Raw genomic sequence first — 70133 nt, 5'->3', positions numbered from 1 at the left:
AGAGCAAGGGGGGGAGACGTAAAGGTGTAGTGCGGGGGGTGTGTAAGGGTGCGGGTGTGCAATGGGGTGTGTGTGTGTAAGGGTGTGTGTACATGGTGCGGGGGGTGTGTAAGGGTGTGTGTAAGGGTGCGGGCGGTGTGTGTAAGGTGCGGGTGCGCAGTGCGGGGGGGTGCAGAGGGGCGAGCGGGGCTGTGCGGGGCGGGCGGCGGGTGCCGGCGCAGGGCGGGCGGGGGCCGGGCCGCACCGCACCGCCCCGCACCGCAGCAGCCCGGCGACCCGCGGCGGTGCCCGTCCGGCCCGGGGCGGTGCGGGGCGGGGCGCGGCGGCGCTGTAAACACGGGGCGGGGCGGTGGTGGCGGCGGGGGCGGTGCAGGGCCCGGGGCAGGCGGAGGCGCAGGGGCAGGGCCGGGCCCGCCGCGCACACCGCCGCCAGCCCGCGGCCGGGCGCTCCGCTCCCGCACCGCCCAGCACCGCTCCGCCGGCAGCCGGCGGGGAGCACCGTGAGCGGGGAGAAGGGAGAAGGGGGGGGTGTTTGCGGGGGGGAGCAGCGGGGGGCGGCGCGGCGCGGAGCTGCCGCCTCAGCACTTTCGGCAGAACAATGGGGCCGGGCGGGGGGGCGGGAGGGGCCGCGCCGGGGCCGGTGGCGGCGGCGGCTCCTCGCCCCGCCGCCGCTCGCCTCACGCCGTCCCGCTCCGCCCCGCAGGCAGCCCCGATGGCCAAGCAGCCCCCCGAGGTGAAGGCGCAACGCGACGGCGAGGGCGGGCGGCTGCCGCCGGCGGAGGGGCCGGGCCCGGCCGCGCAGCTGCGCCCCGGCGCTCCCGCCGCCCTGCCGGGCTCCGGCTCCTCCGCCGCCACGGCGGGGCCTCCGCCGCGGGGGCCGCCCGCCTCCCCCGGCCCCTTCGCCACCCGCTCGCCCCGCGTCATCTTCGTGCGGAGGTCGCCGCTGCTGTCGCGCTCCTCCAGCGGGTACTTCTCCTTCGACGCCGAGCGCAGCCCCGCGCCCCTCAGCTGCGACAAGGCCACGCAGACCCCCAGCCCGCCCTGCCAGGCCCTCAGCCACTGCCTCAGCGCCATGGGTAAGGCCTTGGGGGGGGGGGACACGACGGGGCGGGGGGCTGCGCCCGTCGGAGGGCACCCAACCGGCCCGCCCGGCTCCCGTCATCATCCTCTTCATCCCAGCAGCACCTTCCGCTGCTCCCCGCGCTTGTTTTTCCTTTAAAAGATGCAAAATGCAGCTTGCACCTGCAGCAGCTCCTCCTGCATCGCACCGTCTCGGTTTTGGGATGCTGGCTGTGGCCGAGCACCCCGCTGCCGTGCCGGAGCGGCACCCCGATGCACCCTGCCCGAGCACCCACCGTGCCCCCGAAAGGCACCACCAAGGCGTTGAGCCTGCGCCCAGGCAAGCCAAGGGGCTGGTGGTGGGCAACCTGGCCAACTCGGGGCTGGTGGTCGCCCGGACAGCCAGGGATGTGGGGGCAAACGTGCTGCCAGGGAGCGCCCGCTCATCCAGCACTTTTTGTTATTACTATTATTTTTACTCCTTTCGGGCTGGGTCAGTCCCTGCGTGGGGAAGAGGGCACGAAGCTGTTTAACCCAGCTTCCCAGGCAGGGCTTGCTCCTCGCGAGGCTTTACGTGCCACTTTTCGCCAGGTAAGTGTCTTCTCGCTCGTGTTTTGCTCCTGTTTGGGCGAGCCACATGGCGTCGTGGGCGCCGGGGTCACGCAGCTCCCGCTTGTTTTGGCGAAACCCGGAGCTGGCGCTTGAAAGCGGCGCGGTAGCGTGTGTTTACGTGTGGCTTCCCAGGTAAGGCTGGGCTGCAGCCTCTAGTGGTGGGGAGAACATGCCTGGGGAGCTGCTCCAGCCTTGCCCTCTCCTCATTAATCCCCCTTAATTGGAGGAAACCTGGGGAAGGCAGGAGCGAGGCAGGTACCGCGTTGGTGACGCTTCTCGGGGGGACAACAAACACCAACTCCAAGCTTTACACGATCAAAACATCTTTTTTTTTGTTGTGTTTTTTTTTTCCTCCCTGGTTAATGGCTGTGGTTACAGCTGCAGAGGGCTTACTGTAACATGCCCCGAGGAAAGATTTTCTGACATTATTGCAGTAATTACAGCTTAATGCGAGTTTCACAACCTCGCGTGGCGCGGGGATGCTGGAGTTCCTCGGCGGGGAGAGCGCAGCCAGCGTTCTGGGTTTTTTTGGTGGAAGAAATTGAAGTTTTCCCTGATTTTTCTGAGCTCCTGCTTCTCCATCGCCGTAGGAAAGCTGTTGAAATGCAGGTTTTATCAGAGCCTTTGTTATTGTTGCTAGGGGCATCATCCTAAACAGCTATAAGCGAGCGGAAAATACTTGAGGTATTTAAGCGGGACCCTTGGCTACTCTCAAACGTGATTAATCCAGGAGATGTTTTATCCCCAGGCAGCGACTGCAGCTCCTAGTGCCTTTCTGCACAGCTTGCCTCGGGCTGTGGGTTTTCCTCTTCCTCGCTCCCCTCGCCTTGGCTGCGTGCCATCAAGTTTTTCCGCACGGAAACGGGTCGATCCCTGTGCGAGGAAGTAGAGGGTCTGATTTTTGGTTGTGTGTTTGTGTGTGCTGATGTTTATCTGTTGTAAGGCACTGGCTGCAGGCTGAGAGGTGGAGGAGCCGCTCTAGGAAGCGTAAGCACGTGGCTTTTAAGAATAATAATAATAATAAACAGGCGTTTCCCGTAAGCAAGAGCAGTTTGTGTGCGATAGGTGCTCCCAGCCTCTCCCGTGGGCCGCCGTGGACCGTTTCAAGGCTGGTCTCCAGCAAAGCAAGCTCATGCCTTGCCCTCAAGCTCTAAATCTCATCAAACCTTCCCCAAAGTTTTCCCCGATGACGTCCCAAGTAATAATGAAGCGCTGAAAGTGCCCCTGCCCGAGGGAGAAGGTGGGGGCAGCCCTGGGGAATCACGGGATGCCTTCGGTTGCGTGCGAGCGATGCGTTGGGGGATGAGTCGGAGAGGAGCAGGGGTGAGTTCATCGTGCACGGGGATGGCGTCTCTCTAAATGGGTTTTCCTGCTCCTGTTTTGATCCTGGTGTTTCTCTGCGCTGCGGAAGAGGGGAGAGAAGCAGCGTGAGCCTCTCCTTGCCTGTGAACGAGACCCTTCGGGTGCGATAGGTGAAGTTAAGAGGGGAAACCTTGAGCCGAGAAGCTGGTGGTGTCATTCCCAGTGCTCTTGTTTCGGAGCTGATGCCGTTTTCTCCCCGAGCTTCACACACAGTTCATCCAAAGCCCTTCTCCGAGGAGGTTTTCTCCAGGGGGGTTTGGATGACCAAGCCTGGGAGGTGGAGATGCAATTTGGGGTTGAGCTGGGGTTTGTTTCTAAGCAGGGACTGTGTGCTGGTCCCCACCTGGAGCGTCCCGTGGGCTGGATGCAGACATCCCGGGGGTGCCTCTCGCTTTGTCGCCGTCCCTGTAGCCGCCGTCTCGCCGCCGTCGACGGGTGCCTGCTTGCAGTATGACTGGGGGCCCCCCCGAAAGTGCTTCTGACGGGTTTTGGGACCAGTTATTACTGGACCCTTTTGACGCCGCCGTTCAGCAGCACCCACAGAAAGTCCTTTCTGAAAACCTCAGCCCGATTTCGCTCTCAGCCACCAACCCCGGGCTTCATCTCTCGAGCGGATGAGCTCTTGGGTGCGATGCTGGGGTTGGGGGGGGAAAGGATGGAGAGGGGGGGAAAGGATGGAGAGGGGGGGAAAGGATGGAGAGGGGGGGAAAGGATGGAGAGGGGGGGAAAGGATGGAGAGGGAGTGGTACCTCTTCCCCCTCGCAGCTTTCTCTGCGTCCCCGGGTCTCTTTGTACCTTTTTGTCCCAGGTAAAGCAGCTCAGGGGCGGCTCTGGTGACAGTGCTGGGGTTTGGGACGGTCGCCCCGCCCCAGCCGAAATCCTGTTTGCCTTCCCGGAGCGCCGGGGTGGAGTATCGCGAGGGCTGCGCCGCGGTTCATTCACCAGCGAGGAAAATAAATACTCCGGGGCTGTCCCTGGGCAGGCGACGGGTACTACTCCTGCGCTACTACAGCGTGAAAACAAAACAGATCCTCGAGCCAAGCAGCGCTAGTTTGGCTCGGAAATATATTTTCCAGTCAGGTCGGAGCCAGGCTTTTATTTAATTTTTTTATTTTTTTTTTTTACTGCCCCGCTAATCCTTTGAATATTTTGAGATTGGAAGCTATTCCTGGTCCCTTGTGATTCCTTCCAAGCTGTCGTGCCAAAGCGCTCTGGTTTGTTTTGTGCAGTGTTTTTTTTGGGTTGTGTGGGGTTGTTTTGGGGTTTTTTTGTTTGGCTTGGGTTTTTTTGGTGTTTTTTCCTTTTTTTTTTTTTCCTTAAGGCTGTGATTCTTGCTCGGATCCTGCCCTTGGCTTTGCGGGAGCGGGAAGATTGCGTGGTGGCTTTATCACGTGTCTAATAACCTCTTAAAACAGAGACTAAAGTAGCTATATATAATCCACTATAATTGATTAGCTCCTTTTTTTTTCCTTTATGAGCCAGCACTGTTTTCTCGCGCCAGGTTTATTTTCTGCTGGGTCCCTCCTGCACGTGGCACGTCCTGCAGCGTGGTTTCTCCGCGTACAAATCCAGTTGTTTCTCCTCAGCATGACAAACCCAAGCGTTTTCCTTTTCTCCTTGAGCACTTCAGGACTGTTTGGGGAAGAAATGTGAGAATGCAGTTAGACCATCCAGGCAGAGGGTTTTTTTTAAGGTTAGAGAAGAAGCTGCTGCTGAGAAAAGAGAATTATTTAGGAAGAGGGGGAAGAGAAGGGTTTGTTAGGGGAAGGAGTTGGCGAGTGGCATCTCAGCGTTCCTCCCTGTTTAAGAAGGGAGCAACACTTGGATGTGCCAGAAGAGATGCTCCTAAGGGCAAAAAAAAATGAATAAAAGCCTGATAATAATAATAATATAAAAGTAACAAGGAATAAAAGGCGATGCACATCTTACACAAGTCCCAGTTGTGCGCTAGCTCCTGCACAACTCAGGAACTGTATTTAAAAATAGTAATAATTAAAAAAAAAACCAGTAGTCCATTGGCTCTTGCCAAGTTTAACAGAGTATTTATTTTTTTATTATTTTTCATTCCTCTGTTTCAAATGCTCCGGGTTTGTCCCCTGCAGCTTCCCGGTGGCCGTCCCCCTCGCTAGCAGAAGACGTGCAGCCCGAAATCTGGATCGCGCAGGAGCTGCGGCGCATCGGCGACGAGTTCAATGCCTCCTATTGTCCGAGAAGGGTAACTTTCATCTTCTTACTTTCCATTTCTTTACGCACGGTCTCGAAAAAGGGAAAAGCTTAATCATCTCTGGAAACTAGCTCTGCGGTGAGCGTTTCGTTCGCTCAAATGTAGAGAAGGACGCGCGGGTGGTTGTGTCTGCCTGGACGCCAGCGGCGTTAAATCAATTAAAAATAACTTTTCAGCTGGGACTTGAGGGTTTTTTGAGGAAGAAACTTCTAAAAGTTAAGAGGTGAGGGAAGTTTGGGGGTGTTGGGGTGTTTTTGGGGTGGTGTTGGGAAGAGCTGCTCTGGAAGCAGTGCCCGGCAGCCGTTGGGCATCGGTGTTTTTAGGGAAATGGGCAAGGAGTGGATGAATGCAGCTGGTTTCTGGGCCAGGCTCCCAAATCCCTGCTGCTGAGGATCGTGTGTGAGGAAGTGTTGTTGTAAATAAGGAACAGGGATGGTCTGATAACTTATTTTTCTCACAAAGAATCTGCCAGAGCTGTTTTGAAACACGTGTTTTTTTTATAAGACCGTAAACTCCCTCACCTTCGAGTGTTGCAACAAAAATAGGTGTCACTAATGAGAAAAAAAAAACACAAACACAACCCCAAAACAAAACAACCCGGAGAGATGAAGTAACAGGAGTTTTCAGAAGAGCCAGTCTGCTGAACGTTACCGACTGCTGCATGTCGGTGCGTGTGGTGTCTGGTCCATCAGCTCGCCCCCGTCTGTGGGAAGAGGAGTCAGAAGCACGTTAGGTCGCGGCGTCGGTGACGAAATGCTGACTGCCCGGATCGTTATCTGTCCTCCCCATCTTGTGAGTCACTCCTGCTCCCAGGGGCTGTGCAGCGGGTGCCTCCAGGCAGGGGCTCTCCCCCAAAACGGGTGCCAGGCTGCTGTGGCCCAGCTCCTTCCGCACGGCCTCTCTGCATCGCCTGGCTGGAGACTTCTCCGTGAGCTCCTTTTTCTGTCCAAACGCTCTGGCTTTTCCGACTCGCCACAAACTGGAGAGAAGTCACAGAAGTCACAGAATCCCAGAGTCAACCAGGTTGGAAGAGCCCTCTGGGATCATCGAGTCCAACCATTGCCCTGACACCACCATGGCAACTAGACCAGGGCACTAAGTGCCATGTCCAGTCTTTTCTTCAACCCCTCCAGAGATGGTGACTCCACCACCTCCCTGGGCAGCCCCTTCCAATGGCTAATGACCCTTGCTGAGAAGAAATGCTTCCTCATGTCCAACCTGAACCTCCCCTGGCGAAGCTTGAGGCTGTTTCCTCTTGTCCTATTGCTAGTTGCCCGGGAGAAGAGGCCGACTCCCACTTCACTACAACCTCCCTTCAGGTAGTTGTAGACTGCACTAAGGTCACCTCTGAGCCTCCTCTTCTCCAGGCTGAACACCCCCAGCTCCCTCAGCCGTTCCTCGTAGGTCAGACCCTCCAGACCCTTCACCAGCTTGGTCGCCCTCCTCTGGACTCACTCCAACACCTCAACATCTCTCTTGAAGTGCGGGGCCCAGAACTGGACACAGGATTCAAGGTGCGGCCTCACCAGTGCCGAGTACATCCCGAATCTGGAACATGTGTCTTCTGACCTTCCTCACCCACCTTTCACCACCTCGTGATGTGAAATACCTGCTATTTTTTGTTTCAAGGACATCTTTTCAATGAAAGGTGGGGGCTAAGCCAATCCTACCAGCGTTCAGAAAGCTGAAGGCACCTGGTAGCCCTTTGAGTGCCTTCTGGGAAGAGGTTTGTGAGGAGCACGAATGTCCTCCCTGCATTATCTCCATCACTGGTGCCCCGTGTGGGACCGTGCGTGGTGGAAATCCATGCCAAGCACATCACACCACTGCAGTGCGTGGTGTATGAGAGTGTGGATTTTGCTAGATGACACGAGCAGGGGCTGTCATGCATGGCCCTAAAAACACCCTGTACCTGGCTCGGTTAAAGCGTGAGGTCAGAAATGGGGAACTAAGAGCCCTGCCAGAACGGCACTCGCCGGGCAGGTCGGGGCTGTCGGGCGGGTCGGGGCCACGTGTCCCCATCGCGCTCCCCATCGTCATCGTCACGCCCCAGGGACCGTCTGGGGCAGGACAGCCGGGGAGCAGACACCTCGCCGTCCAGCCCTTCTTTGCCCCGACAAATAAATATATTTTTTTTGTTAAAACCTAATTCTGGCATAACTTTGACCCGCTGCCTCGGGGTGGGGGCGCGCCCGGCCCGGGTACCCGGCTGGGGGATGCTGGAGCATCGTCCCTCCACGGTGGCAGGGAGGGCAGCTGGCACCTCTGCGCTGCTCCTTCCCCGTAGGAAAAAGGATTAAAAATAAATACTGCGGTGGTGGTCGGTCCTGTTGCTTCTCCTTGCACGCTGTCGTGATCCCGCGCTGCAGGAGAAGGGTTTCGCTGCTGCGTTTTGTGCCTGAGGTGGGGGTTACACCTGGAGCTGTCTCTGCTAAAATCTGTGTGGCGTTGCTGCAGGCAGGGACCTGCCTGTGCAGAGACCGGTGCTGCTCTCCCCACTGAGGGATTTTTTTTTTAAATTTAATTTAATTTTATTTTAAAATTTTATTTTTTTAATTATTTTTTTTATTATTTTTTTAATTTTTTTAATTTTATTTTTTTATTATTTTATTTTATTTTTATTTTATTTTACTTTTTTCCTTTTACTTTTTTCCTTTTTTCCTTTTACTTTTTATTCTCCTTTTTTCATTTTACTTTTTATTCTCCTTTTTTCATTTTACTTTTTATTCTCCTTTTTTCATTTTACTTTTTATTCTCCTTTTTTCTATTTTCTTTTTCTATTTTCTTTTTCTATTTTCTTTTTCTATTTTCTTTTTCTATTTTCTTTTTCTATTTTCTTTTTCTATTTTCTTTTTCTATTTTCTTTTTCTATTTTCTTTTTCCTTTTATTTTTTTTTATTTTTTTAATTTTCACTTTTGTACTTTCCTCTCAGCCTTCCCACGCTGTGTCTCTCAAGCCCTCCCCAACTCTGCCAGCAGCTCTTACTGCTCCTTTGCACGTTCCCAGCCCCCTGGCAGCACCTCCCGTGCCCACGTGCGGGGACTCGCCCGGGATGTCCCCATCGAGCGGTGCCGTGGTGGCCGCCTTCGAGGCAGCTTCGAGCCTTGTAAAGCTTTTTATTGAAGGACAACACGGAAGGTCGTGGGGTTTAGTGTCATCCCTTGTAAAACGCTTCATGTCGCACCGCTGACACACGCTGGAAAATTCAAGTCACCGTCGTGGGTGGGTTTTTTTCTTTTATATTATTATTTTTTTCCCCCTTTCCTCTTTCGTTTCAGGGTTTCTTGGATAACCAGGCGGGAAACCCCCAGGTCGTCATCCTGCGCCTCCTGCGGCACATCATCCGCCTCATCTGGAGGATGCAGTGAGCGCCCGAGGCGACACAGGACTTGTTTGCTCCTTGGCAAAGCCCGGGGAGGACGGACGGACGGACGGACAGACGGACACGGGGCTCCCACCCTGCCGCTGCCCCAGGGCTGTTGGGTGAGGCTGGACATCCCGCGCCGCCTCGCCGGGACTCTCCGCTGCAGGATTTTATCCGAGAGTGGTGTTTACTGCGTTCCTCTCAACCCTTTTATTCTTTTTTTTATTCTTTTTTATATTATTTTTCCCAAAGAGTCTCAGAGAAAATACTCAACGGCGATGGAATAACGGAGCCCTCGCCTCCCCCCTGGGTGGTGATGGAAGAAGGGCAGAGGGATTTTAATCAGCACTTCTTTTACCTGTAAATACCTAATGCTACCCCAAATCCACGCTCATTTGCATCATGCAAATAGCCTATTTCCTGCTGACTGATTTATTATTTTTTATATATATATATATATATTTTTTTTTTTTTACACTCTGAACTTCAAGACTCAGCTGTCAAACTCCCAGGGTCCAAAATACCACAACCAACCAACCAAAAAAAAAACAATCCACCAGGTTGCCTTTTTTTTTTTTTTCTATAAAACACGTGAAAACGCTTATTGTATAATATTATATATAATATATAATGGTGACTCAGCAATAAACCGTTCTCGGAGGCAGGTGGAAACAGTTCCCCCCACGCCGCAGCTTTGCACCCGGTCGCTTCAGGAGCTGTTTTAAGTCGTCGCTTGGACCTCGGAGGGGTTTTAAGGCGCTGGATATTATTTTTCCTCCTGGGATCCTCTCTGTGATGGGACAGGACAGCCTGGAGCAGGGTGGTGGGACTGGTGGCGTGAGGATGCTCGTGCGCTGGGATGCAGCTGGAAGGATGCTGGGATGCAGCTGGAAGGATGCTGACCCACAGATCCACCCACGGCCACGTCTCCTTCTCCCAGGAGGACCTGATGCCATCCCAGGGCATCTCCCCTTCCACTTGGTGGAAGACACAGGTCTGTTGCCTCCGGCCCCCATGGTCTCCAGTTCATCTCTGCTCCTGTATCTCTGCACAACCGTCCCCCTTTCCTCCTCCGGTGCTGCCCCTGGCTGGTGCTGGTGCTCCTCAGACCCACTTCCCAACGCCACGGTTTTACTTCTGGTTCTACCAGCATCATAGGAATAAAAATACCCAAGAAAACCCCAAACCCAACCCCCTGGCAGCGTTTTTTCCTGCGGGGAGAAGCTGTTGAGTGCCATGGATGATGATTAGTGTTTTTAATGATGGACAAACTACACCCTGACCTCTATGCACGGGCTGCGGGTGCCTGCCGGGTGGGCGAAGAGCCGTGGGGCCACGTGCCTCTGCTTGGAGGATGACGGAGGGATTTTTAATTCTTATTTTAATTTTTTATTATTTTTTTCTTTTGGACCTGCAAGATGAGCATCGGTTGTTTTGGGAAGGGTATTTTTTTGGAGAGGGTTTGGAGGAACCTCGGCGAGCGGTTCGTGGATCTTTGAGCCTGACCAGCGCGGGTTCCTGCTCCTTCTGCCCCGAGCTCCGCGGCTGCAGCACCAGCCAGCGCAAGGTTTATAGAGAAATAAAATAAAAATTAATAATAAAACAATTGGGCAGCGGAGGGGGCAACCAAACAAGGTGGGTTTTTTCCCCCCAGTTGAGTTTCATCCATCGCCGGTGGGTGAAATGGTGCTTTCGGGTCTCGCAGCCTTGCAGCATCCCAGAATGTGTCCCTTGGAGTACACCAAAGAAACGCCGAGCACTTTACCCCGTCCTCTCCCTTTTGGAGACCAAAATTATATTAATTTTAAGGGAAAAAATAACCCCTGAGGTCTTGGGACTGCTCCATGGGGGGTGTGCCCAGCCCAAAGGTGGGCACAGGGCAATTAGCCCCAAAAAAAGAGATTTCACCCCTGTGGAGGTGTGAGGTTTAGGGGGAAAAAAAAAACAAACCCAAAAAATCTCTGCACAGAAGGATGTTTTTAGGTAGTGCTGATGCTTGTTTTAGGCATAAACCCGTGGTCTCTTGTGCCGAAAGGATGCCATGAAGTTTTCCTGGGTCGTGGGGAAACCAGATGCATTCCTGGGGCCATCTCACCCCTCGCTGTAAATACCTGGATATTTATTAGAGTAGGACACCGTATTTTCATCATCTGAGCCAAATATCTGCGTGCAATGTAGTCCCTTTCCTGTCTCTTTTTGTACAGCTTATAAATACGTTTTAAAAAAAAAAATTACTTTTTTTTTTCCTAAACTTTTTTAGCGTTGAACTTGGTAAATACTGTAGATTTTTTTTCCCCCCTCCTGTGTAATTAATGCACTCTACTGTTCCGTAATGCTGTAACTTGTAGAAATGTTGTATATTTATTTTCTGCTTATTTAAGATTTGGTTTCCCCCTCCTCTCCTCCCTGCGATAAGCGGTCGATCACCTTCTAAATGCGTTGGATAATGAGATTTATTATGAATTTTTTCTCCAAGTGCCTGAGTCCCCACCTCCCAGGAGCGATTTAGGCACGTCCAAGACTTCAGCATTAGCGAAATGCAGCGGGAGTTGGGCTCGCCCAGCCCCGGGATGGTTGCCACCCCCTTCCCAAGGCCACCTTTTCCTCCGTCTCGGCCTCTTGCCCCCGTCGCGGCGGGTACGGCAGCCCCGGCGTCGCTGCTGTGCTCGTGGATCACTAACTCGTTTCACAGGACCCAGCGTATGTAGCATTTTTACTGCAATTTCCCTGGCTTTACTTGTGTTTTGCACTGATGAATTTTTTGGACAGGGTAATTGCCACTTTACTTGTGCAATACTGCTGTAAATAAGTGCAGATCTTTTTTTTTTTTTAAGATGCGATCTTTTATGTTCTTAATATGAGTTTTATATGAATAAAAACTTTCAACTATTTGTCACGAGGGCTGTTTTCTTCTCGCAGTCTACAACTACCTGAAGGGAGGTTGTAGCGAGGTGGGAGTCGGCCTCTTCTCCAGGCAACCAGCGCTAGGACAAGAGGACACAGCCTCAAGCTTGGCCAGGGGAGGTTCAGGTTGGACATGAGGAAGCATTTCTTCTCAGCAAGGGTCATTAGCCATTGGAAGGGGCTGCCCAGGGAGGTGGTGGAGTCACCATCTCTGGAGGGGTTTAAGAAAAGCCTGGACATGGCACTTAGTGCCCTGGTCTAGTTGCCATGGTGGTGTGAGGGCAATGGTTGGACTCAATGATCCCAGAGGGCTCTTCCAACCTCATGGATTCTGTTAAATGAAGCTGGTTTGTAAGATGTTGCCTTGGGGGTTCGTTGGGTTTTTTCCCTTTTCCCCACGTTTTTATGGGGCTCTGCAGCCTTGGGCTGCATCAATGGGCTCGAACCCAACTGCTGGGCACTCCCTGTCCCAGTTGGTTTTCATCGGTGAAATTTTATTATTTGTGTATTATTTTATTATTTTTTAATTTATTATTTTTATTTAATTGTTTTATAGCATTTTTATTTTATTTTTTGTGATCTTTATTATTTTATATAATTACTTTTTATTTTATTATTTTAAAAGTTGAATCAACATCCACTTGTAAAAATCACCACCCCACCTTCCTCCTGCCTTGCCCCTCCATCCCATTCTGCCCCCTGATTTTATGGGATGATCCCACCTGCTGCTCCTTTCCCCCCTTCTCCTCTGGCATCCCATTTAGTCCCATTTTTGAAGGCACAAACGTTCACCGTGGTCATGGGCTCGCTGCTTGATGTCTTTCGCTGCTGGCCCATGCTGGGTGCGTGGGTGGAGGATATTTTTAGCTGCTTTCTTCCGAAATATCAGCTGGGCGCCTGGGGTTGGGGTTGCGTGACGCAACACGGTGGGACCGTGCGTCAGCAGGAGAGGCTGAAGGGCAGGAAGAAACGGGGGGAAAAGCAGATGGAGAAGTCCCCGGGAAGCCGCAGCCTGCGTCGGGCTCAAAAACAAAGCCCAAAGTCCTACTTGACAAACACCACAACAAAATTCTGGATTTTTTTGTTTTGTTGTTCTTGTGTGTGTTTCAAATTACAGAAGTTCCTGAAAGGGAAGTTTATTGGTTTCAGGTGCTATTTTAGGGGCTTCTTTAACTCAAAAAAAAGGCTTTATTGCCCAGCCAGCTGCTGGCCCAGCTCTGCCCATGGCTCTTTGGTCCAGTCAGCGTTTGGGAACCCACCAGCCTGTGCAGACAAGTTGTCACACCTCGTGCTCTCCATTTATCTTTGTTGTGACTCATGTTGGAAGGAGCTCATCGCCTGCCTGAACCCAGTGACCTTGGTGAGACAACAGGGAAGAGAAACACTGCTCCGCTGGCAATGTGTACCAGCGCAGAGCGCTGGTGGGATCTCACCTCTGGGCACAAGTTTGGCCATCACCAGGTCTAGGGTGGCCACAGCCAAGTCAAGGTGGTCATGGCCCAGTTGGCCGTGGCCAAGATCACAGGTGGTCATGGCCCATGTTGGCAGCCATGGCCAAGTCAAAGGTGATCGTGGCCCAGTTGGCTGTGGCCAAGATCACAGGTGGTCATGGCCCAGTTGGCCGTGGCAAAGATCACAGGTGGTCATGGCCCAGGTTGGCCATGGCCAGGTTCAGGTTGGCCGTGGTCCACGTTGGCCATGGCAAAGATCACAGGTGGTCATGGCCCAGGTTGGCCATGGCCAGGTTCAGGTTGGCCGTGGTCCACGTTGGCCATGGCCAAGCCCAAGGTGGTCACTGCCCAGGTCCACCAAAGACACATCATGTGGGTCGTTCCCAGGAGCCAGGCCCTTTCTTCCTGTGGTCTCCAATTTTTGCTGTAGGAACTAACTAAAAGCACGTGCAGTTCTTTTTAAGGATTACAAACTTCCTTTATTCCTTGAAAAGGAAAAAAATACATTTTCTCATGGAAAATGACGTTCCCACAGCCCTTAACCCCTGCCTGCCTCAGGAATGACGAGCAGCCAACAACGGGATCCCCGGTTGGGTGCTACCATTGTGTTGTGCTCACCAGGAGGTCTTGAGGGGGACACACAAGCCAAAGCTCAACATCAATAGATATTTTTTTTCCAATGACTCGCATCTGACCTTTCAAACACCTGTTCAGCCTTGAACAGCTAAAAATACCCACCAGGCTTTGCATCTGATTTTCATATTGCAACAAAGCTCACTGTTTCCAGCGGTTTGTCTCGTGTTTCTGGCAGGTTCTAGGGTGGTCGACGTCTCCTGTGGTCAAACACAGCGTAGATGGGGATGGGAGATGGCTGGCTGCTGGCAGGGTGGCTCGGGCTGCCCCGGTGCATGGCCCGGGAGGTCCCTAGGAGCAATAAGAGGCCATTATAGACACTATAACGGGCTGGGCATATATTTATATGGTGTAAGACAAGGCCAAGGATGGTAGAGCTGGTGAAGGGTGAAGGGTCTGGAGGGTCTGACCTACGAGGAACGGCTGAGGGAGCTGGGGGTGTTTAGCCTGGAGAAGAGGAGGCTCAGAGGTGACCTTAGTGCAGTCTACAACTACCTGAAGGGAGGTTGTAGCAGGGTGGGAGTCGGCCTCTTCTCCCAGGCAACCAGCGACAGGACAAGAGGACACAGCCTCAAGCTTCACCAGGGGAGGTTCAGGTTGGACATGAGGAAGCATTTCTTCTCAGCAAGGGTCATTAGCCATTGGAAGGGGCTGCCCAGGGAGGTGGTGGAGTCACCATCTCTGGAGGGGTTTAAGAAAAGCCTGGACATGGCACTTAGTGCCCTGGTCTAGTTGCCATGGTGGTGTCAGGGCAATGACTGGACTCGATGAGCCCAGAGGGCTCTTCCAACCTCACTGCTTCTGTAGGACCAACGGGACCTTCCCACTGCCCACCAACAAGGTGCCTCCAAGTCACCACCCACCCTCTGCTGCCCTTCCTGAGCATCCCAAACCTATTCTGGGGAGTTAGTTAGGTTTTTAATTAAGACCTGCAATGCTTCAGCTACCCTATAAAAGTGAGACTAAGGGGTTACTCTTGGTGACACCACCACACCTACAAAGGTTGGTGGAGACAAGGCGACCTTGGCTGCTGCAGCAGTTGCTTCGTGCTGCATGGCTCGGGATGGGGCAAGAGCGGGGACCCTCGTGGGGATTCGGGGCCTTTTCTTCCCTGGTTTGATGAATTCCTCCTCGCCGGCCTTTTGACAGGCTCGTTCGTTAGTTGCCCCAGGAGAGCCCGCACCTCCCAGCCCGGCGGGCGGCCGCTAATTAACACACGCTTCCTCTCGGCGCAATTATGGCCTTCGTGCACCAAGCGAAGAGTTTTTTGACAAAGACATAATTATTTTGGCTTTTAATTAGGGGAAATAAAGCTGGAAGACGGCGCGATAGCCGTTCCCTAAGGGGAGGGGGGGATGCCCACAGCTGCAAACCGCTGCTTCCCCGAGCATCCCCAATTAGGCTCCAGCGCTAATTGGCTCTAATTGGCTTCTCTGTAAGGGCGAATGGAAGGATGTGAGGAGCATCGGGGCGAGAGCGAAGGGAAAGGACACCGAGAGCCGCGTCCTTGTCTTGCTGCATCCCATCGCCGCACACAACCCCACGGTAAAAAAAACACAGGATTTTTATGAAATCCTTTATTTTTTGTCCCAAATAAACCCCCTGAGCATCGGAGGAGGAGACATGGTGGTGCTGGGAAGGTCCCAGATCTCAGCGTGCTGGTGGCTCAGCATCCCAGCCAGGACGGGGTGAAGGCGGCCACGAGCGCTTGACATCGACATTCAACTCATTTATTGGCAGAAATGGGTTTAAAAATAGGGTTTTTTAATTTTTTTTAATGATAAACAAACTAACCTCATACAGGAAGTGAGCTGGAAATACTAAAAAAATTGGTGTGTTGTAAGAGAGCTGGTAGAGCACAGAGCTGCCCCGCAAAACCAAAGCAATAAAAAAAAAATAAAACCACTTGGGTTTGTTTTTTTTAATATTTTTCTTGGGTTTGTTTTTTTTTTTAATATTTTCTTGGGGTTTTTTTTAATATTTTCTTGGGGTTTTTTTTATATTTTCTTGGTGGGTATTTTTTATATTTTCTTGGGTTTTTTTTAATATATTTTCTTTTTTTTTAATATATTCTTTTTTTTATATATATTTTCTTGGGTTTTTTTTATATTTTCTTGGTGGGTTTTTTTTATATTTTCTTGGTGGGTATTTTTTATACTTTCTTGGGGTTTTTTTTATATATTTTCTTTTTTTTATATATTCTTTTTTTTATATATTTTCTTGGGTTTTTTTATATTTTCTTGGTGGGTATTTTTTATATTTTCTTGGGGTTTTTTTATATATATTTTTTTTAATATATTCTTTTTTTTATATATATTTTCTTGGGTTTTTTTTATATTTTCTTGGTGGGTATTTTTTATATTTTCTTGGGTTTTTTTTTATATATTTTCTTTTTTTTTAATATATTCTTTTTTTTATATATATTTTCTTGGGTTTTTTTTATATTTTCTTGGTGGGTTTTTTTTATATTTTCTTGGTGGGTATTTTTTATATTTTCTTGGTTTTTTTATATATTTTCTTTTTTTTTTTTTAAATATATTCTTGGGGTTTTTTTTTTTATGTTTTCCTTCGTGATAAGGGGAAAAGGGGAGCACTGAGGGGGAGGAAGGGCAGAGGTGAGCTAATTTCTTCTCTCCTCGTGGCCCCTAAAATAAAACTGATGCTCAACCATCCCCGCGTCTGGACTTCAAAAAAAAAAACCCCTTCGCTGCAAAGGTTAAGCAGGTTTTTTTTGAAGCAGTTTTCCTACCGAAACCCCGCGTGTGGGCTGCGAAAGAACCATGTTAATGAAGAAAATTTCCCCGGGGCTGCTCTTTTATTATCACCAAAGCCATCAAGAGTTTCAGTTTGAGTTATTTGTATTTATTTATAAAAAAACACCAAAGATTAAATAAGTAGAACGAAAACAAAAAAAACCACCACAACTCATCCTAATTTCTGAGCCTGATTTATTCGAATAAAGAAATTCAGCAGTGTTTTCCCCTTTGCTTTGAGAAGAAACCTGACGTGCTGCGTGTGAAATAAATAATTTCAGGTTAAAAAAAGGGGAAAAAAACTCTATTTGGCTGCAAAAATGAAGCTTTAAAAGGCAGAGGGCTGGAGGGGGGCTGTGCAGCTGCTGGCTCCAGCCATGGTTTGAGGTGGGAGCATCTGATTTAAGAGAGAGAAAAATAAATAAAAGGCATTTCTCTTTTCATGTGTTTTCACTTCCATCGCGAGGGAACTGGTTAAAAACACACACAAAAAAGCCCTTCAGTGGTCTTGTAGCCTTTACCGTGTTGTTTTTCTACATATTTTATGTTGTTGGCTTTTGTTATCAGCCTCATCTGCAATTTGTGGCCGATTCTGTCATGCTTTCAGGCAGACATCTTGTTCCCAAAAACTGTTTGCAACCTCTCGGTGACGGTACGGGGCAGAGAAAAAAAGCCACAGCACAACGAGAAAAAGGGCAGATTTAACCCCAAAATGAGCATTTTGCCCAATCCTCGTCCCAAAGGTGGGGACGAGCCGCGGGGCAGCCCCAGCCCACCCCCCTGCCCTGCCTGAGCATCCTCAATTTAATCTGAATTAAACTTATTATTTCCTTTTTCCCCCATCCCAGGGGAAGCCAAACCCATCCCCACGTAACCCATCGGATTTTTCCCCGTCCCAAAGAGCGTTTTCTGATGTATTTTCCCAACCACGGGCACGAAGCCGCCCCGGCCACCCCTGAACCCTCCGTTCAATCCCTCCGTGGATCAAAAAAAAAATCACTCGAGCTCTTATTTACCACCGAAAACAAACACTGACCTGGCACCTATTAATAGCGAAACCAAAGAGGCAAATTAATACCGCGGGACGAAGGCGTTTTATTAAAAAAAAAATAATAAATAAAATAAATGAAAGTCATCCAAGCGCTCGATGGACTCAAAGTGGGAGCGTGGGAGCCGCTTTTGGCCACCGCTGGCCCCCGTGGGCCACGGGGGATTAAACAGGGCAGGTTTTTGGGGGGGTTAAACTGAAAGGGAAGGCTTGAAGCTGTCCCCCCCCCGCTTCGGTGGGGTTTATGGCCAAGGCAGCGCGATGCTCGCCCAGGGGTGCTGGTGAGGGCAGCGATGCGCCGCATCCCCCACACACACCTTCTGAAATAACCAATTTTGGGTTTTTTTTCAAAGAATTAAAGCCCTCGTCGGGGCAGCCCGGCCGGGGGAGGAATGAGGCATTGTGAAACCCAGCTCCTTTTCCTGAGGCTGCTGCTGCCGGCAGCGCCCGGAGCCCCACAGCCCTGCCTGAAAAAATGAGCTCAAACGGTTTCCCGAAGCGGGGGCACCCCAGGGCCACGCGTCCCACGCCGGGACATCGCCACAATTTCGGGCTCGGCGGCGCGGGGCATGGCTACCAGCCACCCCCCCGGGAAGGGCTGCCTTCCTCCGCCGGACCACCGCGGCCCCAGCGCCTGCCCGCGGGATGCCTGGGGATGGGGGGGTCCCACCGCCCCGCTCGCCCTCATCTTTACCCCCTATTTACACCAGACACGAACACATCGTATTTATTTTGGCCAGAAAAAATATATATATTTAAACCCCAATCACTCAGGGCTCTCCCAATGCTTCTCTCCACTTCCTGTGACAAAACAACACACGCTTCGCTTGAAACTTATTCTTCCTCTATTCAGCGCCGAGAAATAATGACCAAAAACACCCCAAAACCAAAATAAATCCCCATCTCCCCTCGCCATTCCAGCCAGCTCCCCCAGAGCTGAAGCACCATCACCCAGGCAGAGAATCGCCTCTATGAAGACACCGAATTTAAAACTTGGATGACAAAGCTCAAGGTGAATTTCCACTTCGCTATTTTCGTCCCCCCCCTCCCCGCCCCCTCCGCCAGCTCCACGTCATCACTTTAAAACCGGAGCCCAAAACGGGCAGGGTTCGGTAAATTCGTGTTTTGACTCGGGCGCCTTGCTCCGCGGCGTGATGAAACGCCGTAACATTTGCCACCAACCCCGTCGTGAGATCGAGAAGAAGAAAAAAAACCCATCATTTTAGTTTAGTTTGACTCATGTGGAAAGAGTGAAACGCAGAGAGTGCCCCGAAATCAGGCTTCTCCCACACCATTCACCATGAAGAAAGCAGAATATCGGGACGTAGCCTCAAGCTTGGCCAGGGGAGGGTCAGGTTGGACATTAGGAAGCATTTCTTCTCAGCAAGGGTCGTTAGCCATTGGAAGGGGCTGCCCAGGGAGGTGGTGGAGTCACCATCTCTGGAGGGGTTGAAGAAAAGCCTGGACATGGCACTTAGTGCCCTGGTCTAGTTGCCATGGTGGTGTCAGGGCGATGGTTGGACTCATGAGCCCAGAGGGCTCTTTCAACCTCATTGATTCTGTGATTTCAGGCACTAATTTAGCAGCATTTCTAGGCACCGGCGGGCTGTGGGCTCCCCTCTGTTCTGCTGCCACTCGAGCATCCTTTGGGCAACCAGGTGGAAGAAGATGGGGGAGAAATTAATTTGTGGTCAATGTGATTTTGCTCCATCACAATTGCAGTCGGTTTTGGTGGGGCTCCTTGGTGAGAGAGGGGTTTTACCCTGGTAAAATGGTACCAGCTGGTTTGGAAATGAAACCTACATGGAAAATCCCACGAGGGCTTTCAGGTGGGTTTGGCAATTAAGCCGAGAATTAATCTAAAAAATAAGATATTAATAAATGAGGCCCAGGAGGAATCTTTGGGGCTGGTCACTGCCACGTGCTGGGTGAAAGCTAAGCCTGGAGAGCAGAAAAAGGGAGTTTTTTTTTCCATGCCCTGGCCCCCAGCGAGGTGGGCTCCCATGGAAACCCCATCCCAGGAGCGTTTGGAGAGTGATTCCCTTCGGGCTGCGGCATCCCCAGCGGCACATCGTCGCCTGGGCCAGGAGATGACAATCTGCTCATCAAAGCTGGCTGAAAACAAAACTGAGAAACAGCCTGTGGTTTGACGAGAAGGTATTTACATAAAAATATATATTTAAAAAAAAATAAGAAAAAAAAAAAAAAAAGAAACAAAACAGCCTTTGGGGATGGTGCGAGGAGGCGCACGAGGTGTTTGTGAGGTCCCTGACATTTAAGCGAGGCCGCCTCACGTGTCACCCAAAGGGAAGCCACCAGCAAAGCTCCTCCTCAGGCCCAGCTTAAATTTAGAAAGGCTTTTTACTATCCCCTCCCCAGACAGGACAAACGGGGGCCATCAGGAGGAGCAAGGAATTAACTCCCCGGGGGCATGCATAAGATAAGCTGCATCCATCCCTTTACATTCCAGCCCCAAAAGCCAGGCAGAGCTTAAAAAAACAAACCAAACTCCCAAAAAAACCACCCCAGAGCTGGGTTTCTGCCTGCCCTGCTGCTGCCAGCCATGCTGCTTGGCTGATTTGCTTGGCACCGTGATGGTACCCATCAAATACAAGTTCTCTTGGATTTATTGCCCATCCTTGCACTTATTTGCAACGCTTATATTTATTTGTAACGCTTATATTTATTTGCAATGGATATATTTATTTACAAGGCTTGTGTTTGTTTGTGATGCTTGTGTTTATTTGCATTGCTGTATCAATTTGCAATGAGTGTATCTATCTGTAAGCACCGAATTCTTTTTGCTTCCCAAAAATAATAATAAAAAAACAAACAAAAAAAGAGGGTGAGAAGGTGCTGCCCGTGCCCCTCGAGCCCTGCCCGGTGGCATCTTTCAGCGATGCCTATTCCCTCTTTTCTGAGTCATTCTGAGATCTCTCGACATCTCCAGACACGCTTTCAGAGCGCAGGTCGGTGCAGCAGCCGCTGCCAGCATGGGCTCCCCCTCCCCAAGCAGGCGCTGGGGCTCCCCGTGTCCCAGCACGCCCCGGCCGTATGGTGCTGGCAAGCCCTCGGGAACAGCACCGAGCTCAAGGAAACTCAAAGTCACCTTTGAACCCCTCCCATCGAGCGGCTCCTGGAGTGACAAAACCCTCAAGACGTGCAGCCACAGCTTTGTGCTCAGCGGCATCCCTCCTGAACCCCCTGCATCCCTCCTGAACCCCCTGCATCCCTCCTGCATCCCTGCTCCACCCCCAGCATCCCTCCTGAACCCCCAGCATCCCTCCCACACCCCCAGAATCCCTCTTGCATTCCTCCCGCACCTCCAGCATCCCTCCTGTAGCCCCAGCATCCCTCCCGCCCCCCTGGCATCCTTCCTGCATCCTCAGCATCCCTCCTGAACCCCCAGCATCCCTGCTGCACCTTCAGCACTCCTCCAGCATCCATGCCACACCCCTGACATCCTTCTTGCATCCTCAGCATCCTTCCTGCAACTCCAGCACCCCTCCTGCACCTCCAGCACCCCTTCTGCACCCCCAGCATCCCTCCTGCACCCCTGGCATCCTTCCTGCATGCTCAGCATCCCTCCTGCACCTCCTGCATCCCTCCCGCATCCCTCCCGCACCTCCAGTATCCCTCCCGCACCCCTGGCATCCTTCCTGCATCCTCAGCATCACTCCTGAACCACCAGCATCCCTGCTGCACCCCCAGCATCCCTCCTGCATCCCTCCTGCACCTCCAGCATCCCTCCCGCACCTCCAGCATCCTTCCCACACCCCTGGCATCCTTCCTGCACCCCCAGCATCCCTCCCACACCCCCAGCATCCTTCCTGCACCCCCAGCATCCCTCCTGCACCCCTGGCATCCTTCCTGCATCCTCAGCATCCCTCCTGCACCCCCAGCACCCCTCCTGCACCCCCAGCACCCCTTCTGCACCCCCAGCATCCCTCCTGCACCCCCAGCATCCCTCCTGCACCCCTGGCATCCTTCCTGCACCCCCAGCACCCCTCCTGCACCCCCAGCACCCCTTCTGCACCCCCAGCACCCCTTCTGCACCCCCAGCATCCCTCCTGCACCCCTGGCATCCTTCCTGCACCCCCAGCATCCCTCCTGCACCCCTGGCATCCTTCCTGCATCCTCAGCATCCCTCCTGCATCCCTCCCGCATCCCTCCCGCACCCCCAGCATCCCTCCTGCACCCCCAGCACCCCTCCTGCATCCATGCCACACCCCTGACATCCTTCTTGCGTCCTCAGCATCCTTCCTGCACCTCCAGCACCCCTTCTGCACCCCCAGCACCCCTCCTGCACCCTCAGCATCCCTCCTGCACCCCCAGCACCCCTCCTGCACCCCTGGCATCCTTCCTGTATCCTCAGTACCCCTCCTGCACCCCCAGCATCCCTCCTGCATCCCTCCTGCACCCCCAGCACCCCTCCTGCACCCTTGGCATCCTTCCTGCACCCCCAGCCTTCCTCCTGCATCCTCAGCATCCCTCCCGCACCTCCAGCATCCCTCCCGCACCCCCAGCATCCCTCCCGCACCTCCAGCATCCCTCCCGCACCCCCAGCATCCCTCCCACACCTCCAGCATCCCTCCTGCATCCCTCCTGCACCCCCAGCACCCCTCCCGCACCCCCAGCATCCTTCCTGAATTCCCAGCATCCCTCCCGCTCCCCCAGCATCGCTCCTGCACCCCCAGCATCCCTCCTGCACCCTTGGCATCCTTCCTGCACCCCCAGCCTTCCTCCTGCATCCTCAGCATCCCTCCCACACCTCCAGCATCCCTCCTGCATCCCTCCTGCACCCCCAGCATCCCTCCAGCATCCCTCCCGCACCTCCAGCATCCCTCCCGCACCCCCAGCATCCCTCCCACACCTCCAGCATCCCTCCTGCATCCCTCCTGCACCCCCAGCACCCCTCCCGCACCCCCAGCATCCTTCCTGAATTCCCAGCATCCCTCCCGCTCCCCCAGCATCGCTCCTGCACCCCCAGCATCCCTCCTGCACCCTTGGCATCCTTCCTGCACCCCCAGCCTTCCTCCTGCATCCTCAGCATCCCTTCCACACCTCCAGCATCCCTCCTGCATCCCTCCTGCACCCCCAGCATCCCTCCTGCACCCCTGGCATCCTTCCTGCACCCCCAGCATCCCTCCCGCATCCCTCCTGCACCCCCAGCATCCCTCCCGCACCCCCAGCATCCCTCCTGCACCCCTGGCATCCTTCCTGCATCCTCAGCATCCCTCCTGCATCCCTCCTGCACCCCCAGCATCCCTCCTGCACCCCCAGCACCCCTCCTGCATCCCTCCTGCACCCCTGGCATCCTTCCTGCATCCTCAGCATCCCTCCTGCATCCCTCCTGCACCCCCAGCACCCCTTCTGCACCCCCAGCACCCCTCCTGCACCCCCAGCATCCCTCCTGCACCCCTGGCATCCTTCCTGCATCCTCAGCATCCCTCCTGCATCCCTCCTGCACCCCCAGCACCCCTTCTGCACCCCCAGCACCCCTCCTGCACCCCCAGCATCCCTCCTGCACCCCTGGCATCCTTCCTGCATCCTCAGCATCCCTCCTGCACCCCCAGCATCCCTCCTGCATCCCTCCCGCACCCCATCCCAGCCCGGGGCCGTGCTCCCCATCCTCGCCGGTGGGCGTTCGGGTGCCGAGCTGGGAGGCTGGGCCCGACACCCCCATTTCAGGCAGGACTGTGCAGGCCAAGGGGACCTCAGGCTCGAGCCGCCCACGCGGGGTCCAACCACAGCCCGGTGCAGGGCGGTGACAGCAGGGAAAGGGGTGCTGAGCCCATGGGTGTCGGGGCACCCACATTGAATAAAGGGCATTTATTCAGGGCACCCAGAGCCTGAGCAACCACCCCAGAAGGACCCATCAACCTGCTAATTAAAAAAAAAAAATTGAGTGTAGAAAAGATTTTAGTGTAGAAAGGAGGATGGATGGAAAGCACCCACCGCATCCCACCCAGGGTGCCAGGCTGGGGTGGGCGAAACGGGGCTGCAAAGGTGGGTGATATTAAGGATATGTTGGAAAAAAAATGCGGAAAATAATAATATTTTAAAATATTTAGAATTTGGGAAATATTAAAAATATTTTAAAATAGTTAAAGTGGTGAAAACGCTGAAAATATTGAAAATAATAATGATATTTTTAAATATTTTAAACGTTGACAATATTTAAAGTATTTTAAAATACTTAAAATGGTGAAAATATTGAAAATAATAATGATATTTTAAAATATTTTAAACGTTGACAATATTTAAACGGTTTTAAAATAGTTAAAATGGTGAAAATGGTGAAAATAATAATGATATTTTAAAATATTTTAAACGTTGACAATATTTAAAGTATTTTAAAATATTTAAAATGGTGAAAATGGTGAAAATAATGAAAATAATAATGATTTTTTAAATATTTTAAATGTTGACAATATCTACAGTCAATATCTAAAGTATTTTAAAATACTTCAATATTGAAAATGCTGAAAATAATGAAAATAATAATGATTTTTTAAATATTTTAAATGCTGACAATATCTACAGTCAATATCTAAAGTATTTTAAAATACTTCAATATTGAAAATGGTGAAAATATTGATAATAATAAAGATATTTTTAAATATTTAAAATGTTGCCAATATCTAAAGTGAATATCTAAAGTATTTTAAAATACTTTAAATATTGAAAATGCTGAAAATATTGAAAATAATAATAATATTTTAAAATATTTAAAATGTTGACAATATTTAAACTATTTTAATGTATTTTAAATGGTGAAAACGCTGAAAACATTGAAAATAATAATGATATTTTTAAATATTTTAAACGTTGACAATATTTAAACTATTTAAAAATGTTTTAAATGGTGAAAATGCTGAAAATATTGAAAATAATGATTTTTTAAACATTTAAAATATTGACAGTATCTAAAGTCAATATCTAAAGTATTTTAAAATACTTTAAATATTGAAAATAATAATAATATTTTTAAATATTTGAAATATTGACAATATTTAAACTATTTTAAACGGTGAAAATGATGAAAATAGAGCGCGGAGCAGCGCGGAGCGTCTCCCCTGGCCGCGCAGCTTACCACCCCCCCCTGCAGCCCTCCGCGGGAACTGCCCCGCGCAGAAAGTGCTGGAAAAGGGCTTTTTTTTTCAGAAACCAGACCCTAAACCCGACAAACCCAGAGCAGTTTTTCCCCCTTCTTTTCCCATTCTCAAAATAATCCTTTTTTTTTCCCCGTTGCCACAATAAACTTTTAATTTTTTAAATTAAAACCGCAACTGGCTTAATTTATACCCTTATTTCCAGGGACTTTGGGCATGAAAAACACCTAATTGTTTTAATTAATGACATTATTGGAGCAGAGGTTGCAACATAAGCCAGGACTAAGGAGAAAATACTGAAAATACTGAAAATAATAATGATGTTTTTAGATATTTAAAATGTTGACAATATCTAAAGTATTTTAAATTACTTTAAATATTGAAAACGCTGAAAATATTGATGATAATAATAATGATATTTTTAATTATTTAAAATGTTGCCAATATCTAAAGTGAATATCTAAAGTATTTTTAAATAGTTTAAATATTGAAAACGCTGAAAATATTGAAAATAATAATGATATTTTTAAACATTTAAAGTGTTGGCATTATCTAAAGTCAATATGTAAAGTATTTTAAAATACTTTAAATATTGAAAATGCTGAAAATAATGATATTTTTAAATACTTAAAATGTTGGCAATATCTAAAGTTAATATCTAAAGTATTTTAAAATAGTTTAAATATTGAAAATGCTGAAAATCTTGAAAAAATAATGATATTTTTAAACATTTTAAGTGTTGACAATATCTAAAGTCAATATCTAAAGTATTTTAAACCACTTTAAATATTGAAAATGCTGAAAATATTGATAATAATAATATTTTTAAATACTTAAAATGTTGGCAATATCTAAAGTCAATATGTAAAGTATTTTAAAATAGTTTAAATATTGAAAACGCTGAAAATAATGAAAATAATAATGATATTTTTAAATATTTAAAATGTTGACAATATCTAAAGTATTTTAAAATAGTTTAAATATTGAAAACGCTGAAAATAATGAAAATAATAATGATATTTTTAAATATTTAAAATGTTGACAATATCTAAAGTCAATATCTAAAGTATTTTAAACCACTTTAAATATTGAAAATGCTGAAAATATTGAAAATAATAAGGATATTTTTTAATATTTAAAATGTTAACAATATTTAAACTATTTTAAACTAGTTTAAATGGTGAAAACGCTGAAAATATTGAAAATAATAATGATATTAATGATATTAATGATGCTTAATGGTATTAAGTAGCTGTGTGTAAGGGAAATTAATGGGAAAAAAAGCAAATTGAGCTCAGAGAGGCTGGTACAAGGGAGGTGCATCCCCCCAACAGTTAAAAAAATAAATATTGGGGCAACTTCACGCCAGGATTTGGTCCTAAATGGCAAATATTTTGTAAAATAAATAAATAACCACTAAAATCTGGCGGGCCCCAGACTTCTGGCGAGCGGCTGGGTGGGCGGTAGGGTGGCAGCTGCCCCCCTCCGCAGGCAGGGGCGCGTCGGCGGGGGGGCACGGGGAGAAGCCCCCACCCACGGCCAGTGGTTTCGGTTTCGGGGCGGCAGGGGAGGGGATGGCGCCGGGCCCCCGGCGGAGGGGGCAGCTGCCGGCCCGGGGACGCACTGTGGCACATGCTGGGCACACACCGTGGCACACGCCAGGGATGCACCGTGGCACGTCCCAGGGACGAATGGTGGCACGTCCTGGGGACGCACCGTGGCACATTCCAGGGACACACAGTGGGACACGCCAGGGACGCACGGTGGCATGTGCCGGGGCACGTGCTGGGGACACATGGTGGCACGTGCTGGGGATGCACAGTGGCACATCCCAGGGATGCATGGTGGCACACACCGGGGATGCATGGTGGCACATGCCAGGGACGCACAGTGGCACGTGCTAGGGACGCACGGTGGCACATCCCGGGGATGCACAGTGGCACATGCTGGGGACACACCATGGCATGTCCCGGGGCTGCACGGTGGCACATGCCAGGGATGCACAGTGGCACATGCCAGGGATACACAGTGGGACACGCCAGGGACGCACGGTGGCATGTGCCAGGGCACACACCGGGGACACACAGTGGCATGTGCCAGGGCACACACCAGGGACACACGGTGGCACACATCAGGCATGCATGGTGGCACATGCTAGGGATACACCGTGGCACATTCCGGGGACACAAGGTGGCACATGCTGGGAATGCATGGTGGGACACGCTGGGGACGCATGGTGGCACGTGCTGGGCACACACCGTGGCACACGCCAGGGATGCACCGTGGCACGTCCCAGGGACGAATGGTGGCACGTCCTGGGGACGCACCGTGGCACATTCCAGGGACACACAGTGGGACACGCCAGGGACGCACGGTGGCATGTGCCGGGGCACATGCTGGGGACGCACGGTGGCACGTGCTAGGGATGCACAGTGGCACACACCGGGGATGCACGGTGGCACACACCGGGGATGCACGGTGGCACACACCGGGGATGCATGGTGGCACGTGCCGGGGCACATGCCGGGGATGCACGGTGGCACGTGCTAGGGACGCACAGTGGCACACGCCAGGGATTCACAGTGGCACATGCCAGGGATGCACAGTGGCACATCCTGGGGATGCACGGTGGGACACACCGGGGATGCACCGTGGCACATGCTGGGGACACACCATGGCATGTCCCGGGGATGCACGGTGGCACATGCCAGGGATACACAGTGGGACATGCCAGGGATACACAGTGGGACATGCCAGGGACACACGGTGGCATGTGCCACGGCACACACCGGGGACACACGGTGGCACACATCAGGCATGCACGGTGGCACATGCTAGGGACACACGGTGGCACATGCCAGGGACACACAGTGGCACATTCCGGGGACACACAGTGGGACACGCCGGGGACACAAGGTGGCACATGCTGGGGATGCACGGTGGGACATGCCGGGGACGCACGGTGGCATGTGCCGGGGACACACAGTGGCACTTGCCGGGGTTACACAGTGGGACACGCCGGGGACACACAGTGGCACGTGCTGGGGATGCACGGTGACACTCACCAGGGATGCACGGTGGCACATGCCAGGGACACACGGTGGCACACACCGGGGACGCACGGTGGCACACTCCAGGGGCGTATGGTGGCACACGCCAGGGACTCACGGTGGACACACTGGGGACGCACGGTGGCACATGCAGGGGATGCACAGTGGACATGCCAAGGACACATGATGGGACACACTGGGGATGCACGGTGGCACACACCAGGGATGCACGTTGGACATGCTGGAGACACACGGTGGCACACCCTGGGGACACACGGTGGCACGTCCCAGGGACGCACGGTGGGACACACCAAGGACACACAATGGGACACACTGGGGACACACGGTGGCATGTGCCGGGGACGCACTGTGGCACACGCCAGGGATGCACGGTGGCACATGCCAGGGATGCACGGTGGCACGACCTGGGGACGAACAGTGACATGTCCTGGGGATGCACGGTGGCACACACCAGGCGTGCACGGTGGCACATGCTGGGGACACACGGTGGCACGTCCCAGGGACGCACGGTGGGACACACCAAGGACACACGATGGGACACACTGGGGATGCACAGTGGCACGTCCCAGGGACGAACAGTGACACGTCCTGGGGATGCACGGTGGCACATGCTGGGGACGCACCGTGGCACACACCGGGGACACATGGTGGCACGTGCCAGGGACGCACCGTGGCATGCACCAGGGACACACGGTGGCACGTGCCAGGGACGCACCGTGGCATGCACCAGGGATGCACAGTAGCACACGCTGGGGATGCATGGTGGCACACACCGGGGACACACGGTGGCACACTCCAGGGGCGTATGGTGGCACACGCCAGGGACTCACGGTGGACACACTGGGGACGCACGGTGGCACGTGCAGGGGATGCACAGTGCGACATGCCAAGGACACATGATGGGACACACTGGGGATGCACGGTGGCACACGCAGGGGATGCACGGTGGCACGTGCAATGGAGACCCCGGCCGGAGCTGTACCCCCACTGCCCCCCTGGCACCCCAAAGGTGAGGGATGGGGCAGCCAAGACGCAGCCACACGCCCCAGTCCCGCAGCCACGTCCCCCCAGTCCCGCAGCCACACGCCCCAGTCCCGCAGCACCATTAACCCTTTGTCAGCACAACCCAACCGCGCGCTCAAGCTTCAAAGTGGGGTTTGTGGTTGGTTTCAGGTCACCGTGATTAACACGCGCCCGGGTTCAAGAAAATCATTTTCCTTCCTCCGCCACGTGGGCACGGGGACACGCAGGGAGAGAAAACTGGGGCTACCCAGAGGCCACGGGGATGGGCACTCCTCCACTCGCACCCGTGGAGCCGCCAGGGTGCAGGTGCCTCCAGCTGCTTCTCCGCAGGAGGAGGAGAGGAGAGTGGGGTGGGTGATGCCTGGGTGAGATGTGGCATCCCTGCACGGCCCCACGCAGCAGCACCAGCACCATCAGCACCACCACCACCACCAGCACCACCAGCATCACCACCACCAGCATCACCAGCATCACCACCACCACTGGCATCACCAGCATCACCACCACCAGCATCACCACCACCAGCACCACCACTGGCATCAGCAGCATCACCACCACCAGCATCACCACCACCAGCACCACCACTGGCATCACCAGCATCACCACCACCAGCATCAGCACCAGCAGCAGCACCAGCATCAACACCACCAGCATCAGTACCAGCAGCAGCACCACCACCAGCATCACCACCACCACCAGCATCACCACCACCACCACCACCATCACCACCACCACCAGCACCACCACCACCAGCGTCACCACCACCAGCACCACCAGCACCAGCACCACCAGCACCAGCACCACCAGCAGGGACAGTGGGAGCAGGGGACGAGCACCCCGAGGCACCGCTCTCCCTCTCCTGCAGCAGCCACACTCGCTGCTGACTCATTTGGGGCCACCGCAGCGCCTCCTGCCACCCCACCGCCTCTCCGTGGGGTTTTTTCCTTTCTTCTTCTTCATCAAGTTACCAAAACCCCTCATCACGTGGCCCCGCTCTCATTTACTGGAACAGCCCCACAAAAACCCCAGTTTCCAGCAGCCGCCGATGCTCCGCGGGCACCCCCAGGTAAGGAGCTCTGGGTTCTCTCCCTGGCCGCGTGGTCCCCCCGGCTGGGTGCCTTGCCCTTTGGGGCACCCCAAAGCACCCACCCCAAAATCATCCCATGGAGACACTCACCCAGACCACGGCTCTTCCCTGCGTCCTCCGGAGCCAGCGCCTGCGATGCGGAGAGAAAACATCCGAGCTGGGTAAGTTCTCATGGGAATGGGTTAAAAAAAACCCAAAAAGTGCTGCCTTTGGGCACAGAAGTCCCTTATTTCCCACCATTAAGTGATGACCAAATTAATTAGAAGGGGAAAAAGATCCCACACCCCCACTGGGTCCCATTCCCAGTGGGACAACCCTGCTTCTACCCTGCTCCTGCTCACTCACCCGCCTCCTCCGGTGCCACCGGCCAGCCCCAGGGGAAAAAAAAAGGCTTTTTTTTCATTTATGCTGCTTGAAAAACCTCTTCTGCTTCTTTTCTTCCAGCTTCAGGCCAGGGAGTCACCTGCAGAGGAAGGAGATCTGCGTTAGCGGTGACGCTGGGCGGGGAGCGGAGCGGGATCCTGCGTGTGGACGCTTCTCCTCCAGGTTTACACCGGGGTGGTTTTGTGCCGTGGGGTGGAAACGGGCCAGGGCTTCGTGCTGCCTCGCTGTGCCCGGGGCAGGATGCTCCGCCGCGGGGACCCAGCCCTTTGCTCCCTACACGTCCCCTTTCCTGGGCATCCTCTGCCGAGGAGCCCCCCGACCCCCCGGCGATGCCACCCCGAGCTCTCGGGCACCTGTGTGCTCTTCCAACCTCTCTGCTGGGAAGTGCTCTGGTTTTTCCCCCGTGTCCCCATGAGATGGGCTAAAAACAGCCGTGCCCTCCCTGCAGGCCTCGTGGGAAAGGCTGCTGGCTGCCAAGGGGGGGTGGGAACTGTCCCCGGCAGCAGCAGGGGTTGGCAACGCCGGGCACCCCATGGCCGTGCCGCCCATGAGCATCCCAGGGAGCATCCCTGACATCAGTCCCTCGACGCCTCCAGCCAGCGCATCCACGTGTCCCCAGTGTCCCCAGCGCTCAGTGGTGGCTTTAGCCCTTCCAGCACCATCACTACCAGCTCCCAACCTCAGGCTCACCACGGTGGCAACCCGTGCAGCTGCTCGCTTGCCACCCGCCATGCCCGAGGGAGCTGCCACGGGTATGGCCACCAGCCAACGCTCCGGCTTAGCTGATTTATAGGTGAATTTATCCACACTAAAGCAGCGATGTGGCCGTGTCCTGCTCCCCTCCCACCTCTTTCCCCCCCAAATATCGCAACAAAAACTGGCAGTCATCAGTGCCACCCTGGAAAATGCCAGTTTGCTGGCCCGGCTTCAAACCCCAGGTTGCCAGAAACCCCCAGACCCCTCCAGCGTGTGGCTGTGAGCTTTAACAAACACCAAAGTTTTCTGCAGAAAGGGGGCTGTGGGGTTTTCTTTGTAAATCTATCAAAAATCCAATTTTCTGTTCAAAAAGAAAATAAGAAGCCCCAAAGGGGTAGAAACTGTTCCAGCCAGGCAGGGAGGAGGGTGGCATCAGCTGGCACCCGCTGCTCAGGGTGCAGCAACAAGAGGTTCGGGTTTTTCTCTGGTTTTGGGGTGCTGGTGGGGTGTGGGTGTGTTTGGAGCACAAAGCCCTGCAGAGAAATCCTCTTGAGTTGGATTTTCCTGACCGAGATGCTCAGTCCCTGCTGCCGCCGCACCCTGGGGACACGCGGGTCCCGAGGGACCACGAGATGCCACCTCCTGCATCGCCCGTGGGGTTCAGCTGCACAAAGCAGTAGGGGCAAAAGGAAGGACCCCTGAAACACCCCAGCAGCCATCTGGGATCCCATGGGATGGCCGGGATCCCACAGGATGGTCGGGATCCCACGGGATGGCCAGGAACCCACGGGATGACCACTGTGCCGGGCATGCTGGCACCTGCCTTCCCGCCAAGCCAAATAAAACCCCAAGTCGCTAAGTCGCAGCAAAACCATGAAAGCAAAACCACAGAGCCCCAAAGCACCTCTGAGTCACTCCCTGGCCGCCGCCGCGGCCCCACAGCCCTCCAAAACTCGCCACCACCTGCAGCCGGCCCCGAAGGGCTGAGCCCACTGGCACGGCACGGCACGGCACGCATCAGTGTGAAAGAAAATTGGTGCTGGCAGCATCTCCCCATCCCCATCTCACAGGAGCAGAGGTGAGCGGTCACCCCAGCTCAGCACCCTCCGCCGAGCCAAAACCCACCCCATCAGCATCACTCCGCAGCCAAAAACACCTCCTTCCTCTCTTCCCTGTCAAATCGCCCCGTATTTTTTATTATTATTATTTTAAATCGTGAAAAATACTCGTTCAAACGTGAATGGGGCTGAACCACTCACAGAAAGTGCTCCCGGGATTAGTCACCGCTCGTAACATCTCTGTTTACATGAGTCACGGAGGTGGCCGCGCGGCTCCGAAATCAAACCCCCCGCCGGCTTTTCGGTTTTGGGGCTGTCCTCGGGAGACCTTTAGGTAACTTTTCTCCGGTTCTGAGCAGAGCTGGCAGCCGCCTGCCCCCCCCTCCCGGCACCGGGGGTGCTTACCGAAACACCGGCTGCCGCGGCTGCGGCGGGGGCTGGAGGGGATGCTCGGCGGGGAGGGGTTGTCCCCGGTAACCAGTTTCCCCCAGTTTGTGGCGAAGATGGGAAGAGGAGGTGGGTGCTGGGGTGTGATGGGATGCAGGCGGGTGATGGGGGGGTGATGGGTGGTGGGATGCAGGCGGTGCCGGCGGGTGATGGGTGCCGGGATGCAGGCGGGTGATGGGTGCTGGGATGCAGGCAGTGCCGGGGGGGTGATGGGTGCTGGGATGCCAGCGGGTGATGGGTGCTGAGATGCAGGCGGTGCCGGGGGGTGATGGGTGCTGGGATGCAGGCGGTGCCGGGGGGGTGATGGGTGCTGGGATGCAGGCGGGTGATGGGTACCGGGATGCAGGCGGGTGATGGGTGCTGGGATGCAGGCAGTGCCGGGGGGGTGATGGGTGCTGGGATGCCAGCGGGTGATGGGTGCTGAGATGCAGGCGGTGCCGGGGGGTGATGGGTGCTGGGATGCAGGCGGTGCCGGGGGGGTGATGGGTGCTGGGATGCAGGCGGGTGATGGGTGCCGGGATGCAGGCGGTGCCGGGGGGTGATGGGTGCTGGGATGCAGGCGGTGCCGGAGGGTGATGGGTGGTGGGATGCAGGCGGGCGATGGGTACCGGGATGCAGGCGGGTGATGGGTGCCGGGATGCAGGCGGTGCCGGCGGGTGATGGGTGCCGGGGGGGTGATGGGTGCCGGGATGCAGGCGGGGCCAAGGCGGTGTCCCCGGGGCCCCGGTGCCGGTGCCGACAGGGGTCACTGTCACCAAAAAACGGCGCACCCCGACCGAAAAGGGGAACAGGGCGACAGGGCAGGCCCAGCTTCCAACAGGCGCCGCGCACCGGTGGCCACGAGGCCACCGAGTTGGGGACCTCGGTCCCCAGTTCCCCGTGGTAAAGCCCTGGGGGCAGCTGAGCCGGCATCGTGGTCCAGGGGATGAGCTGGGCTCTCCCCATCAGCTACAGCCAGGACCCCCGAGGGCACCAACCGAAAAATAACAGGCAGGAAAGAGTCTGCGTGGGGTTGGAGGGGGAACGTGCTGCCACGGGATGTCCCCGATGGAGGGAAGAGGCAGGAGGGGGGTCCCCAGGCTCCCCAGGGCTGCTCAGCCCCTCGCAGAGCCACTGGGTTCCAGAACAGCCCCCAAGCAAGCGTGGTTTGGGGCACGTTGGATGGATGTACTTGCTTCCCACCCGCGTGGGGGGGCCCCGGGGGTGCCAGGAGGGCAGGGGGCTGCTGGTGCCCTCGCCCAAAGCCCAGGGGAGGGCACGCAAATGGCTGGCGAGCACGGCACAGAAAGAACCCCCCAGAAAGGTGACTAAGCACCGCGGGTGCCGAGGCGTGACGCCAGAGCAGCCCGGAGCTGCTGCCTGCACGTATCTGGGCACGGGACCCCAGCGTGGGGGGAAGACCCCCGGGGTGCTGCTGATGGGGGGCAGAGAGCCCCCATCTCCCCCCTCTCCCATCCCCCTCTGCGAAGCCCCCCGAGGGGCAGCCTGGCTGCCACCCGCAGGCAGGGACCAGAGCAGGGCTGGGGGGCTGCCCCAAGGCCCCCCCCAGCCTGCGAGGGAGCTGTGGGGGGCTCAGAGAGGCAGAGGGGGAGATGCTGGGGGGGATGCTGAGCAGAGGGGGGGGTCCCCATGTGCTGAGCCCACCCCTGCACCTCCCAGGGCGCCCCAAGCAGAGACCCCCCACCCAAGGGCAGCACAGGCTCCAGGGGTGCTCAGGGACCTGCAGGAGGACGGGGCAAAGCCCGACACCCACCCAGCAGCGGGTGCTCGCGGCTTAAACACATAAAAATTAAAATATTCTCCCTGCAAGAGCCCAGCCCACCCCAGAGCAGCACGAGGAGCGTCTGGCACTGCCAAACCTCCTGCATACACCTATTTTTTACAGTTCACAGCCAGCAGCTAAAGCAACCAGCGTCCCAAAACTCTCACAAAGCTTCACCCACAGCAGCACACAGCACCTTACCCTGGCAGGCCGGGGCTGGAGGGAGCGCGGGGGGCTCCACGTGGGTCCCGGAGAGCCAAGGTGGCATTCGTAACGGGCGCCAGGCACCCCGAGCAGAAACTCCCCCGCCGCTCTGCCCACACCATTGGTCCGGGTCGCGGCGGCGGCTGCTTTCAAATTCTGTTAAAACCTTAAAAAGGAAACAGGAAGCCTCTGGGCTCTTGCCTTCGTGCAGCTCGCACACCCACACGCTCTCCTTCCTACCCCCGAGGCTGAAGCAATGCTGCAGAGGTGGCAGGGCCGAGTCCTGGGCATGGTGTGGTCCTGGCACGGGATAAAACCCCATTTCACCATCAGCTTCAGTTCGTGTTTCTCAGCTTTTCCCCCCAATATTTGCATTTGCTGCTCTTCCCCCCGCAGCAAGCAACAGAGGAACCTGTGCAATCCCCTCTGTGCTCGTGGGAGAGGCTTGAGGAGGCTCAGAACCACTCGTCCTCATAAATGAAGAGCTGGGGGGAGCAGAGTTTCATCCTCTTTGGGAAGTGAGTGTTTAATGCTTCCCCTTTCTCCAGTTTAAAAGGAAGAAAGCAACTTCCTCCAGCTGCAGCGAGGGAGGCACGCATGCCCCCGAGCCTGGCACCCACCCCTGGCACAGGGGAAGGCAGAGCCAGGACCACAGGGTCAGACCTCACAGCTCCCATCCTTGTTTATTTAATTTATTTAATTTACCCAACAAGGGGACCTTGGGAATAGGTGAGTTTTGTTTTTTAAAAGACTAAACACCGATGTCTCCAGGCTCTGGCTAGCAGAGAGGCACTGCTAGGTGCTCCCTCTCCTTTCCACAAATGCAAACCCTTGCCCCGGGGATCCAGACAGCTCCCACACCCTCTGCACAGAAACTTCCCTTGGGCTCATCCTTTTCTGCAACCCCTGCCCTGACCCGGAGCCAGCGGCAGGACACCAGCGCTAGGACAAGAGGACACAGCCTCAAGCTTGGCCAGGGGAGGTTCAGGTTGGACATGAGGAAGCATTTCTTCTCAGCAAGGGTCATTAGCCATTGGAAGGGGCTGCCCAGGGAGGTGGTGGAGTCACCATCTCTGGAGGGGTTGAAGAAAAGCCTGGACATGGCACTTAGTGCCCTGGTCTAGTTGCCATGGTGGTGTCAGGGCAATGGTTGGACTTGATGAGCCCAGAGGGCTCTTCCAACCTCATTGATTCTGGGATTCTGTGATTCTTTGTCCATCATGTTTGTTAAAGACTCGACCTCCCCTGAACCAAAACACTAACTTTCCTATGTGGGTGCCTGAGGAAATTAGATCAACTTCTGAACAGCTTAAATAAAAGGGGAAGGGGTTGGGATTTGTCATGGGCTCCATGTGGTTAGAGCTCAGGTCCTGCCTTCAGGACACCTTAAGCAACTCAAACCTTGGTTAACACACATTAAAAATGTTCTTTTTAGTAACATGGAGAAGGTTTGTAAGATTTTTCTTCATAATCACTCCTGCCTGTGTTCCTCTGCCCATTTGTCCCCTCCCTAAAATCCTTTGGCTCCCCTACCTGAGGGTTTGGAAATAAAAAGGGGAGCAGGATCAGCACAAGTCCCACAGAGTGAGATCAAATTTGAAACTTCAGAACAAGCAGAGTCCAAGAGCTTGGCTCTGGCTGCTGCTCAAGCAGTCACCATTCAGCCTCTGGCTGCTCTTCCTGGAGTGACTCCACCTGTTTGATGAAAAATTAAGTGTCTGGTGTGCCCAGAACAAATAATGGCACCAGCCACGCTCCAAGTTCAGTGCTCTGGGGAAAAACACAAGGCAGAGATGAAGGAAACACAAACGAATGCCCAATTATTTAAATGGGCTGTCAGTAGTTTCAGTTCTTGCCCAGACGTAACGTAACGTAGTGGAGGCAGGTGTTTTCTCAGCAGCCACTGACTAATTGCAGAACAAAGATGAGAAAAGAAGAAAAAAAAAGATGTAAACAGTGCAGGAGTGAGTGTATCGCAGAGCTGGAGCAGAGCAATTCATACAGTACCTTGTGGAAGTGGATTAAGAGACAGCACAAGCAAAGAAGTTACACAGACAAGGAAATCGTGTGGTTCCCAGCCAAGGTGTTTTCAGAATGCACCACAAAAGTAAGCACTCCTTAGTTACAAAAGTAAATTTATTATTAGTTCACTTTTACAATTTTATTTTTTTTACTCATTGTAGCAATTTATAAATAACTCCTGGTCCTCGTCGCCACATCCAGGGACAAGTGTGAAGTTTGTTGTTTGAGAAGTTATGAAAATCAAGCACATTTTACCTGGATCTTTTTGAAAACACATGGACCTACAGCACCATGGACTGTGGATTTCCAAGCAAGAGAGGAGCGAGCCTCAGTAACGCACGCACCGGCATGTTCAGCTGCTTGAACTTCAGAAGCAGCTCAGAGAAGTTGGTGCTCCCTAAAGAGATCACAGAAAGGCAGAAAATGAGCACGTGTTGGTGTAAAAGAGCTGCCACCAGAGGAAGGAGAGCGGCCAGCGTGCAGGGCGTACCTCTGGAGATGGGCTCGCTGCTGTTGGGTTTGTTGCAACACTAAAATTTTAAGAAATCCCAAATCTGTGGCAGGAACTGCCAGAATAAAGGTGTGGAGGACACAGAAAACCAGGATTTCCATAAAGGCCTTTTGGACGTACACCTGACTGGGAAACACCCACGATGAGACATTAGCCTGTACCCTGAGGTGCTCTCAGGGCTCCCACGCTGGGTGTTGTGGCCTCTGTGGAGCCTCCAGCAGCAGATTCCTCTCACCACTGAGGTGGTAACATTCATGTCACAGCCCTAAAGCAGCCACAGAGTTCCCCAGCCTGAAGTCCAGCTGCATTTATTTTGTGATCTGAGAAACCTTAGGCAAGGGGAGGCGGACTGGTACGTGCCTAGGCTGGGCTAGGAGGGCAAGAGAAAAGTGCAAGGGCCCCGAATTTCCCTGGATCCCAAAGAGGATTAGTGCTGGAAACCTAGAAGAGCAGGGGGTTGCTCTGATTAGGCACTGATAGGAAAGAGATTTAAAGGATATTTGGGATATGGCTAGCCCCACACAAAGGACTTCTGCCCTGGTGCAGCCTGTCCTACCTGGTCCTGGTGCCTGTGAGAATGTAATTACCTGCAGGTCAGGAAAAAGCCAAGACTTTTTTTAAGACAGGCTACTTTGAATTCTTTAGTGCTGCATAAAGTCTCCACCTTTTCTGTCCAGATTCAAGCCACCAAAGAACAGAGACTGATGGAACAGCTTGCAGAGGAAATGCACCTATTGTACAGGACATGCTCCTTCTAGGGTGAGTGTCTGTGCCACCTCAGCGTGCTGTCCTGCACCCCAGTCTCACCTTCCAAGCCCCCAGCTGCCAGCTGAGCGGGCGTCGGGATGGAGTGGTAGATCAGGAAGCAAGCCAGCATGCTCAGCTGCGACTCCTCCGTGGGCTGCCCGCTCAGGTAGGAATGCAGAGAGACATCCCCTCCAGCTGTAACACACGAGACACCGGTGAAATTCAGGGAGCATTTGTGGGAGGAAACAGGCAAGACAACAGTATTCCCACAGGAAAAGCTGAAAAGCCTCCATCTCCCCACAGAAGGTGGGCTAGGGGGTTGTTTGCAAGCTTTCTTCCTTCTGTTGTGGCCACCCTACACCCTGCTGTGGTCACCCCTCGCTTTTGCTCCTAGAAAATCCTCCCAGTGCAATTTGAGGAAAGCATTTTCTCTGGGAAACATGACTTTCCGTGTTAACTGAGCTTCCCACCATCATTTTTCAGTGAATGTTTCACACCAAACTGAAAACACGTTGCTTTATGCAAGCGTCTTCCCTCCAGTTATCATTTTTCAATAATTCTGAGGCCAAAGTTAACCCAGATCAGTAAGAAGGCAAGAACGCTGAACTGCCATCACGGCTGGAGGATTAAAGTTCTCTCCTCTGTACCTTGAAGCCACTGATCCAAGGTGTTATCGATAGTGCACTTCATCACAGGCAGGAACTCGGAGTTCATGAAGAGCCCTCGGTTTGGATTCCTGCTCATCCTCTCCTGGTGACTTCGGGAACTGAAAAATTCTAACACCAGCTTTATCTGCCACAGCTCGAACGTCTCGGACATTTCTTTTCTTTCTAACCTCCTCACAGCCTTGCAGAGGGGAAACACAAAGTGAGTGTGAGAATAGGGACTGGAGGAGGAAAGAAATGTTGCTATCATAAACATTAAGTGAATCCTAATCCCCCCCAGCCAAGGGAGAGCACCTACAGAGAAAAACTGCTGGCTAATGTTTGTGGTGTAATTATTTTTGTTAGCTTAGATGATTTTCAAATTTGCTTTTAAAATCTCTGCTGTCTCCCTGTAAGCTCGCTAATAAGTCTCCCCTTTCTGTCTCCTACAAAAATCATGCAATGAACACCACCCTTATGCCAAAGCACAGCTTTAAAAAAGAAAAGTGTTTACTCCACCTGATCTATCGCTATGTACGTGGGCAGCATCTCTGGATTTTCCTGGGTAACGCACTCGTAAAGAATGGAGGAGAAGAGATCCAGGATTTCCTGTTTCTGCTAAGAGACACACGTTTAACAAAGCACATGCTAGACACTATTTATTTCAGGTTCTTGCACTGCTCACATTTCCTTCCATTAAGGTTAACCCATGCACTGACATTACATAAATGTATTACAAAACATCCCTTAGAACCTTCGCCGGGGGAGGTTCAGGTTGGACATGAGGAAGCATTTCTTCTCAGCAAGGGTCATTAGCCATTGGAAGGGGCTGCCCAGGGAGGTGGTGGAGTCACCATCTCTGGAGGGGTTTAAGAAAAGCCTGGACATGGCACTTAGTGCCCTGGTCTAGTTGCCATGGTGGTGTCAGGGCAATGGTTGGACTCGATGAGCCCAGAGGGCTCTTCCAACCTCATTGATTCTGTAATTCTGTGATGTTCCTCCACTTAACGTAGGTTTGTCCCACCTTTTACTCATGCAAGCAAGAAACCATGCTAGTCCACGTCGAGGCATCATACCTGGCCCATGTTCACAGTTGGCTTGCAGAAATAATCGGCGAACGAAAACAGGGCAGGATCAGAAGTGAAAGCTGAAATCGCTTCTGGCTGAAAAAACAGATCAAAACACACTCTCAAAATGAAATTTTTGGTTTTGCTACACAAATGTAATAGCAATTTATACCCAATCCTTCCCTCCCCGGCACATGAGTGAGAAGACTGTAACCTACATAAAGTACATCGTGGGCAAAACGCGTCCAACGCTTCTGTCTGCCCACGGCAAACGTATGTTCACGTAGCTGCTCTTAGCTCAAGCTCCTCACATGCCCTGTGAAAGCCACCAGACTTCCTTTCCCTCAAGCACAGCAAGTAACTTCAGTACTCAGAACCATCGTGGCAGAGCTAGGTGCTGGAAATAACCCAGCATGAGCTGCTGTGCTTCCCTCAGCCCCTCCAGAGGCAGCATCCCTAGCAGGGAACCAGTCTGGGAGTGATACCTTGAACGCCCGAGCTTCAGAGTTTCGGTGGGTGACAGTCTGTGCCAAGAGGCTGCGCCAGCCCATGGGGTCCTCCTTGTAGGAGAGCTGCCCAGCTCGCAGCTTCACGTACAAGACGCCACCCTTCGAAAGGATCGATCTGAAATAACAACAACAGTGCTGACTTGAATCGATACACACACACGACGGGGCAGAGCTGGAAAGGAAACGTGAACTCCCACAGCTCACACCAATAACATCCCCGGTTAGACCTTGTCCTGATTATTTACACATAGAAATCTTGGTATCTTCAGGGCAGGCTGCTCTCAAACGGTGATGTGGTGGCAGGCAGTAGTGATCTTGACCTACGAGGAACGGCTGAGGGAGCTGGGGGTGTTCAGCCTGGAGAAGAGGAGGCTCAGAGGTGACCTTAGTGCAGTCTACAACTACCTGAAGGGAGGTTGGAGCGGGGTGGGAGTCGGCCTCTTCTCCCAGGCAACCAGCGCTAGGACAAGAGGGGACAGCCTCAAGCTTCACCAGGGGAGGTTCAGGTTGGACATTAGGAAGCATTTCTTCTCAGCAAGGGTCATTAGCCATTGGAAAGGGCTGCCCAGGGAGGTGGTGGAGTCACCATCTCTGGAGGGGTTTAAGAAAAGACTGGACATGGCACTCAGTGCCCTGGTCTAGTTGCCATGGTGGTGTCAGGGCAATGGTTGGACTCGATGATCCCTGAGGTCTCTTCCAACCTGGTTGATTCTGTGATGAAAAAGGGATGAGCCCTACTAATACAAGCAATAAAACTTCCTGAAGCCACTGCAGGTTCTTGTTATAGTCTTCCAGGATGACCTCCCAGCACCAAGGAAAACCATGCAAGTTGGTATCCACAGCTTTAAAGGCATGCTGTGATGGTCCTTTCTTCATATAAAAAAGAAAAACCAACCCCAAACCAAGAAAAACCAACCCCAAACCAAAAAAAACCCAACAAAACCCCCCTATTCCTGACCAAGCCTACAAGCAGCAGTTCAAAGTTATGCAGCAAAGCAGCTGCATGTTTGCCTCGTTTAGAGTATCAGTTGCAACATTAACCATAGGCACCGGGCAACCTTAAAATAACTAAACGATCTGTTTTGAAACTAACTGCTTAGCATAACAACACAGCAGCAACTCGCATGGATTAAGATAGGGAAAATTATTTCTCAATGATTTTTCTCTAAAATTATTGAGTGCAGTTATCTCCCAAGCACTGCCAGCCAAGACCAACGGCATGAGGTTCAACAAGAACAAGTGCCAGGTCTTACACTTTGACCACAACAACACCCTGCAGCGCTACAGGCTGGGGGAAGAGTGGTTAGAAAGAAACCTGGGGGTGCTGAGCGACAGCCGGCTGAACATGAGCCAGCAGTGTGCCCAGGTGGCCAAGAAGGCCAATGGCATCCTGGCCTCTAGTAGGAATAGTGTAGCCAGACAGTCTGGGAAGGGATCGTGCCTCTGTACTGGGCACTGGTGAGGACACACCTTGAGTACTGTGTCCAGTTGTGGGCCCCGCACTTCAAGAGAGATGTTGAGGTGTTGGAGCGAGTGTAGAGGAGGGCGACCAAGCTGGGGAAGGGTCTGGAGGGTCTGAGCTGCGAGGAACGGCTGAGGGAGCTGGGGGTGTTTAGCCTGGAGAAGAGGAGGCTCAGAGGTGACCTTAGTGCAGTCTACAACTACCTGAAGGGAGGTTGTAGCGCAGTGGGAGTCGGCCTCTTCTCCTGGGCAACTAGTGATAGGACAAGAGGACACAGCCTCAAGCTTGGCCAGGGGAGGTTCAGGTTGGACATCAGGAAGCATTTCTTCTCAGCAAGGGTCATTAGCCATTGGAAGGGGCTGCCCAGGGAGGTGGTGGAGTCACCATCTCTGGAGGGGTTTAAGAAAAGCCTGGACACGGCACTTAGTGCCCTGGTCTAGTTGCCATGGTGGTGTCAGGGCAATGGTTGGTGGTATTTGGAGTAACTAGAAAAACCATGTTACTGATGAAAGATGCAGCTGGCTGCTTCTACACTACTCACAGCAGCACATCACCCGGCGGGCTGTTGAGCGCAACGATGAGAATGATTTTACCCACAGATCCTGCATTCCGGTAAGATCTCTGTTTTTCACAGTTGCCTGACGGAGTTAAAAGGCAGTAGCAGTGCTGTGTACACTGCACGTAACATGAGAAAAATAGTACTTCACAGAGCAGTAACAGTCAGCTAACTACTATATCAACAGTCTGGGAAACATGACATCACACCGACTCAAAACCGAACTAAAACCATGAGTTCAAGATGTTTCTGGTACTGCTCCATCCCGCTGCCAATATCTGCGGTTTTTACTATCAGGTTTTCCCCTGCCCTGTTTTTTGCATGAATTATTCACATCAATAGGTGAAACCAGCTACGCAGTTTCTTTCCTCACCCTACAGCACAACAGCGAAGTGATGAAAGCCAGACTTCTTTCCACACCGTAGGTGTTACGAGTACAGAAGGTTTTAAAAAAGATTTTAAAAAAATACTACTACAAGGTCATTATTCAGTCAGGCATTATAATGAATACTTACTTTAGATGATTTGTCCCCTTGCTTAAATCTATTAATAATTCCCAGTATCGTGGTCCCTTCACTCTGATCTGTCAATGCAAGAATTTTTGTTACTAGATATAACCAGAATTATAAAACCAAGAGTTTTCTGCATAAGCCTACAGTTCTCTGTGGGCCCTTACGAGGGCACGTGCCCTTTTATAGTGCTACCCACCCTGAAAACTCAGGGAGAGCACCTACCTTTGCCTCTCCTCTCCTACAGTGAAGCTTTCTGGCACAGGGAACTCCCTGCTACACCAGATCTTGAAAGCCTTATGATCAAGACCAAAGAGAAGCACGTGGCATAATTTAACACGTGCTCCATAGTGACCAAATTGTCTTTGGAGCCATTACTACGGGACAGAGTTGCCCAGGGTCTGGCTAAGGTTGGACAGGGAATCAAAGACAAGTCACTAAGTCTCTGCTCTCACACTGTGACACGAACTGGGTGATTAAATTCCTCGTTAAAATGGAGATTTCCTTTACCTGCTTCAGTAAGTGAAGCTCTGGAAGAAGCGTGGGTGCCATCAGTTCCTCGGTGGCTTCTGCATACCACTGCGTGCCCTTCAAAATGCCACCAGTATTCACATATTAGTAAAGTTCACATTAAAAGGAAGACAACATGCACCTCATTTATAACAACTCCCTTGGCAGAAGTCAGGCAGTTTCTGTTCCTGAGTTCTGAGTAAATACATGACTTAGCACTGCCTTTAATGTCAGAAAACATAAACCTAAATTAAAGGTGTATTTCCCACGGATGGATCAACACATAACACTGTGCAAGTCAGGCACGCTTCAACTGAAACCTGAAGGTTTGAGAAGCAAACTAGATGATGAACATGCAGAACTCTTTGCCAGAACCACAAGGGATCCATCCTGCACCTCTTCTCCCCTGAAGCCCCAAGAACCCTTTCTTTAGTCCTTCCATGAGCATCGTGTATGCCTGTACAAAATAAATCCTGCAGAAAGGGCTCTTCTCCAAAAGACACATAAGGCAAGCACCAAGGAGGAACACTAAGTTCCAGAAGAATTAGAAGAAAGCTTTTAAAACCACAGATGGTTCCCACCATCTCTGTGCCTTTGAAAGTCCTTCCCCTGTACAAAAGGAGAGCTGGGTCAGTCATTACACACTTGACTGACGCCTTTGTGGTGCCTTTTACTTGTCCTGTATTCTGCTCTCGGGATGACATCAAAGCACACGTAAGGTGTGAAGGAGAAAACAAACCCAAGGCTGCTGGCCACAACAATGAAAACAGCGTGCCTTTGGTATCTCAGTGGCCTCCCAGACACGTTACCTTGTACGTAACCTCTAACAGTGCGTAACAAGGAGTGTTTGAATCCACGTCAACGGGTGTTAAGAGCCTTGGCTCCGCCGCCAGCACGTACAAGTGACGCAAAGCCTGAAGATGGTACCTGTGTACAGGGACAAGGAGCTCAGCATGTGCAGTACAGGCAGGGAGTAACCCCCAAATACCAAACTACACACAGTTCAATAACCAAATACAGCTGTGGATTAAACTGAAGAGAAATTTCTAGTAGGTTTTATATTGCTTTTAAGATGTTAGCGTTAGCTAACAGAACAGGACTTCACGAATTGTAGCTAAAACTGATTTAAGAGCCATAAATGCACAGATCATGTGAAAAAGTGGTTTTTGCTGACAGTCAAGACACAGGAGCACAGCCTAGAGCCTCAGCAAACCTGCTTGCATTTCCTCACTGATCAAAGATCACTACCATCATCTATCTTCATTTATTTCTTCTATTTTTCACTTCTTTTTTTTTTAAACATCAAAAAAAATATTGACAGAGTGCCCAGGTAAAAATTCTACATCATTTGTAGAATTAGATAATAATAATAATAATAATTACAATAATAATTCTAATTCTATAATTAGAATTAGATAACCTCTTTTGTATGAAGATGATTCAGCTGAAGGAAATATGAACCCGAGCAAACCCTTACCTGTTGTCTGTGCTGTGAACAGGGAAGTGAGGGTACAGAGCACACAGGAGAGCAGCAATTGAAGAATTTGAAGTGCTCAGTGAATATCTGTAGAAAAACATTATTATTTTACATGGTAACAAACACTGGCCACTAGTTCAAAATATTTTGGTGTTGCAGGGAAGGACATACAGGTGACAAATTTACAAATGTGTTCCTGTAGCAGTCAAAATAAACATGTAGCAGTAGGAAATAAGCACAAGACAGAAACTTTGCTGTGGCATTTAAGTAATGGAGAGGTGAAAGAAGAAAAAAAACCTGCAAGTTACCTTCCTCCTCCCAGAAAGAGGAGCCCCAAAGCCATGTGGTGGGCCAGGTGGAACCCGTAGTTCATCTCTCCACCCGTCTTCTTGTGCATGAACCGGCAAAGCTGCAGGACTTTGAGGTTCCCAGAGCCAGCCATCACCATCGCGAGGGACAGCAGCAAGACGCTCAGGCACGTCTCGAGGTTATAGTGACCTGTCTTCAAGGAGAAGAGGGATGGTTTTGTTTCCATTAAGGTGTTGGTGAGGGTTATTGAACTACTTTCTAGAGGCTTCGTTGTGTAACGAACTTACTATTGAAGCTGTTGGTGCTGACAAACACTTCAGGAAATCTGTTGCATATTTGTACTGGAAAGAAAAGAAATGCAGACTAAATATAGATACAAAAGGTAAGTTACAGCTCTGTGGAAACTGAATGGAAAAAATAAAACCCTCTTACCAAGCACTTAAATGCTGCCAGATTTTCTGAACCAGCAAATCGAAATCCCAGTGACAAACATGCTCCAGCAATGATGTAGACATGAGCTTGCCTAATAAGCAACATAAATAGGAAATGACTATGTATTTCTCATCTGAATACACATCACAAACTCCTTTATAATTAAAAAAGGGAAAACTGAAAGACTTATCCCTTACAGAAAACTGAGAAAACTCCCTAAATATCAAGGCAGAGATTTTTTTTGCATGCTGATATCTCTATAAAGAGTTCAGCTGCATTTTTCAGCACAATTTTTATGTTACTTACGCCAGTGTTTCTAAACTCAGATCTTCAGATGAAGGCAGCTCTGTCGCATGAAGAGATATACTGTTCTCTCTTATGATCTACAAAAAACATGAGAGAAATTAATCCAGGGGAAACTGATTAATTAACTGAAACTCTGGGCATTGAGTGAGATTAAAATTGGGAAGTGAGCACATTAAGTGTAAATACCTACCTGAGGCACGTTGCTATTAACCCACTTGGAGTTGGGCAAGATGTCATCCCACAAAATCAGGCATCGAGCCAAGGTCTAAAAAAGTGAAAAAGCCAAAACATAAGGAAAAAACCCAGCACAAACATCAATGGTGGTTTTTTTAATGTACTAAATGTATCCAGAAACACAGACAATCCAGCTACCCACTAGCACCTTCTTCACTATTTCTCAGCCTTCATATCAGAAATGACAAAATAGTTTTTATTTTAAGAGATGCAAATTCGGCTTGCAGAAAAAAAAACACCAGAGAATAAATCCTTGCAAGGTCTGATTTTTTAAGCTGGTAAACTGAGATGAAAATTCACTATGTACTTACAACAGATGCTGAGGCCTAACTTATTTATTTGTGAAATTAATTTGGGAAAAGCTATACAAATTCACCTAAACATTAAATTTAACATTCCACATAAAATTTATCATTCAAACATCTCTCACTAAATTCTGCCTTGCATGACAAGCAGGAATTGTTCAAAGGTATGAGTTTGGCTGGCAAGCAAGAGGATTACCAGCTATGTACAGGATTCTGCATGACAGGCTTGTGGGCTGGATTAAAAATTAAAATAAAAATAATAAAGTAAGATGCATTGTTAGTATCGTGAAATAGATGGAGAAATGAAACAAAGATCTTACCCTCAATAAAAGGAACTCTGGTTTTACAAAGTCCAGCAGATACATGGTATCTGGGGCTTGAAGCCAGTCAGCAATGGATCTGCAGAGCACAGTAAAGGAACAGGGTTTCCAGATCTTATTTCAGCAACGCACAACACTGAGTGATTCACACAAAGCAGAGCCAACATTAGGGCAGTTTAAGCTGCTACCATGAGCTACTGCAAAATGCCTGTGCAATCCCAAGGTGAATACCTGTTGTTAGTCTTCAGGTAGATCATAGCAAGTGCAAGTGTGGCACCTGGACAAGTGACATCCACGTTTATGGTGTCTCCCTCCTGTGAAAACACAACGCAACAGCCTGTAGTGATGTGTACAGGCATTCAGAGCCACTGGGTGCATTGAAACACACACCTCTCACACCTCCAACCACTGCTTAAACGAGCAAAATTCATCAACACGTACCTTGATTTGGTAACTGGGAGACTTGTGCTTCTCCCTGTGCATTCCCGCTTGGAACCGCCTGTGACCCCCCACCATGTACTGGTAAAGCTGCTCGGGAACGTTGAGGTCTGACATGCCTATCAAGTTACTGCCGTGCTAGGGGAGGAAGAGGAGAAGAAATAATAATATAGAAGTGCCTTCCTATATGAGGAAAAAAATGCTTTTGGCCGAAGGCAGTTGGGAGTCAAGGATGAAACAGCTCTTATTACCCCACCCCAATATATAACGATTCTTCTACTAATTGCAGTTGAAATGGAGAGAGGCACTTACCCCTAGGCAGACCATGCCTAAGGCTAGCCCAGATGCGAGTGAGTAGGACTCTCTGTCTGTGCAGTACTCCATTTCTGGACCAGGGGGACGGCCTGGAGAAAAGAAACCACTGAAATCCATCTTTTAAAATTCCAGCTAAATAAACGTTGTTTAATTAAGCACTACATTCCTAATGAAATGAGGAGTAAAAAAATCTGCCCCTTCTCAAGAAAGTTCTCAGTGCAATTACAAGTAGTTGTCACTTAACCCATCCATCACAGAATCAACCAGGCTGGAAGAGACCTCTGGGATCATCGAGTCCAACCATTGCCCTGACACCACCATGGCAACTAGACCAAAATGGCAAACCCCTGCAGCAGTATATATTGCTAAATGGTACGGTTAGAGCTCAGAGAGACAGAGAAAATGCCATGTAGAGGGTCAGGATCTCTGCAGATACAGCATCTGGGTGAGGAGGATTGTGCAGTTACAGCAGTCCTTTTACCAAGTAGCTGGCAACCCCAGACCAGCTCTCACCAGACAATTTCCAGCTGGAAAAAGTAGGTCCAGCACTGATACTGCTACACTTCCACTAAATTCAATGATTGTTCTATGCTATACACACAGTTCCCAGTAACTTCTGTTCTTCTATAAGCAGAAAACAGAGTTTGGGAAACAAGAGGTGAATGCTGTGGTGGCAGATGTACAGTTAAATGTTAAAATTCTCAGCTCCCTGATGCACTGTGCAAATCACCTGCACGTTGTGACTCTCCCAGTCCTCATCCCATTTTTTCCCAGCGTGGGCACCTACCTATTTCAGCCAGCAGCACCTCAGCTGTGTGCCTGTGAGCCGTGCCCTGGTAGACAAGGCCTATTCCTATCACAGCAGCCACCTGCACATTGTGGGGTACGTCCAGCTCCGTTGAAGTTGGTGGCAGGAGGGCAGGTATGTGGATGCTCAGAAGGCGCGTGATGGCCATGTCCATTGTGCCCAGCTTGGCAGCAGAAACGCCAAGCAACAGCCCGATACTTGTCATCTCATGGCCCTGAGAAAGGAAACAAAGAAAGCAGACGTGTTCAGAAAAGGAAAAACACTTGTCCCCGTGTTCTGTTCACGTATCCCAATGAGCTCTGCACAGTATGGAAAGATTTGGGGATAAAACCACTGAAAATCTTTTAAACAGAAATCAAGTCCTGCACTACTAACACTAATTAAGCAACTCTGATGTTCTCCCACACCAGGAAACTTCCAATTCAGCGTTTCAAAGAAACCTGGTGACTTTTCTTTCTTGTTTTGTTTAAAGAATTCAAGTCACAGAATCACAGAATCAATGAGGTTGGAAGAGACCTCTGGGATCATCTAATCCAACCGTTGCCCTGACACCACCATGGCAACTAGACCAGGGCACTAAGTGCCATGTCCAGTCTTTTCTTCAACCCCTCCAGAGATGGTGACTCCACCACCTCCCTGGGCAGCCCCTTCCAATGGCTAATGACCCTTGCTGAGAAGAAATGCTTCCTAATGTCCAACCTGAACCTCCCCTGGTGAAGCTTGAGGCTGTGTCCTCTTGTCCTAGCGCTAATTGCCCAGGAGAAGAGGTCCTATAGATATTTCTCTCTGCTGCTTCTGGAAGAAGGCCTCACCTTTGTTAAGTAGTCATGTATATTGAGCGTGGCAAGTTTTGTGAGGTGCCCGTTGAGACCCAGAGCCATGAGGAAGCCTGCGTATTCGTTTGCTAGCTCGGCAATTTTGGGCTTGTTATAGACAATCCAAGCAGAGTCTATCTGTGAAGCAGGTGCTATCTTCAGGCCAGCAGCCACCCCGTTGTGAAAGCTGGCCCAGCAAGCCATGTTGGGAGGCACGTCGATGTTCCCGCTGTTCAGATCAACGGTAGTATTCCTAGGAGGAGCACGACCTGTCCACAATAAAATCATTAAAAGCAATTAGGTGAATCCAAACCAGTTCAGAAATGGCTCTCAGCTTAGTAGGGTGCCAAGTGAACAAACTCTGACAGCGTGCTAGGTGACACTTCTGATCTGAAGACAGCCTTGGGCATCTTCAGACATGTCAGAAGACAGAAGCACAGCACAGTAGACAAACCAGATAATAACACTGGCCTAATAACAAGAAGATAGTAGGTGAGAGATTCAAAACAAAAAGAGCTGCTTCTTCACAAAAAGCACACTGGGACTCTGCAGAGAGACACGTGAGATGCTATAAAAACTATGAAAGGTTCAGAAAGAAATGGGGTAACAAGCGAAAAACTCTGACCAACGTACCAGTTAGATTCAGCTTAGGGATGGGCAACTGCTCCGTTGGAACAGGGTGATATGAGAACAGAGTGAACATTCCTCGTCCAACAGGGAGTGCCATGGTTCGCTGGCACAGCTGTAACAACCTGGTGGGGAGAGGACAGAAAAAACCAAGCCAGTTGCTTAATACAGAAAATTTTCCCAAATACATGATATAAAATGAACCTCCAGACTGTTTTTTTCCTGACTATGAGACAGCCTGTTGTCTTTCCTTTTTTTTTTTCCAGCAGGCTAAACTTTTGAACCAAATCTTTGGTCCTTACATGATTAATCTCCAAGATATACTTCAGCTGACACCATGCTGAAACTCTATTTTCCCCTTTAAGCTAGGTGCTAGTAGAAGAAATCCGTGCTACGGACAATTTAGCAGCCCTGTCAGCAACAAGGTGAAAGGAGAAAGCAAAACAAAGCTGATTGCCACATGGGATCTTGCTATGACTAGTGATCACATCTAGTAACAACCTGTGTGCAGAATTAATAACGCGCTTCCAAGAACGCTGACCACAATTCTCGATGATTTACTCTGGAAACACTTTCTAGACTTGTTAGATTACTCAGCTTGTTAGGTCAGACAATAATTCGATGCATTCCTACTTCTGTAGAGTGTTTTGCATGTTAATGATGTTCTGAAGTTTGCTTTTTCCTTTGTTTTTTTAAAGAAAATACTTCTAAAGCCCCAGAAATAAGTGAATGAGGAAGCAGAACGAGGACAATTGTGAGGCCACGAGGCGTATAATGGCTCCAACAGGAGGTTTCAACAGAGAGGAGGATGGGACAGTGAATTTGCTTTCTCTAGAATTAATTAGGTCCCCTGACCCAAGCCTTGCTTAGACCCAAGATCTGCCCTGAACAAAGGGCTCTCCAGCTTTAGGCAGGGGATGAAGGATGCTTTATTCTCTACAGAGGCATGTTCTCTACATGCTTATATTTCATACTTTTTAGGTGGAAAAAAAAAAGCTACAATCTGCTTTCAAACCCTAACTGATCTCAACGTGCTGTTTGGGGTTCAAACTAACAATCTTTCCCACATGCTGCTCCAACCTGGAGAGCCCCCCCTGGAGAGTTCTGATGTACACTGAGCTTCAAAGACTGGGATTAGGAAATTCAACCCTCTTCTAGGAGTCCTCCACTCAGGCCTGCCTACTTTAATGTTCAGTTCAGACCAAAATGTGTATTGCACTGTTCATAGAATCACAGAATGCTTAAGGGTTGGAAGGGACCTCTGGAGATCATCTAGTCCAACCCCCTGCCAAAGCAGGGTCACCCAGAGCATGTTGCACAGGGTTGTGTCCAGGTGGGTTTTGAATATCTTCAGAGAAGGAGAAGGAGGAGGAGACTCCCCACCCTCCCTGGGCAGCCTGTGCCAGGGCTCTGCCACCCTCACAGTAAAGAAGTTCCTCCTCGTATTCAGATGGAACGTCCCATGTTTCAGCTTGTGCCCGTTGCCCCTTGTCCTGTCACTGGGCACCACTGAGAAGAGTCTGGCCCCATCCCCTTGACACCCACCCCTGAGGTATTTGTAAGTGTTGATAAGATCCCCCCTCAGTCTTCTCTTCTCCAGCTGAAGAGACCCAGCTCCCTCAGCCTCTCCTCATAAGAGATGCTCCAGTCCTCTGACCATCTTTGTAGCCCTTCGCTGGACTCTCTCCAGTAATTCCTTACCTTTCTTGAACTGGGGGGCCCGGAACTGCACACAGTTAGTTAAGACATAATTAAGTCACCAAAAATATTCAAACCATTTTTCACCCGAGTGAAACGATAACGAAATACTACTAGAAACAGAGACAGGTTTTTACCGGTTTTCTTTCTCCTCTATGTATTCATGGTCACTAGCTTCTGGCATCTGCACCACGTTGACACGCACAGGACGGGCACTCTGAAGGAGCCTGCGCACTTCCTGCACTCTCAAATCCTCGCTCCATATCAGCGACATGACCTCCTCGTTCATGTCGTTCATGCCATCCTCATCCTCCTCTGATTCGGTCCCAGAGGGAATATCAGAGGACAGCACCGGGCCTACAGACTACAAGGGAAAGAGAAAGGAGAGGAGTCATTGCCAGTAGTGCACGTGGGTGTTGCCAACTCTCAGAAAGCCAAATACCAGCACCATAACCTGGAGGCACTCAGCACAATTACTGCACCGAGACGGGTCTACAACTACCTGAAGGGAGGTTGTAGTGAAGTGGGAGTTGGCCTCTTCTCCCAGGCAACCAGCGATAGGACAAGAGGACACAGCCTCAAGCTTCACCAGGGGAGGGTCAGGTTGGACATTAGGAAGCATTTCTTCTCAGCAAGGGTCATTAGCCATTGGAAGGGGCTGCCCAGGGAGGTGGTGGAGTCACCATCTCTGGAGGGGTTGAAGAAAAGCCTGGACATGGCACTTAGTGCCCTGGTCTAGTTGACATGGTGGTGTCAGGGCAATGGTTGGATTAGATGATCCCAGAGGGCTCTTCCAACCTCATTGATTCTGTGATTCTGGGTCTGTAAAGAAAATGGACTGAGATTCATGCAATCACGAACGACACCGTTCACTCACTCCATTTAGGAGGCCATGAGGAGTTCTGAACATTGTAATCAACTATTTTTGCACATCTAAACGGGATAACTACCTACCAAGAGAGGAGGAGATGATGCCTGAAACATGTCAAAGACGTAGCACAGGCTGTTGAGCAAGGACTGACAAGCAGGAGTTTGAAGAGGTGGTATATGAAATAGTTATCTGCCTTTCAAAGGCATTTCTTGTTTCAGAGCAGTAGTAGGAAAGGGCTTTCCCCTCCTGCCTACACAATTATCTCCAACAGCTATGAAAACACGTGTTTTCTTCTTCAAGAAGGACAGAAACCTAGATGAGCATTTCGACACTCCAGTACCTACTGACCCTCAACCCAACCAGGGCTGCTCTTCCCTATTTTCTGTTTGGGAACCTGCTTTATTGTTCTAATCACTGCTGCTTTCATAAATTAGGGCTTTAATTTGTAAATTCCAAATGTTTGTTGCTGTCAGCTAACCTGGGTTTCACCACAGTCCCAGAACGGTTTTGAACTTGCACACCAGAGCTACATGACCAGAAAAATACACCTCAGAATTTCAGCGAGCTGAAAGATACAGTATCACACAGACTAGATTGAACACAAGGTCTTGCTAAGGCTCACTGGTAACACATGACACCAGGAGTGCAAGCAAATTAACAGCTGATGAATGAAACCCAATTTCTTCTGATAAATACACACTAAATCTCAATACATAACTGCACCACCCATATAGCCAGCGTCCGTTCTGAAACAGGAAACTCCACCCTGCCCTCCTGAGAAATGACAAACAATTTGGTGTTTGAAGAGCACTTTGTCCTTTTAAGGTAACATATATTCGAGGCATTGTTATAAAGTAAGTGATAAAATCAAATTTATCATCATTTTAAGACTCAGGGCTGTTACAGTTGGGCAAAACTTCACCCGCAGAAAATGAATTTTTAACGAGTTGGTGGGACATCAGATTTGAACATGCAGCTCATTTACTTCTCTGCTAAATGGATTTTGAAAAAAAACCCACTTTTTTGATATGTGGTTAGTCATGAAGCCTCTGTTATAAAAAGTTGGAATAATTTTAAAATCACTTTCAAAGCTAAGAGAGCAAAAAGGATCTTGACCAAGATGTACCTGAGACTGAGTCCCTCTTCCTGACTTCTGAAAAGGCTACAACCTCCCTGCTACTATTAATTGCTTTTATGCATGCTACTAGCCAGCTTTCAAAAAGAGTTTTGGCTTCCAGAGTGTCCTCAACAAAAGACACTTAAGTGAGCTACAACTCGGTGGAAATCACTAGCATCTTACCATCAGAAGAAAATGTTTAAAAGAAAAACATCACACTTTTTTTTTCCACTTTACTTCAGGATACAAATACCCAAGTCCTTTTTGAGGGGAAAAAAAGTATATAAAAAGCATATTTCAGAAAGCAATCCATTTCTTCTAGAGGAGAGGGAGGTGCCAGCCATGCCAAGCCAAGAAGGAGCCAGACTGACAAATATCCATTTCACAGAATCACAGAATCAACCAGGTTGGCAGAGCCCTCTGGGATCACTGAGTCCAACCGTTGCCCTCACACCACCATGGCAACTAGACCAGGGCACTAAGTGCCATGTCCAGGCTTTTCTTAAACCCCTCCAGAGATGGGGACTCCACCACCTCCCTGGGCAGCCCCTTCCAATGGCTAATGACCCTTGCTGAGAAGAAATTCTTCCTAATGTCCAACCTGACCCTCCCCTGGCCAAGCTTGAGGCTGTGTCCTCTTGTCCTATCGCTGGTTGCCTGGGAGAAGAGGCCGACTCCCACCCCGCTACAACCTCCCTTCAGGTAGTTGTAGACTGCACTAAGGTCACCTCTGAGCCTCCTCTTCTCCAGGCTAAACACCCCCAGCTCCCTCAGCCATTCCTTCTCCCTGTGCCATTGCTGTTTTGATGGCAGAGTCCCTGGATGGAGTACCAAAACCTTTCCAACACCTCTCCAAGGTGTAGCCGTTTTGGAGAGGAGGACGACTTACAGAGGCAATAAAACAGCTCTGTAGGCAAAACTGTTGAGCACCATGCCTAAACAGAGTTTAAAATCTGTTTTACATTGACAGTTTCAGCAGCTATGCATGTACCCTTCCTGTGCCGGATGCTGGGTTTTATACTGAAACCTTCCTATGCCTGTAAACCTTGTGTGCCCTCGATCTTGAATTCTGCACCTTCCCATGCCCCAAGCTTCAGCAGGTGGTGGGGAAGGTTCTGAACAGAGCGCTCTGCCCAACAGCCAGCACCATGAAGTCCATTTATGCCCATACTCACAGATTTGCCCTTTTGCAGGTTCCCTTCACACGCCTGTTTGGACAGATCCTGGCGCCCAATCAAGAGGCAAACTGCTTCTGGCCAGTCTGAGGCAGGCTGCTCTCGGCAGTGATATATTGCATCTCTGATAGGAAGAGCCACACCGAAGGGGAGAGACTCCAGATCTCTTAAGGTGAAACCTGAAAATTAATGAGGAAAAAAATAAACTGTTTTATCCAAACTAGGTAAAGTGTATTTCATGTTATGCAAGCACCAGACTTACTTATGATTGTTACCATTTTGCACAATGACAAAAGCTGCTCTTACCAACATCAGTCATCCAAATCACTAACTTTTCAGCCAGGCTGGAAACAGATGTGCTGTGTCTGAAACGACCTCTGTAAAATAAAGGGGAATACAGCCAATAAAAGCTAGTAAAAAAACTCAGCAGCAAGTCAAAACCTCAAAGTTTAAAATAATACTAAAAAAAAAAACCATACCTATTGTCATCCTGGTCTATTTGCTGCTTCCGTTGTCCTAGGAAAGACAAAGCCATATTACTTCCACGTTCTCCAAGCAAAAGTACAAGCACGAGACACTAGGAGATACTGTGACAGCACCAAAGCATCGTTACCTGATGTGATCTTGTACAGATAATGGGAGGCTTCATTAGAGACAGCGCTCTCGTCACCAAGTATGTACAGAGCCACACTCTGGAGAGGGAAGAGACACCATAATACAAAGTCACTTTGCATGCTCCTATTACAGAATCCCAGAATCCATGAGGTTGGCAGAGCCCTCTGGGATCATCGAGTCCAACCATTGCCCTGACACCACCATGGCAACTAGACCAGGGCACTAAGTGCCATGGCCAGTCTTGTCTTAAACCCCTCCAGAGATGGGGACTCCACCACCTCCCTGGGCAGCCCCTTCCAGTGTCTAATGACCCTTGCTGAGAAGAAATGCTTCCTAATGTCCAACCTGAACCTCCTCTGTTTCTAAACAGAAAGCCATGTTCCTAGTCATCTTTCACATTTAATTTCTCCTGCAAAACATACACATCTCCTACAGACACCACATTTCACTCAGTCTCCTCCACATCCTGAATATTGGCTACTCTGTGAAGGCTCCGAGTGAAAGGTTGCTCCCCACTCAAAGCAGGGTCCACTTCAGCTCTCTAGCAGGCACACCAAAGCGATCCCTCACCCTATTTATTCCTTGATACTGCCAGACAAGCTGGCATGCCAAAGGCCCACACCACATCCAGGTAGTATTTTGTGTTTTTTTCATGAAGATCTTCTGATAAGCTGCACTGCCAACACACCAGCTCTGCCCTCCATCCAAGGGAAAGGCGACCGTTCTTCAGAGCCTGAGTGCAGGGACAAGTTTTAAGTGACAGCATCAGCACTTTAAAGAGCCTCAGTGCTGCTGCTTCAACCCTCCACACTGAGGCAGAGGACAGGCTGACTCCTGGCAGCTCTTACCACAGACTCTGCAACTGATCTTGGACGCTTGGCTCAGAGCAGAGTCTCTCCTGCCTGTTTTTCCTCTTCAGCCACCTCAGGCTCAACACCTCTGCTCTGAACCCTCTGTTGGCAGGTTTTCTCCATAAAGGCTTTGTGAATAAATGAGCAAGGCTGATCAGGAGATAACATCAGCACTTGTAACTACTCATGCGACTAAACATTCATGTTGATACATGCCCAGGCAGAAAGTCGGGAAATTCTCACTCACAGAATACAGTTAACTTTGAGTTACATTATTACTTTGCACTTGCCACTACTGCAAACCACAAAAAATAACATAAGCAGCGAAGCATAGGCTACTCACTCTGCACTCACGAGCTCTCCTTCCCCACCTCAAATACGTCCTCCCACCTGCTGAAACCCATCCACACCCTTCAGTAATATTAAAGTAACGAAAGAAGATGGGACTCACAGGGATTTCCCTCTGCTAAACACATATTATATCACATATTAACATTATCAAGAGAATTTCATGCAGAATGATGAGGTGTACTTAGTACACAGCAGCAACACTCAGAGATGCTTAAGTCTCCAAACAGTGCAGCTACAGCAGAGTTATGTACCACAGGCTCAACACCCCCGTTGCTCCACACAGTACAATTAAACCCTCTATTTGACTTCCCACTGGGGATGCTTCACTTGCAGGAATTAAGCAAACCCTGGCCACAGTGCTGCTGTGCTGACAGAATGAAACATACCCTGTTTAACGAAGTACGTACCAGTACTACCAGTTTGCTCCTTTCACAGATTCCTGGTAAGTAAGGGTAAGGCTGCACTCCTTCTCCCTTCAGACAGGAACTCAGCCACTGAAAGATACTTGGAGGCTCGGCAGAAAAAAATGAGGGATGGTGCATGAAACCTGTTTGGACTTAATCATACAAACAGCAATGACACTGAGTTCATGGCCAATGCACAATAATCCTCCCCCATTCCAAAGCAAGCCCTACAGTACTACTTTTAACAACAAAACCACAATATTTCCCCAAAAAGTTAACAGATCACATCTCCCTCCTTTCAGACAGAAGTTTATAGCTACACAGTAATGAAAACTTGAGACAACTACCCATCTTTCAGGAACAAAAATTACCCCAGGCAACGGTGAAAAGGAATAAGTATAACAATTAATTCTCAAAACCCCCACTGGAACAGTCTGGTAATTCAACAACATTAAATTGTGCATGTGAGAGGACAACCCCACTGTAACCTCTTTTCCCTGCCCACAAACACGAGTAGCAAAGCCTGAGCAATGCTGTGAGGTTGTTTTTAGTCAGGAGAAACAGGAGTTTATCTTACATGACCAGTAAATTTCAGCTGGTAGGGCACTAAACAGGTGCACAGACAATATATGACCTTATTTTACGTTTTGTGGTTTTAGCTCTGATTTATTTTATGAACTTTAAACTGAGAGCCTGCCTAGCAATATTTTCCACCAGAGAGGCACATCTTTCTACCAGGCTTTTCCACCACTGTCTGCTAACGCTTCTCAGCCAGCCTGAGCTGGGAGTTTGCCAAGATGAAACCATCATTCCCTCACAAGTGGAGTGCCCCACGAGGCACTGGACTGGAAGCACCAGCTCATGACTCTACCATGCTAATTTCACTCCAGTCTCCTTAAGAGGATATTAAAAACATAGGAACAAGGCAACCTCAGCACCATGAGCGCAGCATTGCACATTGGGATTAAGTCCAGACCAGCTTTAAAGGGAACAGTTATCAATCTGCTCAGTATTAGAAATAATTTGCACATCATTATCACTGAATATCCAGCTTCCCAAAGCCTTAAACTCACCTTGATCAATTATGCAAGTCTGTCTGGAGGTTTTTACAAGGGCTGGGTAGTCTCTGTAGTAATAATCTATATAAGCTTCAAGTTTTAAGTCCCTAGAATGAGAGAGAGGTGAATCACATCAGAGGGGGAAAAAAACCACACTCCACCTTCCTGCATTCCTGTGCCATTTTCTGTTGAGTTTTTTAAATGTTTGTGTACACACTAGATATAAGGAGGGAAGTTCTGACTTCAGACTTGCTTCTCACTGGCATGATAGAATAGAGGACAGGCCAACCTTCCCAGCACTAGGAACTGGATGCCACTTCTGGGAACCACTTAGCCAGCCATAGTAGGTACTACTGGGGAAGAATCTATAGCCATAGGAAAAAAATTGTTAGAAATAGCAAATACAGCAGAAAAAACCATGAGCTGCAGCATCTAAGATTTGTGAATCACACTGATGTTGGGAAGTGGCCAGAACCACTTAAGAGATGTGCCACATCAAATCTCTTTAAGCACAATAAGGTTTTAAACATTCATTCGTTTTCTTCAAATGCATGAAAAGTTTGCTCCCCTTTGGGCAATCCCCCAATTCCCCATAAAAATAACACACCCCCATCATTAGACACTGCACGATCTACAACATCTGCAATCTGTCAGTTGGGTGTACCTGGCCAGCTGAACCAGCAGAACGACAAGCGAACGAATCCCTTCTCCCATTAGACTATTCAGCTTGAGCTCCTCATAGATGAGATGAAGAACAAAGAAAACAGCAGGAATATGGGTGAAAAGCAGGGTTGAGGAATCCAAACTCAGGCTCTCTGAAAAGTCATCCTTCAGAGCTGAAGCTTCCAGAGGGTCCAGTCGCAAAGCTCTGGCAACAGGATGAGACTCAAAATTCCTATGGTAATCAGAGCTCAGAAGATATTCCCAGTCCTAGACCAAGCAAACAGGGAAGAGAGGTAGAGGGTCCACAGTGAGCACAACCTTGCAGCAAGACAACTCCAAAGCACTGTTATAGAAGAGGTTTTTCCCCCACAAACGCATACAAATGTGATTGTTGTGTGGTAAATGTGCTGCACAAACCCTGCAAGCCACAGAGCTTCAATTGTTAAGTTTCACCCTTTTTTTTCCCCCCCCCCTCCTGTTGTGCATAAAAGAATCAACGCCTTATATTTAAGAGAATAAGACAAAAGAGAGCCAAGACAGTCTTCTTTGCACCAATATTCTGTGCCTGAGGCCTCACTGAGTATTTATTCAATCCACCTAGTGCTCCCAGCCCTCTCTGTACCTCCCCTGCCCCAGCACAGCAGGCATTAGGTCCTGGCCTTTGTTCCATGCAGACTGTGGTCTGTAACCCCATGGGTTCACTGAGCTGTCAACCCACAAAGAGCTAACAGCACTACTGGACCACCACAGCTTGTAAGCCTCTCATGATGGGGTGACAGTAAGCCTCACCCAACTTCACTCTTCGACCATGTGAGAACTTCCTATTCCTGTCTAGGTAAAACCCAGTGAATCCATCTTAAACACTCCACTAAACTGGGTGAAAATCAGTGCATTCAGTGAAGTACATAATTTGATGCTCCTAACTTACTAAAGTAGTCATGGGAGTGAGACAACTTCATTTTAAAGGGAAGAAGCATCTAGGAGAGATCTGACATTGTCAGGAGACTATCTGGGATTGCTTTGTGATCCATATTAAATTCATTCCTGAGTCCAACCTGTTTCTCTGGAAGGAAGAACCCTGACAAGCAAGGTCACAAGATGCAGTCACTGCACAGGGCAAAATAACTTTTCTTCCCCCTGTAATCTCAGATGAAATGCAATACTCCGAGTGCTTCCTCTGGTTTCCCTTTTAAAAAAAAACCAAAACAACAAACCAACCACCCCCAAGGCCCTTATTTGTAAACCAGAACCATTTCTTACTTCATCTGACCCTGTTTCTGACGGTCTAGCCTTCTTTGGAGCAATAACTGGTGAAAGTGATCCTTCAAAATCAAGCTGCAAGAAATAAAAAGATCAAAAGTAGCTCAGCACTGAAATTCCCAAGGTTGCACAAGTGAACCACCTATCATAACACCTGAATTTAAACTAAGCATTACATGATGTTGCTTTAGGTACTTCTATATACTTTGCTTTTGCATAAAACATACACTGCAATTCGATTTTCTAGTTAATGTAGTGGATGGTGCATGAATTTCAGTTTGACTGACTAACATCTGGTATTTATTAGGACAGATGAAACACTGCTTAGTGTTTCTAGTAAAGTAGATATGCTGTGCTGGCTTTCACTTCAGTTGTGCACATGTCCTCGCTGTTTTGTTTTTTTCTTTCCCCTTGAGAGTGCTGCTAGCAGGAAACTCACAGAAAACTCCAAATATATCCAGGAATACAGTTGAAAAAATAGAACTTTAAACATTGTAATTAAAAAACTCCATGAAAAATCCTCTTTAGGAAGCAAGAATCTGAGTTGTGATTTGTGTTTCTAGAAAAAACAGGCTTAATATGGATTAGGTGAACCAAACTGCATCAGTCACAGAGTAAAATCTTCATAATTTATTTTTATTTGACCAAGACAGCTGGTGGCAAGTACCTCATAAATACATTTTATGATAAACACAGGCTAAAACATATACCTAAATTTTAGCAATATAGAACTGACTCAATGGCATTCTGTTATTTAAGACGAGCTACAATCTATTTCTGACACAACTCAGTGTCTCTAACCATTCTGAACCTTGAAGGATTATCAGTAGCATGAACATAAACTAGGACAACAAACACATGAGCTTGCTTACGTTACGTGTCCAGGACAGCCTCTCTGTGTTGTAACCCATCATATTCATGAGACATGTTACAAATAAATTCCATTCCGAGTGATAACTTGGTCCTCCTGGAGCATTATAAGCATTGTACCACTTGACAAGCATCTGTACTGCTACCTCCTTGGGCAAGATAGCTTTGACACCTTGCAGACATCTCTTCACTGTTGGAAAAGAGAAAAAAAAATAATTAGGTGTGTTTTCCATCTTACCTCCTGGTACTTCTTCCAATCAGTGCTGTAAGTCTCTACAGTTCTTGGACCTCCTTGGTCTTGGACCTCTCTCAAGCGAGAACATACACAACAGTAGAGAGCAAAGCAACCTCAAGAACAAAGGGAGTTCTAAGAGTGCAGTGGGTGAAGCATTAAAAGCAACAGAGCACAGCTAAATAAGTGGTAGCAGCTCTGGAAGGTGAGTTAATAGAGCTTGGAATCGTGGTGCTGAATCATTACAGTCTAAGCTGTGCATAAACTACTTAAAAAATGAACTCTCACAAATTATGGAACATATTTCATGTGATGGATTCTGACTCATACCCAGCTCTGAAGTGGCGATCTCAGGAATTGTAATCCGAACCATTGTATTATTGCTGAGTTCCTGAAGAAAATTTGAAAAGGCAAAGAGTCAAATTATGAAATGAAATTATGAAATGCATACAGTAAAGCCAGGGTCTTTTTCTATCAACTCAGAACTCATTTATGTATCAAGCATCTTCCTCATTCCTGGCTATTTGCCACACTAAAGACGTGCCACCTCAGATGCTAGCTCCATGAAACACTTGAAATAGATGTTGAGCTGAATCACTTGAGAGAAACAATTCAATTCTGTGACTTCTAGAGTATTCAGAGAGAAAAATGTGGAGCCACCACTGCAGGTGTGATATTTTGCTGTTGATCAGGAGCTGCTAGCAACGTCTCGCTACGCAGTGGAATTAAACTGGACCCTCGCTTTGTTTTGCTAACGAAAGGCTGACCCAAATTACAGGATAATACCTACTAAAGTTACTCTGTTGTGGACAGGATCTCTCAGAGCATGAATGAAAGTCCCAAGTTGCTGAAAAGTGCAGTCTTCAACGTACGTTGAGTCATGAAGTTTGGAAGAATCCCTTAGCTCTGGAACTGGTGACAAAAGCACACCCTGAAAAGTGGCAAAAATGATTGCTTAGAATTGTTGAAGTAAGAGGATCTGAGCAAAGGACAGCTAAAATTGCCATTCTTAATGTACTAGTAAGCATTTTGAAAACAACTATAAATATCATTCCAATCTCTGCCTCAGATGTTTTACAGAAATCATAAATAAATAAACAGGGCAGCACTAAATATATCTTATTTAAACACTTCATTCAGGGGCTTTACAGAATAAAAATAAAAGATTTAGCTCTAAAAGCTACCTAGAAAGTTAAAAATCAACTAATCATTTGGAGCTGTCACAACTAAACCCTTTCCAAGGCAGGACTCCCTTTCCTCTTACCTCTTCTAGGGGCCCCAGATGCTTATTCAAAGGCTTGGATGGAGTGCTGACACTATCCAAGGGAGTGCTTGGCCGAGGCATTTGGTTGGACATTGTCAAGGATGGAGCAGGCAGACCAGGAATAAAAACCTTCCCCACCTTTTTGTAAACAAAGAGGAAAACAAAGAGTTGGTTTTCATGCCTGTGCTTCCACGAGCTTGCTTACATATACAGACATCATCAGATTTTAAAATCTTCAAGGCAAAGTTTTAAGAAAAGAGGGTATGTACTTAAACTAAAGTCTTGGAAGAGAAGATTAAAGATTACTTCACATAATTACTTTCTTCAGATGATGACACGCTGAAAAAACTACCATATATGGTCAGTATTGTGCATTATTACTACAGGTCTACTCCCACTAGAAGTTCTAGCAGGGCTTCACTGAGAAAGCTCTACTTTCAGGAAGTATTTTTTTTAAATACATACATGTATATATATGCACATGCATAGACACACACACGTACAAACTGCAGCATCCAAGGTTTCTGCATACACAGAGAGAACATAGTGCATCTCTACAGAATTTAAGAAAAAGTTTTAATTATTTTGGACCAATCATGTCCATCCTAATAACAGCCCTTTGTAAAGCAAAATAACTTGACATCTAAAACTATCTGGCATGCTACAGAGAAGCCTGAAAGTTTTTTTCTTCAGGAACAATTCTTATTTTCCATATTCTCAAAGTTTGCTTTCTTTGAAAGCGTTTTATTACTTTAGTGTTTTACTATCACTGAAAATAAGCTCAAGAGATTATTTAATTGTACCCCAAGGTGCCACTGATTCTTCAGAACTACCTTTCCAGCACTGCACATGAACTACACTGGGTACATGAGCACAGCCACCTTCCCAAGTCAGTCCCAAGCAAGCAGCAGTCTATAGTTTAAAATGATACCTCATAGGGTACAGTGCACACAGGATCCCTCTGTACAGCCCAGCTTGTAATCAAAGATTCAAACCTTTATTTTGGGAGAGAAAAACTGTTACTTACCCGAACCACTCCAGAATAAAGCACTAGATTTCCACTGCCTTCCAGGACCAGCAGCGTATCAATGCCCTGTAAGAATCAAGCAGCATGTTCAGCTTCTTATATGTAAGTAAGAAGACAACAGCTCAGGATACTCCACAGTTAACAGTCCACACAGAGGTACGTACCTGCACTGGAGCTGCATCCTTTGCTTGAATATTGGTAACAGAACCAAAGATCAGCTGGGACTTATCGTTGCTCTCTTGAAATTTCACACACCTAGAGATTTGAGAGAACAACAGGAAACATGAAAGGACTGTCCTATCTGTTGTTACAGAAAGAAGACAGAAAATTAAAAGTGTTGCATGGTGCAGCTACTTTTATTGTGGTATATCTAGTTCCTTCCTCCTTCCTTTGCTTGTTTTTTTTTTACTTATTTTTACTCTGCTAGTCCAATTAAAACCCCCAGTGTACTTCTAAAGGGTGAAGATGATGATAAATAAGAACACCATTCAAACTACAGTGAATGTTCCCTCATAACTTCAGTTTTATTTAAATAGCTCAAATCCACAGCTGAAAACACGCCGTGTGAGAGGCAGTGACGTACCACACGCTGTCACAACAGATTCCACTGGCTGGAGGAGTAAGTATGTCAAAACCCACACCTAGCTGGTAATTTCTAGAGTGCCTCTCTGTTCACCTGGCCCCAAGACAGGGATGCTCACCGCAGCTGGAGCTGGGATTCCACTAAAAAGCACAAGAACTTCTGCCCACAAAGGTCAGTGGTAATAAACACTTTTGACGCCTGGGAATTCTTCTCTCTGTAAGAGACACGATGATCAGCACACTGTTTGCTCTACTATAACTATTTTAATGAAGGAAAAAACAGTGTAGGGTCACACTAGACTTCAATTAGCAGTGCATCAAGTTGCCAGAATGCACCAGTCTCAGTTACAGTCACTACTCTTGAATTCCAGCACTCCCATCTTCACATTCCCCACTTTTTGGCACGCAGAGCACGTGCTATTTGGCTTTCTTCTCCTGTTCAGTCTTAGGGTTTATGCAGAGAAAGAGATACTCCCCCTAGAAGATCAGAAAACCCCCAACCTGCTTTAGAGATCTCATGAAACCATTCCCACCACTCAGATAACACAGCAGGTAAAAACTGTTCCAAGTGCCCAGTTCTCTTTTGAAGGGAGCTAGAGACACTTAGTGAGCATCATTTAAAAATAAAAACAAACCAGGAATTACAAGTCCATGCATCTACTTTAAGGTGGCACCATTTGCAGAAAACACACACTAAAATAAGCTGACATTTTACTTTATTCCCCCCCTCCCAGCAATGGAAATCCAGAACTTCTCCCATCCCACCACAAGCCCCTAACCTCATGTTTGTGACGGTCTCTGTCCACAGGTGATCTATACACAGCTCAGGAACGATTGGTTCGGTTTCTGGTACAAGGAAGGAATCACTGCAGGTGCTGCTTGGCGAATGGGTCATATTGTACCTCTTTGGTGACTGAGCATTACTGGAAAAGTTGAACCTCTGAGCTCCTGAGAAAGAATGCACTCCCAGGGCAGGGGAATGAGAGCGGCTGCAAGCAAAGACATGAGACACTACTGAAAAGGGGATTTTCAAAATCAGGTGCAGAATTCCAGCGAGCTCATACGCTGGTGGAGACTCTCAGAACAACCCAAAACCACCCTAATCCAGTAGCTAGTTCAGTATTAGTTTACTTTAGCAACACACCCCAGCAGAGGAAAGCAATTCTCTAATTTCCAAGCATCTGTCAGAATCCAATAGATGACATTTCAAAAGTAAGAAAACCAACATTTTAAGTCGTGTGGTCCTTCCCATCAATATCTTTCACCACCTTTTCTCTCTAAATATGCCTTTCTTTAGAAAAGCTAACTGAAAACCCTCCTGGGACTCAAAAGACCTGCAGACAGTTCCTGACTCCACTACAGACTGGCGGTGTAATGGCAGAACAGCCTCTTTGGCTCTTGCACACCCATTATCCTCTTGTGCTACAGGGATAACAGCACACCAAACGTTACAAGAGCATTCCAAGATGCTGTAACAGAGGAGGCAGCTGCACCTTAGATGGACTTGTAATGGGAGAGAAAGACAGACAGCAATTCCAGATGTGCATCCTATTCTATAGCTCACACTCTTTGGTATCATCTCTCTACACGCTGTGTTCAGCACCCACCTCAAAGCAGCCATGTTGGAGATGGACGGCGAGCGGGACTGCATGCTGGGCGACGAGACTGATCTGCTCTGGCTGTGGATGGACGAGTAGTTCTGGAACGGGGAGCCCACAGGCGAGTCTCCTTTCGAGAGGCTTCTGAGGTGAGCCGTCAAAGAGCTGCTAGTGGCCACGTGCTGCGGTGTGCCCGCCTGCTCCGAGAACTTCAGCACCGTGTTCTGCTCCTGGGAGAGAAAAGAGAGCTGTCTGTGCACAAACAGCACGTGGGCAACAACAGCCAGGAAGATGCTCAAATAGCTTGTTTCATCAGTTAGGTGTTAAAAACTTATGCCCAGGGAGGTGCTCAGCCTCAGAAGTTGTTCTTACAAAAAATAAACCTACACCAACAAACACCTTACTCTCTTATAAATAAATCACGAACACCAGGCATTTCTAACACACACAAAGCCATAAGGGCATGGAAACACACAAAAAAGTTTTTTATAATGATATTTAGTTGACAATGAATTTGTACCTCTGGCTTCACCCTCCGCAGAACCCAAACAGTGTGTAAACTCTGCACAGTATCGTAGGTCATCACGATGGAAGGTTCAGCGTGGACAAACACGATCCTCAGGGTGTAATCAGCAACGTACTGCACTCTAGCAGAGCCAAACACGCCTGCTGAAGAAGCAGTTAATGTCAGTTAAGGCGAAAGGATCATTTCTACAGCAGTGTTATCAGTTACAGGGTTAGCATTTTTCATACCCTCTGTCTTCTGCAATCTGGGTTTCTGTCCTGAACGGTTTCCCTGTTCACGAAGCAGCTAAAACCACCCACTTTTGAATTCTTGAAACAGTGATTATTTGCAAATTTTGTGATACAGAAAACGCTCAAGTGACACATTATTTGAGTGATAAAGATGTAAACCTACCTCCAGACTTACAGACAAGAGGTGTTATCTCATCTAAGGGGTGCAGCATGCTGAACATAGTAGGCAAAGGTTCTCTAGAAAGAAACCAAAGCATGTTCAAAACCCAAATGCTAACAAGCATAACTGTTCTCTCTTGTAGCTGGTACATGTGCTGTGATCCCAAAACAGCTCCTCAGACCTTAACAAATCAGAGCCTGAAATCTAGCAGTAGAGACATATATTCCATTCACAGAAGCTTCTTGGATTAACTGAGTCAAAGGCTGGTGTATCAAACAGGATGATCAGGTCTTGTTTTACAGCCCAGAGCACTTAAGGATGACCCCACCTGGTGGCCACAAGACAGTCTTGGGCTGGCCCGAGCGAACAGAGCTGGCAGCAGCTGAGTTGGGAGGAGGAGTAGGAAGAGGAGAAAGCCCTTAACCCAGACTCAGCTTAAGAGTTTAGGTTCCACTGCTCCCAGAGAAGCAGACAGCCATCACCTCATTTGTATCAGAGCACTAACCAAGCCACCTGTCTGTGGTGGCAGTAGCAAAAGGAAGAATTTTGATGGAAGGCCAGCTTGAGCAGGGTCAATCATGATTTTTGCAATGTACCCTCCTGAACATTTCTAATCCCAGCTCTCCTGAGGACTAGAGAATCACAAGTGCCCAGAATGGACACACAGAGCCCAAGAGAGAGTGCAAGTGGCTGTATTAAAGCTTCTCATCAACATCCAAACTCCTTACTCTGCTTCCCAGCTGCATGCCCAGCCACAGAGCACAGGTCTATTATCCTCAGCAAACAGGTAACAGGATGCTCCCTACATTTAAAGCATTCTGCAGCTGAGAGAAAATGGCTCAATGACAATCCCTCAGTTGTCCATCACAGCCTGGAACCAACTCCTCGGACACAGCCTAGTGAAATCAGGCTAGTAATACCCATATCATGCCTCCCATACCCTCCTCACTCCCAGGATCACCACTCCCAACTAGTTCTTAACACAGTATCAGAGGAATATCATGGATTGTCAGTGTTCAGCCCCCTCCTGCTATTTCCTGATGTTTCACCTGTCCCTGTCATGAACACACAGCTCCTTTCATTATTGCTCTTCAACTCTGTATCAGATTAGCCAACAGCCTCCAAAGAAACAATCAAAGCCACTCATTACATACCTGGGTGGACTTGGAGGTACTTCATGGGAAGAACTGCTGCGCTCAAATAACAAACCATATTTTGTTGGCCAGACGTTTGCAACCTATAAAGAATTACAAATAGATTTATGACCAAAAAAAAAAAATCAAGTACTCACTATATTGATTATGTTTTGAGTACCTTGTTATAGCAAAATAAGATGTTTAGGCCTCTTCCTGAGGGAAGTGTAATATAAATCAGACCAGGTGCTCAGACTACAAAGCAGTCATTCCCTTTCCCACATCATACAACTGGCTGACACTACTTCCAGAAGAATTCAATGCCCTAACCACAGAGCTGCCCTTCCATCAGCTCTGTTCCTTTTACCCACACCACCAGCAGTGCCTTATGCACACCTCCCCACCCCAACACAGCGTGCAACCAGACAACAAGCCCATTTGTGGACAAAAATAGGAGAGCACTCACCTGAAAAGGTAAAGCAGCAATGTAATCCTTCCCCTCTATGCTATGCACATTTATACAGGAATTCTGCAATATGCAGATACATTTCTCTACTATCTCATCACTGCCTGAAACTGGGAGGAAAAAAAAGAAAAATACATGGTAAAGTTTCTCTCTTTCCTTAGACATCCTCTATACACAAAATGCAAACTTAAGGGGGGGTGGCTGTTTTAACACAGCAAGTCTTGATGACTCAACTCATGCCAAGAGAGCTGAACTCAAAGCATTTGTTTGGCATTATGGTAAGCAGGAAACTTACCATCAGCTTTTTCAGATTTCTCCTGGGGTATAGTGAAGTCGCACCATAAGGCCTAAAACCAAACACAGCATCATTATTTCTGAAGAACGAGCTGATGCTACTACACAATCTCATCTTTCCTGAAATAGCCCCACCTCAGAACACGGTTTGAAAACAGTATTTCTGAGCTAACATGCATTCACCCAGCCGCCACCTTTCCATACCTGCAGAACAGGGCTGTCGACAGTGAAAGCCTTATAAACGGTAGACGCTTGGTTCTTACTTCCTTTGCTCCAGATGACCATATTGCTGGCCACGTACAGCTCTTCGTCGTAGTCCACCTCTTCCCCGACATCACTGACGCCTTTCCTCAACTGCCAGCTTTCCTGAAAGCCAAGGGTTGTTAAAGGAAAATTGACAAGACCTGCTGGGGCGATCACAATAGCCAGTCATGGCTCAGCTTTCATGGTTTCATAGAACGGTTTGGGTGGGAAGGGACCTTAAAGCCCATCCAGTCCCAACCCCCTGCCACGGGCAGGGACACCTTCCACCAGACCAGGGTGCTCCCAGCCCCATCCAACCTGGCCTTGAACACTGCCAGGGAGGGGGCAGCCACAGCTGCTCTGGGCAACCTGGGCCAGGCTCTCACCACCCTCACAGCAAAGAATTTCTTCCTTATATGTCATCTCAATCTCCCCTCTTTCAGTTTAAAACCGTTCCCCCTCGTCCTGTCACTCCATGCCCTTGTAAAAAGCCCCTCTCCCGCTTTCCTGTAGCCCCTTCAGGTACTGGAAGGTGCTAGAAGGTCTCCCCGGAGCCTTCTCTTCTCCAGGCAGAACAGCCCCAGCTCTCTCAGCCTGTCTCCAGAGCAGAGGGGCTCCAGCCCTCTGAGCATCTCTGTGGCCTCCTCTGGACTCGCTCCAACAGCTCCGTGTCCTTCTGTTGGTGCCCCCAGAGCTGGACGCAGCACTGCAGGGGGGTCTCACGAGAGCGGAGCAGAGGGGCAGAATCCCCTCCCTCGCCCTGCTGGCCACGCTGCTGGGGATGCAGCCCAGGACACGGTTGGCTTTCTGGGCTGCCAGCGCACGTTGCCGGCTCACGGTGAGCTTCTCGTCAACCATCACCCCAAGCCCTTCTCCTCAGGGCTGCTCTCATCCATTCTCCACTTGGGATGGCCCCAACCTACATGCAGGACCTTGCCCTTGCTGAGGGTGCCCCAGCACCGACCCCCGAGGAAGGCCAGGGCCTCGGCCGACCCACCCGGGACGGCAGCAGGCCCCGCCGCGCCCCCTTACCCGCTGCCGCTCGTGGATGGTGACCTCGCGGAGGGAGCCCACGAGCCCGGCCGCCCCGTCGGAGGAGCAGAGCTCGGAGGCGGGCTGCAGCCGCCGCAGCTGGAGGCTGAGGGCGCTGGGGTGCCGCCGGCAGTGCTCGCGGCCCCGGGGGGCGAACTCCTGCAGGTCGCCGGCCGCAATCATCGTCGCCCTCTCGTCACACGGGTCCGACATGGGGGCCCGATATCCTCATTATTTCTGGGACGGACGGACGCGCGCGAGCACACACCCGCCGCGACCGGGCTCCGGCTGCCGCGTCGCCCCGGGGCTGAGGGGGGGACAACGCGGGCAGCGGCGGCGGCGGCTGCTCATATGGGCGCGGCCATCTTGTCGCTCCCGCCCTGCCCCGCGGCGCCGCGCGGGGGGCGCCGGGAGGGAAATGGCGCCGGCGGGGCCTGGGCCGTCCCCGCTGGGCCCTAGCGCCGGGCCCGGGGTGTGTGGCGGTGTCTGCTGAGGGGAACCGTGCTCAAAACGCCGGTTTGCGGCGGTGCGGTTGATGTTTAGAGCCGAATCGCTGGTGTGCGGTGCGGCCCGGGCGCTGGGCAGGCCGGGGTCCCCCGGGGCAGCAGGGTGCTTTGGGTGCCGCCGCCACCTCAGCCCCTTTCTCACCTCCCGAGGCAGCTTTCCTCATGAACTTAGACCTCTCGTGTTACCAGAAAATAGTAATCAAGAAAACTCTCTAAACCAAATGATAGTTTAGAAAGCCGACAGTGGTTTATTGCAGCTGGGTGCATGGGGGATCTCTCCTCCTAGCAGTAACAAAAGCACACTCATTATATACATTATAGAAAAATGAATATTCATACAACTCCGAGTAAAGCCCACCTATTCCAATAAACTTATGCGTATGCTAATACATTATGTAATTGTCTTTGTGCATGCGTACTAAATTGGGGAAGGGGTCTGGGGTGGGCTTTGGTGGCCGTAACCCCCCCATAGTGATGCCGTCTGCTGTATAACCTCGGTCGAGGCCTTTCTGCTGACACACGCGGTGGCTCCGAGGAGAAGATCCTGTTCTGGTTCCTACAGGATTTATCTCTACTCCTGGAGCCAGAGCTGCAAATCAAGTCATTTAAGACACGACAAAAATGTTGTTCACAGTCTTGCTTATCTCTGGCCCTTCTTTGTAATTAGTGAGGAATTTAACAGAGACCTTGGATTCTCTAAGACTGAGCGCAAGCAGCAATCAGTGA

General features: G+C 49.7%; 2 protein-coding genes across 6 annotated transcripts; one reads left to right on the top strand and one right to left on the bottom strand.

Moving 5' to 3' along the window:
• Positions 1-424: 424 nt before the first annotated feature.
• BCL2L11 (BCL2 like 11) lies at positions 425-10075 on the top strand. 2 transcript variants are annotated; one of them, XM_068405434.1, is made up of 4 exons: positions 425-500; positions 704-1076; positions 5136-5248; positions 8537-10075. In XM_068405434.1, the coding sequence occupies exons 2-4, from the start codon at positions 713-715 to the stop codon at positions 8624-8626; spliced, it is 567 nt and encodes a 188-aa protein (XP_068261535.1). In that variant the 5' UTR covers positions 425-500; positions 704-712; the 3' UTR covers positions 8627-10075. The 2 variants fall into 2 exon arrangements, with proteins under 2 accessions (XP_068261535.1, XP_068261528.1); XM_068405427.1 differs by lacking the exon at positions 425-500 and having other exon boundaries at positions 698-1076.
• A 26290-nt stretch (positions 10076-36365) lies between these two features.
• Positions 36366-69264, bottom strand: ANAPC1 (anaphase promoting complex subunit 1). 4 transcript variants are annotated; one of them, XM_068398635.1, is made up of 47 exons: positions 68902-69264; positions 67831-67992; positions 67628-67679; positions 67333-67442; positions 66888-66970; positions 65737-65810; positions 65338-65486; positions 64827-65047; positions 63999-64208; positions 63339-63434; positions 62802-62892; positions 62638-62703; positions 61611-61748; positions 61137-61277; positions 60677-60737; positions 60117-60304; positions 59245-59319; positions 57986-58251; positions 57337-57428; positions 56267-56415; positions 54656-54734; positions 54522-54558; positions 54349-54419; positions 54043-54221; positions 51017-51243; positions 49188-49306; positions 48552-48823; positions 47719-47953; positions 46929-47020; positions 46620-46754; positions 46410-46492; positions 46179-46257; positions 45510-45584; positions 45320-45396; positions 45014-45104; positions 44869-44922; positions 44581-44774; positions 44273-44359; positions 43605-43722; positions 42796-42873; positions 42292-42359; positions 39735-39873; positions 39259-39345; positions 38702-38800; positions 38186-38384; positions 37599-37733; positions 36366-36677 (listed from the first exon to the last, which is right to left on the bottom strand). In XM_068398635.1, exons 1-47 carry the CDS (start codon positions 69112-69114, stop codon positions 36562-36564), a joined length of 5862 nt encoding a protein of 1953 aa, XP_068254736.1. In that variant the 5' UTR covers positions 69115-69264; the 3' UTR covers positions 36366-36561. The 4 variants fall into 4 exon arrangements, with proteins under 4 accessions (XP_068254736.1, XP_068254744.1, XP_068254753.1 ...); XM_068398643.1 differs by having other exon boundaries at positions 38702-38797; XM_068398652.1 differs by having other exon boundaries at positions 65338-65483.
• Between the last annotated feature and the right edge of the window lie 869 nt (positions 69265-70133).

Source organism: Nyctibius grandis, chromosome 1 (assembly GCF_013368605.1).
Source record: "Nyctibius grandis isolate bNycGra1 chromosome 1, bNycGra1.pri, whole genome shotgun sequence".
Taxonomy (NCBI): domain Eukaryota; kingdom Metazoa; phylum Chordata; class Aves; order Nyctibiiformes; family Nyctibiidae; genus Nyctibius; species Nyctibius grandis.
The sequence above is the reverse complement of the archived record's forward strand: the minus strand, read 5'-3'. Positions and strand labels throughout refer to the sequence as shown.

Bases quoted from the DNA above. Each gene is read 5' to 3' on its own strand.
- BCL2L11 (XM_068405434.1), top strand. From the start codon at position 713: ATGGCCAAGCAGCCCCCCGAGGTGAAGGCGCAACGCGACGGCGAGGGC. The intron at 1,077-5,135 runs GTAAGGCCTTGG...TGTCCCCTGCAG, and splicing joins CCACTGCCTCAGCGCCATGG to CTTCCCGGTGGCCGTCCCCC. The intron at 5,249-8,536 runs GTAACTTTCATC...CTTTCGTTTCAG, and splicing joins CCTCCTATTGTCCGAGAAGG to GGTTTCTTGGATAACCAGGC.
- ANAPC1 (XM_068398635.1), bottom strand. From the start codon at position 69,114: ATGTCGGACCCGTGTGACGAGAGGGCGACGATGATTGCGGCCGGCGAC. The intron at 51,244-54,042 runs GTGAGTATGGGC...TTTCCCTTGTAG, and splicing joins ACCTGCAAAAGGGCAAATCT to TCTGTAGGCCCGGTGCTGTC. The intron at 47,021-47,718 runs GTAGGTGCCCAC...TCTTTTCTCCAG, and splicing joins GGTGCTGCTGGCTGAAATAG to GCCGTCCCCCTGGTCCAGAA.